The sequence below is a fragment of the Ictalurus punctatus genome, chromosome 6, assembly GCF_001660625.3.
Source record: "Ictalurus punctatus breed USDA103 chromosome 6, Coco_2.0, whole genome shotgun sequence".
Lineage (NCBI taxonomy): Eukaryota > Metazoa > Chordata > Actinopteri > Siluriformes > Ictaluridae > Ictalurus > Ictalurus punctatus.
The window spans coordinates 5,210,335-5,279,579 of record NC_030421.2 but is presented as its reverse complement, the minus strand read 5'-3'; the positions used below and the strand labels follow the sequence as shown (position 1 = coordinate 5,279,579).

Sequence of the window (69,245 nt, the reverse complement as noted above, 5' to 3'; positions counted from 1 at the left end):
CATACACTCTGACCATTTTTCTTACTTGTGATGATGGAACAATGGACTCGAGCATGAGAAACGTCCCGTCTTTTATGTTTTCCTTAGTGCATGCAAGCTGTTGCTCTCAGCTGTATCTGTTACGTTGTGAACCGTCCCGTGTTAATTCAATACATCTCTATATCTTTGTAAATAAACGCTATTTAACCTGTAATTGGTAGGAGTTTTGAATCGTTTCAGAATGGACGATTCGTACCTGTTTATTATTCAGTAAGTTGTTATAGAGTATTGTGAGGAGTGTGAGACTTAAACTGACAGATCGAGGAGTTTAAGGGGTTAATTTGTGCTCTGTGTGCAGCTTAAGCAAGTGTCACACACCGATCCCACAATGCATCAGTTCGTGTACCGTCTTCATTCGATTACTAGTGCAGCTAGCTAACCGTGTTCGGTTGTGTGTAGTTAGAAGAATAAGGAAGGCGAGTCTGAATACAGGGCTTTACAGTGCTGTAACATTTAACCCCATGTTGTCTCGGATACCTTTTAAATATATAATCTACTCCTGTTTTCTATTCGCTGAATAATTCTCCTCCTGGTCTCTCCCCCTCTCTCCTTTAGCCAACCCCGACGTTCAAGTCGACCAAAAACCGAAGTGCTGTTTTTTCTCCTTCAGCCCGAAGATCCAAGCGAGCCGCATCGTAAGGGCGCAGCTCTGGGTGCACTTGCGCCCGGCGGATGAGGCGACAACGGTGTTCTTGCAGATATCGCGACTCATGCCCATCAAAGACGGGAGAAGGCACGTACGAATACGTTCGCTGAAGATCGACGTGGACGCAGGAGTCAGTTCGTGGCAGAGCATCGACGTGAAGCAGGTGCTTGCGGTGTGGCTGAGGCAGCCGGAAACCAACTGGGGGATTGAGATCAACGCGTTCGACTCCAAAAGCAACGATCTCGCGATCACTTCTGCGGAGCCTGGAGAAGAGGGACTGGTGAGTGTGGATTATTGATATGTATTTGACGTTTAACTGAACGTACATCCTAAAGCCCGTTCCAAGCGAACGAAACGTTAAAAAGAAGACTCTAGTATCCGTGTTCTCGGTGTGCCGTGACACTCTTTGCTGGTTGAAATGGGATTATTTGAAGTTAGCAAAAGGTAGTTAATACCAATAAAATCTCCTAGATAACTCGAAGAAGAAGAAGAAGAAGAAGAAGAAATCTTCTAGGTTTAGGAAAGTCTAGATCGACTGAATTGCTCTTTATCTCAAAGAGTCATGCTTTTGTTTTTCCAATCCCAGCTCCCGTTCTTGGAGGTGAAAATTTCTGAAGTTCCAAAGCGAACCAGGAGAGAATCAGGACTAGACTGTGATGAGAATTCGTCCGAGTCCCGCTGCTGCCGCTACCCCCTTACGGTGGACTTTGAAGACTTCGGCTGGGACTGGATTATTGCCCCAAAACGCTACAAGGCCAACTACTGCTCGGGCGAGTGCGACTACGTGCACTTGCAGAAGTACCCGCATACACACTTGGTGAACAAGGCCAACCCACGTGGCACTGCCGGCCCCTGCTGCACGCCCACCAAGATGTCTCCCATCAACATGCTCTACTTCAACGGAAAAGAGCAGATCATCTACGGCAAGATCCCCTCCATGGTAGTGGATCGCTGTGGCTGCTCGTGATCGACATGCCCATGCGAGGACTCGATCCGTTCCCTTTCCCGACCGTTTCCCCTCTGGACTTCTTCATGACACCTTTCAACCATTATCCATGCTAATACTGTGCAATATGCAATAGAACCAGAATAGCAGCAAGCAAGGAGCCATCCACACAGCACCGCTTCCTCTCACTGACTTCTTATTCGTTTACGCTATATCCGCATCTTGGGGTCAGAGGTCACATGGATGTATTGAAGGAATGTAATGCCGGTTCGACTTGGAGAAATGGACGACAAATATCTTTTATACATTGCCCGTAGTACAAACACACACACACACGTATCATTAAAAAAAACAAACAAACATGCTCAACAATATCCATTTAGTTCTGTTCTCACTCCAAACAGCTGTCTAACGATCACCGAGGTTGTTTAAGTAAAGTATCCAAGAGCAACAGAGAGGGACTCGAGGACACTTTTTTTGAAAATAATAATAATAATAATAAAAAAGCTTGAAAACCTGTCTAAAGATTTTAGGCAACCTGAAACAAGTCTTCGTTTTACAATAAACACAACACACCAGTTAATTGTATCTCATTTCACTAGTCAACTGCTTGAACCTGCCCTATACACTTGAACTATTATTATAATTTTATATATATATATATATATATATATATATATATATATATATATATATATATATATATATATATATATATATATATATATATATAAGCATTACTGGACAGGAGGACTTGAACCAGAGGCACTTTGAATGCAGTCTACATGTTGAAATGTGTTAAAGACAGAGTTATTGTCAGTAAGTATGTGTGAATGTTAATACCACATCACTTACTCTCTGTCTTCAAACCACAGTTTGCACTATGGCAGACCAATAGAAAGAATTGGTTGCTAAAAATTATTATTAAAAAAAATAAATAAAAATTTTTTAAAAAATTTAAAAAAAAAAGTTGTAAAAACTGATTTTGATATGATATATGTTTGCTAATTGCATTGTATACATGCCATTTCTTTCCTTTAACAGACACCTTTTTTAACCTCTGTTATAGTTCTATGTATAAGACGACAAAAAAAGTGTACAATATCAAATCTATGTAGCTGTTCATACAAATAAATGTGCTTGCTTTATGTTTAGCTGTATTATTTCATAAAACCCTATGAGATGTGCTTAGCTCATGCTGTGTTGCGAAAGGTAATATTATATTAGCCACACGACATTTAATTACACATTGCACACAGATGCTTATATGAGACTTCTAAGAGCTTAAGAGTGAGTTCAGGCTGTGATGTCAACCTTGGCATGGGTGAAGCTTGGAGGAACTTTTTGGCATGGGGTGGGGGAGAAATTCATGCTGTACGACTTCGCAGCTGTACTCGGACTCAGTACTGATTCGGCGGGTGTCTTTGAGAAGTTGCACGCTCGAGCTGAACGATGCTTTGGTCTTTCTGAATGGGGGGGAGAGGGTGAATTGGAACCTTGTTTTTTAATCTTAGTTCTCACGCAAACCCATGCTTTTATAGCTTGTTATTGGACTGAGACGCTCTATTATGTAAGTCTAATTTAACAACAAAAAAAAATTGCAGTCAGGCCTTTATAGCCCTGGAGTCAGAGAAAAAGGCCCAGTGCGTGAATGTTTTGACAGCGGGACTAATTGGAGCAGGTCCTCACTTCCGACCAGAAGAGGGCGAACCGAGCACTGCTGAGATCCGCTTCCTTTCCTGCTGTGAGCTGGACGCCTGCCGATGGCAACCAGGTGGGACGTGCACAGAAGTGAACAGAGGGTTGTGAGAGATTAAAGGTCCTGGAGCAATAACACTGCACTCAAGATTTTCTGCTGACATAATACATTCGGATACCACCGTTGTGTCTTTGTTAAGCCTTGTTCTGTTTATGCATAAGCATGAAAGGTTTGGGATGCGTTCAAGGTTTTAAGTATTTATTCACGTTTCTTTCCTCCTGATTGATTTGCAGATAATTCTCAGTTACAGAAGACTCCGTTCTATTAGGCAACAATGAGGCTGTTTTTACATCCTCTAGTTTACCTCCCACCGACATTTGACCCTTTTTGTGGACCATAGAGCATAGGTAAAAACTCTTTATTCAAACTCAGTTTCTTTCTTTACTGTTTCAGTTCTCTGATCATGTCTCTTCTTTCTTTCTTTCTTTCTTTCTTTCTTTCTTTCTTTCTTTCTTTCTTTCTTTCAAAATGTCACCTTGTGAATGATAATTGCTGATTTCTACAACATACAGTGCCCTCCAGTAATATTGGCACCCTTGCTAAATATGAGCACAGAAGGCTGTGAAAAATCGTCTTTATTGTTTAACCTTTTGATATTTTTGTTCAAAGGAATTCCCCAAAAATACTCTGCTCTCATGGATATCAAACAAGTGCAAACACAACACAAAAAAATATCTTTGTTAAATATAGGTGTGCAACAATTATTGACACCCCTATGAACTCATATATATCTGATGTATATATATTTGATGTATATTCCTATTGATATTTTACATTTTGTTAGGATACATGGCATCATGGACTCTATCAAATATCAACAGATATTAAATGAAAACCTGACTGCCTCTGCCAGAAAGCTTCAAATGGGCCGTGGTTGGATCTTCCAGCAGGATGATGATCCAAAACATACATCAAAATCAACACAAAAATGGTTTACTGACCACAAAATCAAGGTCCTGCCATGACCATCCCAGTCCCCTGACCTGAACCCCGTAGAAAACCTGTGGGGTGAACTGAAGAGGAGAGTCCACCAGCGTGGACCTCGAGATGTGAAGGATCTGGAGAGATTCTGTATGGAGCAACGATCTCAGATCCTTCGCCATGTATTCTCCAACCTCATCAGGCATTATAGGAGAAGACTCAGAGCTGTTATCTTGGCAAAGCAACGTAGCACAAAGTATTGACTAAAAGGGTGCCAATAATTGTTGCACACACATTTGTTTTTGATAAACCTGTGTTTTGTTTGCAATTATATGATATCCATAAGAGCAGAATGAATTTTTGTGAATTCTTTTGAACAAAAGATCAAAAGGTTAAACAGTAAAGACAACTTTTCACAGCTTTTTTTGCTCATATTTACCGAGGGTGCCAATATTAGTGGAGGGCAGTGTACAGGTTAAATCGACAATACTGCTCAGGAGTGGTTTGCATCTTGTGGTGTGACCTTCATATTTCCTTCTTCGAACGGTGGATTGTGATGCCTTCACCCATGCCCTGTGGAGGCTGTTGGTGATGTCACTGACTGGTGTTTTTGGATTTTTCTTCACAGCTCTCACGATGTTTCTGTCATCAGCTGTTGGCCGACCTGTTCCGTGTCTGCTTGTTAGTACACCAGTGCTCTTTCTTTTTCATGGTATTCCAAATCCGTTGTCTTGTCTACGCCCAATGCTTGTGAAATGGCTCTGATAGATTTTCTGTCTTTCCTCAGCTTCAAAATGGTTCGCTTTTCTCCCATAGGCAGCTCTCTGATCTTCATGTCGGTTTATCCTTTTTAACAAGGAATGCACAGTCGAAACCTAGAGCTAAAAAAAACATGCTATTGTACTAATACAGGCTTTATTCTTCAAGTAAAAAACGAATAGTAGGCAGAACATGCAATGCTGCAATGTTAATATACCACAGCTAGGTGCTAGTTTTAAAGGGAGACATCTTGTTAAAAGGTTTCTCGTCCTTGCTTGTTACAGGAGAAGTTCAAGATCCATGCACCAAACTTGTTCTTTTCCTGTGATCTATATTCCTGTTGTCAAACCCCTCTTCATTAAACCCTTCTTGGGTCACCATCCACTGGACAGTTTGACGTAATTAGTCATGTATCATCTACAGAAAGATGCTCTTCTGAAAAGCCACACCAAGAAACAAGCAAGGAAAAGGGTTTGACGTGTTTACATGCACGCTACCTTTGTCTAAACTCAAACATGATAAAAAAAACCCATAGGGTTAGGGTTAATTATCGTAAATCAACCCTATCCCTATCATAACTCGAGTCCAGAATCAGCATGATTGATTTGTTTTTCTTTTGCTCCTTCCTCGTTCCCTCTTGTGACAGTTAAAAACAAGTGAACGCCATAAACAAGAACAGCAACGATTTGGCTGAGCGTTGTTACATCTGTCGTATGGAAGGAGAGGTGCCTGAGTTTCGGCGGTACCGACAGCTGCCAGCACATTCCAAAGCTCACAGGTGAGGAAGTGAGTGTGAGAAAATGAGAAGGTCGAACGAGTCTTCGGGGCCCGGGATGGACTGCTTGGAAACATCTAGCTGAAGATCCAGGATGTGTCAATATCCAGAATGGGAAAATAGCATTAAGAAGAGTTAGAAGGAAAGAAGACTGCTCACTCACTTCGACAGATGGAGAAGCGTTTGCTTTAATGAGTTAAAGGCATGACGTATCCGATTCAAAGCAACATTGACTAACATAGTATAAGAGCTGTGTTTTTATTTTGTGCTTGTCAAGTTTCATTAGAACTACAACTGGTATCAAGTGATGAGGTCAGATGACACACCATCAGCATGTTTGGAGACAAAACGTGGCTGCATACAAGGAATAGTACCCCATACCCCACTGTACAGCATGGAGGTGGTTTATTGATGCTTTGGGGTTGTGAAGATTGAATTTTGAGGACACCTGACCATCACACCCATATGTGCTTGAACATTCAGATCAACATTTAGTCCCCCTTTGCGGTTCCCACACTTCTGGGAAGGCGTTCGACTAGATGTCGGGGTGTGTTTGAGGGGATTTGTGTTCGTTCAGCCACAAGAGCATTAGTGACGTTGGGTGATGAGGTCTGGGGTGCAGTCGGTGTTCCAGTTCATCCCAAAGGTAATTGGTAGGTGGGGTTGAGGTCAGGGCTCGCGAGTTCTTCCACTATAACCGCAACACAACATGTCTTCACGGAGCTCACTTTGCCGGAACAGGTCCGGGCCTCTTAGTTCTAGTGAAGGGAAAGTGTAACGCTACAGCGTACAAAGACGTTCTGTACGACCGTGTGCTTCAAACTTTCTGGCAACAGTTCTAACAGGGTTAGAACCACATACGGGTGTGATGCTCAGGTGTCAAGTGTAGATGCTAGTCTGGGGTGTTACTCCTGTATCTGATGATTTATATAGATTTAAAAGGCAATGACTGAAAGGAATCAATGCGACGATTATAAATAAAGGAGAGGCAGCTGGTGTGTAAAAATTATTTGTTTTTTTTTAAAAAAGATTTTAAACTGACGTGATGTAGGCCTACCACAGATTTTGAACAAAGTCACGTACTGATCAGAAGGAAGCTACTAAACCCAACTGTATCGTATCATAGCAGATTCAGTGGTATGGTCAAATATTGAATTAAATTCAATTATAAATCATATTGCAAAGCCTGCGGTTTACACCCTTAGTAGATGGAATAGATAGATTAGAGTTTAACGCTCTTATAGCTAGACCTGCAAGAGTCCCTGCTTGCAATCTGATCATAGTGTACACCCGTGTAAACCACTATAGGATAAAAACATTCCTAAAAACCATGTTTACTCCCATGGCTCCCTCCACTTGCCTTCAGGACCTGCTTGATTCTGCTTGATGCTCTTCTTCTTCTGCACCTGTGCCTCACCTTCTGCTGAAGATTTACACTTCCCAACAGCACTTTATACCCAAGTCTTACCTTTTTGCTCTCAGCCTTTAATCTCATCTGGATGATGTAGATTTTTTCCCTAAGAGCTGCAATTGTAAGACATAAAGATTCTCCTGTGCTCATCCCAGAACTCTGCTACAGTACATTTACAGCATTTGGTAGACGTCCTTATCCAGAGCAACTTGTCTCATTTATACAACTGAGCACATGAGGGTTAAGGGCCTTGCTCAAGGGCCCAACAGTGGCAGCTTGGCAGTGCTGGGATTTGAACTTCTGATCAGTAGACTGATGTCTTAACCCCTGACATCACATCCTTTCGACAGACTCAGTACTGTTTGTCTTTACTCTTCTCCACCTGTACAGTGTAACGATTTATAATTCAGCATCACCCAGAAGAGAAAGAGTTCCCTTTGGAGTCTGGTTCCTCTCAGGGATTGTTCCTTGTGTTGTCTCAAGGAGTGTTTTGTTGGGGGTTTTTTTCCCGCCAATGTCAGCTCTGGCTTGCTCATTAAGGACTTACATCAGGATTTCTATAAAGCTCCTTTGTGACAATGTCTACCAAACTAGATCGATGATGAACAAGATGATGATCCAAACTTACCTCCAGATCCAAATAACACAATTTTGCAATTACCTGGGATCTGAATTAAAGAGGACATCCACGTGGACAAGTCTAAGAATACCAGTATTTTCTGACCTTAAAATATCACATATTGTCAGATGTTCTTTTTCTAAATTGTTCTTAATTATATATATGTTTTATATTACATAAAGAATATATGCGTTTCTGTTCAACTTCTGGAGGGCACTGTATCCTACGATTTGCAGTGTAGTTAGCACTTCACTGAGCGAGCGAGGCATGATTTAAGACCCAGATGAACATCTCTAGTAGTGAGTTCTAGTCTGATCCAATGTAAGCAATGAACCGCAATAAAAAAAGCTGTGCGCCTCAGGTCACAGGACACAGACACATGTCTGCTGATGACTGGCTGTCAGTGCTCCTGATGGATTTAGCCAGTGCGTCCACGCCACTTGTTTTTTCACTTAGCAAGAAATCTGTGTTTCCCTCCCTCTCCCACTCTCCCAACAACATATTGACCCTTGTGAGACCCCTTGATGAATTGCACCGTAAAGCTTCCGGATGTTTGTGAATGGGGACGGCGAGGTGTCCTGGTTTAGTGATATGCACCTCGAGATTGCATTAAGGGTTGGAATGAGTCATTCAGAAAAATTTTTGTCCATAAGCTCAAGTTCATTTACAAGGCTCGTTAATGGCCGAAGTGGAAAAAAAAAAAAAAGGTCCAGGGCAATAAACCACAAGCGTCCCACTGGGCCCGTGACTGACAGTGATGGAGGATAGATGCGTCTCGGAGGAGACCGACATGCCTGGATCGTTTGGAAAAAAACAGGAAGTTGTCCACACCTTTGTCATTACTACGCCTGTCAGACAGCAGGATGCGCAGGATGTGTCTTGTCATATGGTGAATCAGTTTTGTTGCATTATTGGAAATTATAATGAGAACTCAAGGCAATTAAACTTTTTGAAGGGAAATCCACCCAAATGACTTCTGGAAATTTTATATAATGGTGCACGTGTTTTTCAGATGAACGTGTGTTAAACATGTTAAGCTTCTAAGATATCGAGTACCACTTTACTTAAAGGATTTTTTTGGTCTCTGGAATTAACAGACGATCGTAGCACAAGATATATTTTCTAATTCTGTTCCGAATTCGTTTTTTGTTCTGTTTACCCGTCTTTCGTTGACGTTTCTGTTTTCACGTAAGGATAACTGTTTCCGAGGACTACCCGATAGTGGTGCGGTGGGATTTAGCCCTTGCTTCAGCTCTCTTACTTCGTCCGTACATACTCAAACACGATCGGCATCCAAAGCTTTAACTGTGATGCTAATGCTAATACTGTTGTTTTCACTGTACAATGAAGACAAGAATTTCAACATTCATTTCCTGATATTTACATCTAGATGTGTTAAACAACTTAGAACATGGCACCTTTGGTGACAGACCAGCTGATTTTTAGGTGAGCAAAAGTATTGGAACAGATATTCTTAAAGTAAATAACACTTAATATTTGGTTGCGTATCCCTTGCTTGCAATAACTGCATCAATCCTGCGACTCACTGACACCACCAAACGGTTGTATTTTTCTTTTGGGATGTTTTTCCAGGTTTTTCCTGCAGCTTCTTTCAGTAGTTGTTTGTTTGGGGGGTTTCTCCCTTCAGTCTCCTCTTCAGGAGGTGAGATGCTGATCAGTTGGGTGAAGGTCTGGTGATTGACTTGTCCAGTCTAAAACCTTCCACTTTCCCCCTGATGAAGTCCTGTGTTGAGTTCTCAGTGTGTTTTGGGTTGTTGTCTTCTGCATGATGAAGTTCCTCCTGATTCATTTGATGCATTTCTGTGTAAATTGTCAGACAGAATGTTCCTGTAAACTTCTGAATTCGTTCTGTTGCTACCATCATGAGTTCCATCATCATTTAAGCCCAAGCCATGATGCTACCTCCACCATGTTTCACAGATGAGTTTGTATGTTCTGGATCATGAGCAGATCCTTTCTTTCTCCACACGTTGACCTTTCCATCACTTTCGTAGAGGTTCATCTTGGTTCCAGAACTTTTGTGTATCATCTCTGTATTTCTTTGTGAATTCCAAGCTGGCTTTCTGATTCTTTCTGCTGATGAGTGGTTTACATCTTGTGGTGCGGCCTCTATATTTCTGCTCTCGAGGTCTTCTTCGAACGGTGGATTGTGATACCTTCACCCTGCCCTGTGGAGGTTCTTGGTGATGTCACGGACTGTTGTTTTTTGCTCTCACAATGATTCTGCCATCAGCTACTGCTCTTTTCCTTGGCTGACCTGTTCCGTGTCTGCTTGTTAGTACACCAGTGCGCTGTAATGTGAACTTGTAACGTGAATAAAGAAAATACACCACCAACTGACCATTTTGCATTTAAAATGTTTTTTAGACAAAAAAAACAAAAAACAAAAAAACACTGAAATGGCTCCCAAGTGATTCTACAGAAAGCATTCGTCCAATCATCCAGAGATCAGGAGTTTAAATCCCTATGATGCCACAGACATCCGTGGCCTGGTGTCCAAGACGGCAAAACTAGTTGTGTGTGGGAGGGGCATGATCACTGTCCCTTGTCAATCACAGCGACACAAACGAATCATGGGTCATAACGAATCATAACACCAAATGTAGCCCTGCTTTTCATCTACAGTAGCTGTATGGACACCTGTGTAAAGTGTTACAGCAGCTCGTAACCTCCGTCCCCCGGCTGTAGAAGAGCTGTCCTGGGAATCTGACGGCCTCCCCGAAAGCTGTGAGGCAATGCTAATTTCCTGACTCAGGGAGATTGCTTTTTAAAGGGTGACTCGTGCCATTCATTCAAGCCGGGGTTTCACATTGTAATACGTTGAATGATGTGTGACGTCTGATCTTGGGAAATCGCAAAACACACGTTTTCGCCCAATGAGGAGTTGCCAGTTTAGATCTACTGTATATATAGAATTTGCAACTTGGTGCATAATTGTAGCATATACAGTGTTTTGCGTAAGTATTCACCCCCTTGTACTTTTCCACATTATATGGTGTTACAACCTACAACTGAGATTGGGATTATATATAGTCTTACCTAAAGAAGAAACAGCATTGTGAAGACCAGGGAGCTATCGAAACATGTCAGGGACAATGTTCTGGAAAAATGGTTTGGCTAGAAAAAAATAAATAAAAAACATCCCAAATGAAACATGAAAAGAATATGGCACAACCGTGACTCTGGGAGCTCTCGTGTTCCCGTGTCTAAAGGAGGTCGTCCGCTGTAAATATCAATAACGCGCTTTTATACTACAAATTATTAATGAGTTTGGTATACATGGTTCTGATCCTACATAGAGAGACCTCTATCAAGAGCTAAGGTGAATGTGATTATCCCCAAGAAAAGAAACACAATAGCTACTCTTCTGATAATATTACACTTAGCACAGTGAAAGGTCAAACCGCAACACACGTCTAAACTTTCGCGGCCCCACACCGAAGCTCCGGTGCTTGCTCTCGCATAACTACAGGGGAACTGATTCTATAAAGGGGGAGTAAGGGTAGAGGAAGGCATTGAGGAAAGCAGGCCCATTTCTCTCTGACCCTTGTTTGAGACTTCAATTAAATCTTGGAGCACGCATGTGCTAGGCAATCCGAGACCAGCCAGAACAGCAAAATGGACGTACTGCATTTGGCACCAAGGGAATATCAGGGTGATTAGCTGGGCTTAGCTGACGATCATTTTCGGAGCATGTGACCACTCAGTTAAAAAGGTCATGCTGGATTCACTTTACCAGCTGTCACTCAAATGTCCTTAAAAAAAAAGTTAGCAAACTAGACTATGTAGAGCTGATGAGAACGTGTGAGGTTTAAGACACATATGGACGTCTATGTGTACCAAATAAAATGCAGAATTATATTAACTTGAGGAAAGATATTTAATGAGCGCACAGTGTTAGTTTTCATATAAATTTTATAGGGTTCATGCTCCGTTGCCTTTAGCATGAATGGCAAACCGTGTATGGTAATTTTATTCGTTTAACAAGCTTGTCAAGTCCAAAATAAAATGGTGTCTGTTACATTAATCCGCTGTTATTTCAGGTTCGTTAATGACGACCTAGAAGAAAATCCAAAGGCACACCAACCTCATAATGATGATGATGATGATGATGAAGTATTCAAATGAGGAAATCTGTTACATGAAATAGGAGCAAGTTATAAGCAGGAAATAGTAGCTATAATGGTGCAGGTTCCGTTATTATTACAATATCATTATATGACTGTAATAGTCATTAATATCGAGACTTTCTTTGATCACCTTTGACATTTGCCTTTATTCAACACTCCTATCCTCGTCATCATAACTATGCATCGCACTTCATTCCCATACTAGGACACGACCTTCTCTTTCTCCCTTGAGGAACCACAGGATTCTACACCTGATCCAGCAAAGCAGCGTAACGCGATTGAGTCCTCTATGGATGCTGTAAATTCATCGTTTTATATTTAACCGCTCTGTCAAACACTCATCGAATTGCACTTCAATTTGTGGGTTGTTGACATGTCCTGATGAAGCGCGTACATGCTTAAAATAAAAACGCACGTACACGGAAGATGGCTGCAAGCGGGCCTTTAGACTGCTGTGCCAGCACTTGACGTGCTGGTGCCCAATTAACAAGTCCAGGATTCTCATTTGTCTACGTGTACTTAGAACGAGTTCTAACTCTGTGCGTTAGAATTGCAACTAACCGTTGTTATTTCTCACACGTGAGTGTGCACAACTGTACGCAATGGACATTGTACATAAATCCTAGATATTCTGAAATGCTTGTGCATGGCTACACACAAAGAATTGCTCCTAAACTTCCATATTTCCTTTAAATGGGGGATTTTATGGCTTTGGAACTAAGAAGCGCAAACCTGTTCCAGCAAAGCGAGCGCCATGAAGACATGCTGTGTGAAGGTTGGAAGAAGGTGGAAGAACTCGAGTGACCTGCAGAGCCGTGACCTCAACCCCTCAGTCAAATCCCACCTTTGGGATGAACTGCAACCGGAGCCTCCGCACCATCCCAACATCAGCGTCTGACCTCAACGTCACTAACGCTCTTGTAGCAGAATGATCACAAATCCCCACAGCCACACCCCAAAATCTAATGGAAAGCCTTTCCAGAAGAGTAGAGCGTATTATAACAGCAAACACAGGGGGAATAAATCTGGAACAGGACGTTCAACAAGCACATGAGTGTTCACGTGTGGCAATCTTCATGTGCCAATCTTCAAGCAAGGCATTGTCCCAGTCAATCCTTGGATGTGCCTTTTGGTTCCTGCTTGGTTGGAATGAAACCCTGCACCCACGCCGGCCCTTTGCGGATAAGATTGAACACCCCCGGTCTAGTCAGTAAACAATAACCTCCGTCTAAAGTAAATCTCCACCCTCAAGAATATCGACGCCCTTAGCGAGTCACTGGATGGTGCAGTATTTTTGTTATTCCTATATGAGAACTGAGACGTTTTCACACTGATGTCACAGGGGCAGTTACAATGGTGTGCAATGCGAGCCCCTACAAACTTCGTTTTCCAGCGCCGTTCTACGTCCTAATATCGAGAAATCCGGTGTAGAAGTACTGGAATCTTCGGTGCACATGTTGGACTCAAAGTCCCAGGATACAACCTAGGTTCATGCCAGAGACTTGGCTTGGCTAGTTCACCGATCTCTGTCGTGATGAGGAAGATGGCATGTTATTAGCGTGAAAGTTTCAGCTTCGGAAGCTGATGTGTTCGAGCAGGGTGTACGGATGAAAAAGCTGAGACCGCTGCACGAACTTAAAGACTGAAGCGCTGCTGCTTTCATCTCTTTCTTTAGGTAGAGAAAGCTTGTAAAGCGTGCAAGGGCAAAAAAGGCCAGTTATTTAAATATCAGGTCTCATTAATGGACAATTAATAGTCAAATAATAAAATATCACAAACATTTGCATGTCTGATGTTCATACATCCTATACGCATAGACAACAAGCGTGGCTTCAAGGGCCCTTTCCAGAACCTTCACACTAACTGTCCCTCAGTCGTGGAATGAATTTCTGACCTCAATCGGGACCGCAGAATATTATCTGGAAGTAGACAAAGCTACAGCAGGATTTTTCCAAGAACAAGCAAGACCCTCACCACATCACGTCAGCCGAGGAATCCTGAACTACGTCAGGACGCATCCATCTGCCGTGTTTCTCAGGAGAGGCCAAGGGTTTACCGAGAACAGGAAGGTCGTTCTGTACAGTGTATATCATCATGATCGAAGAACAAAGCAGAGTACGAAAGTACCGAGTCACAAGGTAAGAACCAAGAGAACCCGTTTGTGCAACCACCTGTAGTTTTAAAATGTCATTCTGACACCCGTATTATTTGTTAGAAGGTTATATTACAGTACATAAGTGTAATATATTCCATATACACCCCAATTTCTATCTCATATTCTTCCATTCCTTATGACAAATGAATGAACATATTTCTTATTCTTTTATGCAGTTGATTTGTTTTTATTAACATACATTTTAATTATTTAATACCACATTGACAGTATCATTAGTAACAATAAAAAAAAAAGTATTACAGAACATGATACTGAAGAAAAGAAAACAAACCCATATGCATTTATATTGAATTCATTCAGAGATCAGCCCGCTGCGACTTGAGTCTAACATTTGATTGGAAAATTACTGAAATACTCAGCACATGCTAGACAAGATGTCAAGAGCTTCCTGGTCTGTTTCGGGAACATCAGTGAGGTGGTGAAAAAATGGCCGTCCGTGAAGACAGACTTCGCGCTTCCCTCCGAACTCTTGCGTCATCCGAGACAGTATGTTCGTGACGTCGTCTCTGGACATGTTCAGAGGTAACTGTCTGGTCATCCGCACAGCTTCCCCCTAACAGAGAGAGAAAATCAGGAGTGAATCGAGGAAGAGGAAAAATAAACCGAAGTAAAGAACAGAAGAAATTTAAAGAAAGAAAGATAAATAAAGAATGAAAGAAGGAGAAAATAAATAAAGAAAAAATAAATAAAGTTAAGGGAACAAAACTGGAAAAAAAGAGGATGAATTAATGAAATAATTAAAAAAAAAAAAGAAAAGGAAAGAAAAAATTTAAAGAAAGGAAAAATAAAAAAGAAAGAAAGAGAGTGAAGGTATGAATGGATAAAAACAAAGAATAAATATAAGAAAAGAAAGAAATAAAGAAAGAAAATGACAGGGGAAAAAAATTAAGAAAAAGTTAAGGGAAAAAAAAACAGAAAAAAGTATGAATGAATGAAATAAAGACAAAAAATTTAAAGAAAGGAAAAATAAAAAAAGAAAGAAAGGACGTAATATAAGAGAAAGATTGGAGATATGAATGGATGAAAACAAAGAATAAATATAAAGAAAAATAAAAGAAAGAAAGAAAGATGGGACAAAAGAAAGTAAGAAATAAGTAAAGACAAAAATTTTAATGAAGAAAGAAAATAAAAAGAAAAAACAGGACATTAGAAAGAAACAGAGTGGAGGTGTGAATGGACAAAAACATAATACATTTGAAAAAGAAGGGAAGAAGGAAAGAAAGAACAGAAAAAAAAGAAGTAATGGAAGAAAAACAGGACAAAGGAAAGTAAAAAAAAAAATAGTAAAGACAAACATTTTAAGAAAGAAAGGACAGAACATTAGAAGGAAAGATAAAACGGAGGAAAAAGAAAAACACTTAAGAAAGAAAGAAAAGTCACAAATTCATATAGGAAAGAACTGACAAAGCCATTGCTTCGAATCAGTGAAGAAATTTTATACGAACGAAGAAGTTTAAAAAGTCAGTTTTGGGTCCAGGTTGAGTTCAGAAGTGAACAGGAACTCGGTGAGGAAGGCGTTTCCCACCTCTAGGTAGTTTGTGACTTTGAGAGGTCTGCACTGCTGAACCGTCTGGGCATTCCTGTCCTTCACGGCCGTTAGGATCTCCCTCAGGTCAGCTATGCCGTAGAAAGGCATGCAGTCGGCCATAGCCGTCACTTCAACACCCGTCCCCACGGACGAGGAACCTGGCCAGAGAAAGCACAGAGCGAGGATTAATATACTCCAGGTACGGCCTTCTCCAGGAAAGAATAATAAATAAACATTTGGATTTACACTCTGGTTGGAGAATGAGTCAGATGGGCAGGGCACCAAATTAAGCACTAAATTCATATTATGATGTCTCTGCTGACTGGAAAGAATCACAGACAAGGTTTTCAGCAGATGATTTAGAAAGGTTTGCTTTTTTCTAGCAAAGGACATGATGGAGATATCTGCACTGGCAATAAATACAAGTCAAATACATCTCCAGCAATAAAGCCGCTCGTTAATGAAACAGGTTTGGTAAACTCCGGCTGAAATGGCACGGCGTGTTGTCCTGCACTCGGTTTGAAAAGGGCAGATTCCTCTGAGGTGCTAAGCCACTGAGCCGGGCACAGGGTTTCGGCAGCCGGCCAACATAAACCACAATGACCCATAGCAGCACCAAGACAGCGCACACACACACACACACACACACACACACACACACACACACACACACACACCGATGGCACTCTGCAGCCCTGAGGCTAAATAAAGGTCGAACCAAAAAGGAAAAACAAGAGGAGGGATATCCCCTAAAAATGTGTCCATCCCGAATTTCTGGGCTCAGTTACTGGGCTGATATTCAAAATATTCAAAATATACAAGGATGTGACTCACTGCAGTTCCAAAAACAATCCAAAATTGCACTCTATTAAAATGAATATTTAATAAAATGTGTCAAGATCCTTTTTGTAAATGAAAAAATTTCATGTCCTGATCAGTGATGAAGCATATTCGTCTATCTGAGTGTTCTGATAACGCTTATTTCCTGTAACATTTCTAAGTCGAATGGTCAGCAACGGTCAGAAATCACTGAGCATAATCCTGTTATTCCAGCCGTTCACATTTCTTAATTATTTGTGAACTCTGGCATGAGCGGCATCCATCAGACCAGATCTGTGATAAATCCAATCAGACAGTAAAGAACTTCACACATAGTGGGTTTAGGATTCATTTGAAAAGCATGGTTTTAGACATGCGTGTTACTATTTCCATTAAGGAAGCGAGGAAGAAAGAAAAAATTGAGCCAAAGACAGACAATAACTATGTAAAGAAAGAAAGAAAGAAAGAAAGAATGATAAAAAAAATATGAACCAATGAAAGACAATAACTATAGAAAGAAAGAAAAAAAAAATGAGCCAAAGAAAGAAAGATTTTTAAAATGAGCCACAGAAAGAAAAAAATGAGCCAGACACATAACTATGAAAAGAAAGAAAGAAAGATAAAAAAAAAATTTGCCAAAGAAGGACAAAATTGTGCCAAAGACAAAACAATAAGTAAGGAAAGAAAGAAAGGTAAAAAAAAATAAATAATAAGCCTAAGAAAGAGAATAACTAAAGAAAGAAGGAAAGAAAAAAATTGAGCCAAAGAAAGAAAGATTTTTAAAATGAGCCACAGAAAGAAAAAGAAAGAAAAGAGAGAAAATGAGCCAGACACATAACTATGAAAAGAAAGATAAAAAAATTAGCCAAAGAAAGAAAGATTTTTTTTAAATGAGCCACAGAAAGAAAAAGGAAGAAAAGAAAGAGAAAATAAGCCACACATAACTATGAAAAGAAAGAAAGATAAAAAAAAAATAGCCAAAGAAAGACAAAATTGTGCCAAAGACAAAACAATAAGGAAAGAAAGAAAGATAATAAGCCTAAGAAAGAGAATAACTAAAGAAAGAAGGAAAGAAAAAAATTTAGCCAAAGAAAGGCAATAACAAAAGAAAGAAAGACAAAATAGTGCCAAATACAGAACAATAACTAAGGAAAGAAAGAAAGGTTAAAAAAAAAAGCGTAAGAAAGACAACAACTAAAGAAAAAAAGATAAAAATGAACCAAAGAAAGACAATAACTAAAGAAATTAAAGAAGGGAAAATATAAAGAAATAACACAGAAAGAAAGAAAGAAAGATCTGCAGATGTTAATGGGAATTCAGGCAGCCAGGCTCCTTCTAGGAAAAGAGGAGTAAATGATGAATGAGACGGACGCTGCCTTTGGGATCGAGCTCCTTCTTAACAAGCTCACATGGTTTCCTGAGTCATGGAGGAAATGGAAATGCTAACAGCGCACTTTCCATGCCTGCAATTTATTCAAACATCACCATTTTATCATAATGATGATTATAGGCCGTTACTATTCGATGATACGTGAAAACTCAGCCCATCGTAAACCTATCATTCTGTACCGTAATGGTTTTCCATCGGTAGTGCAGGTTATATGAAAATGTAGAGTGAAATGTATTTTTTTTTCTCCCGTTTTCACGTGTAGAGGTTTGAAAATGCTAGAGCTTTACTTCTTATGTAGAGAAACATATTGCAGTTGATCAAAGTCTGTCATTTTCAGAACTACGCTATATGACCTAAAGTTTGTGGACACCTGACCATCACACCCATATGTGGTTCTTCCCCAAACTGTCACCACAGAGTTGTACAGAACGTCTTTGTATGCTGTAGCATTACAATTTCCCTTCCCTGGAACCAAGAGGCCCGAACCTCCATGACCTCAACCCCACTGAACAACATTGAACTGGAACACCGACTGCACCCCAGGTCTCCTCACCTGATTTCACTAATGCTCTTGTAGATGAACGAACACAAATCCCTACAGCCACGCTCCAAAATCTAGGGGAAGGCCTTCCCAGAAGAGTGGAGCGCATTATAACAGCGAAGGGGGACAAAATGTGGAACGAGATGTTCGACAGGCAGTCTGATGGCGAGTTGCGAACAAACCTTATAGTAGAAAACATCAAAGCACGTCGAGGGTCTTCCAATGATGAAATCAATTTGGGATCTCTTTGGGCGAGTTTGGGAGAGAAACCAAATTCCTTGTGAGGGATTTTCCGCATCACTCACAGTTCTCTCACAGAAATGGAGTTCTGCCTCTCCGTCAACTTCAGAATCCCATCAAGTAAAGCGAATACTCCACCTATGGGAGCCAGTTCATTCACTCACTACTGTAAAAGTAGTAAACTACCTGGAGTAAGTCTGATCTGAAATCCATTGGCCACCAGCCTGGCGTCAGTAAAGACGACTTCACCGGTTAAAGACGGACTGCCTTTCTCCATATTCATAAGGACATCCATGTATTCAGGACCACCAAGAACACTGCACGGGGAAAAAAAAAGCGAAAGCACTCAGGTGAGTGCTCTGAAGAGATTCGAAACACAAATGTAGTAAAATACTTTAACATTTTTTTAAAAACAAATATCAGTATAATACTGTGCTGAAAATCATTTCGGTCCTTTCCAAACGGCGTTATGTGAGAAAGCCGAGACACACTACCCATCTGTTAGCTGTATAGGGGGCTGTAGGCTCGCTGCTGGAAGAATATTATTCTCCAGAAGTCTCTTAAACAGCAGGGCTTCCTCCACTCTAAATGGATTTAACAACATGAGCTTTCTGCCGCATAAAACGACCCAGGCGCAGTGAGAAGGCAAGCGGTTTACAAGCCGGAGGCCCTGCTCACTCGAGCGGGAGCGATGCTCGGGCTGAAGTGCACGCCTGAGGGCAGTCATGCTGAACTCGAGAGGCTTGGACACCTTGGTCGGTTTCTTCTTGCTCTCGGGCTGAGAGGTGAAGAGTTTGTCCAGGGTCTGCTGATTGGACTCAGGGGCTTTGCGTTTCACTCCCTGGGGTCTGTTCAGAAAGTAATCGGCTTTCTGATGCTGATGGTCAGGAGTGACGCCGGCCGACGCGCGCTTCTTCTGCTCGCTGTAGGACTCCAAAGACTTTTGGGCCTTTTCCTCATACCTGAGATGGAAAGAAGCAAACAATTAACAGACGTAGATAATGATTTAACCTCTTGTATATATGAGAATATAGTGCAATAATGGCCTAATGATTGTACAGGGTAGGGATGTCAGAAAATGTTTCACTGTTAAAACCCCAGCATGCTTTGTGCAGTGATGGTTTTTCCACTGCCTTCCACAAATATTATGCGTTCTCATTCTGGAGAAAACGGACCCTACATGGAGACTTTTTCCTCTGCTCGTGGAAGATTGGAAAAACATCGCCGGGTCTGATGAATCTCTGTTTCTGCGGCCACATGCAGATGGCTGAGTCAGAATTTGGCATCAACAGTACGAATCATGAATCCAGGAATCCAACCTGCATTGTATCAACAGTGCAGGCTGGTGGTGGCGGTGTAACGGTGTGGGGAATGTTTTCCTAGCTCACACTGGGCCCTTTTAATCAGGCAAGTATTGTTTTAACACCACAGGCAATTAGTATCGTTACTATCTAATGGGTACTTCCAAAACGATGGAGCCACAGAGTATTTCATACGGAGATGATGGGCAGCTGGCAAACTCAAGCAAACAAGCCTGAATGGTCGTTACAAAGACAGCATGTCCAAGCCGATTCATTCCAAAATAGATGACGTTGAGGAGCGGTAAACCTCATCCTATAATCGTGGAAAACAACATCAATTTTTTTTTTAAGAGCGCCACCTACAGTACTGGAGCTTCTCGCAACCCACACAGGTGTAATCCCCGCATTAAGTATGCTGAGAACTTCAGTCAAAAAAAGAATTCTATTAAAATGTGTTTAATAAACATTTTGGCAACATTATCCTTGTATCACTCGACACTCAAAAAAATAAATAAATAAATAAAGGAGAGTCTGCATAAATTGACATTTCTCAAATTCTCAAAAAGTATTTATTGTATTTAAGATAAAAAAAAGCAAATTATATAAAAGTAGTTCATTTCCAACAGACTCACTGTTTGCTTGAGGTTTAAATTAAAAAATGTTCCTCGGGGAAGATAAACTCAAGTATATAATGTGCATGCCAGATTCCCAAATATTTACGCAAAAAAAACAACTTTATTTTATTCAAAATAAATCTTGCTAAAATGATGTCAACCCCTGCTCCTAATATTCTTCTTTTAAAATTAGCACTACCGATAATGTTGGTTTTCGGTGGCCGTATAACATTAATACTGAAATGTATAATGGTGCCAAATATTTTAAGTAAATTGAAGTTGAATGCAAATTTGAACAGAATGTGACGACAACTCTATACAAGCTACAGAATGTTTCCTATTCAGCAAGCCTTAAAAGTTTAAATGGATGGATAATTGTTGGGATCGCGAGAGGTTCAGAGGATGATAACAGGATAACGATTTTCCAATTTGAAACCTTTCTTATCAGAAGAAAGTATTATGTCCGAGATGAGCACTTCTGTTCTAAGCGTACGTATATAATTAACATATTTAAGTTATTAACATTTTAATTAACATATTAAACGTATAACTGTAAGAAGCAGGTCAGCAGTTGCGACTAATTAAATACTCCCAATCCACATAAGGGACGTTTAATTTAATTTCCTGTTGTGGGACTAAGTGGCCTCCTGGGACACGAATTAAATCACGGTGTAGAAAACTGCAGAATCTGCCGAGATTTTTTAAAAAAAAACAAAAAAACAAAACAAAACACACATCTGCTACCTGCGAGCAACTGGTGGCTAGAGAGAAAAGCAAAGCCTGTAAAAGCACATGGCTCTGCCTTTCCCACTTTACATTTCGTCTTTGCCATTCTGTGGCGTCTGCTAACAGACTGGACATCACATTGACGACCACTGGAGTAAAAACTATCCTAATGTATATGTAAGGGTTAAATCACCATATAAACACCACAGATCACAACACTACATAACAGTAGTGTAAGTCTGCATGTTTCAGAAAGAAAGAAAGAAGAGAGCAAAGAGGAGGAAAGAGAAAAGAAATAAGGTAAGATGGAAAGAAAAAGAGTAATGAAGGAAGTACAAGACAAAAAAAAAAGAAGAAAGAATTAAGGAAGGAAGGAATGAAGTGCAGGAAGAAAAAAAGAAAGAGTAATGAAGGAAGTACAGAAGAAAGAACGAAAGAAAGAAGGGAGCGAGCAATGAAAAAGAAAGAGTAATGAAGGAAGTACAGAAGAAAGGAAGGAAGAAAAAAGGAATAATTAAGGAAGGAAAGAAGTACAGAAAGAAAGAAAGAAAGAAAGAAAAAGAAAGGAGAGGATAGAAATAAGGTAAGAAAGAAAAAGGAATAATTAAGGAAGGAAGTAAAGAACTGCAGAAAGAAAGAAAGAAAGAAAAAGAAAGAAAGAAGAGAGGAAAGAAATTAGGAAAGAAAGAAAAAGGAATAATTAAGGAAGGAAGTAAAGAACTGCAGAAAGAAAGAAAGAAAGAAAGAAAGAAAGAAAGAAAGAAAGAAAGAAAGAAAGAAGAGTGGAAAGAAATTAGGAAAGAAAGAAAGAAAAAGGAATAATTAAGGAATTAAGAAAGAAAGAAGCAGCTTTTTGAAGGCTCTGTTGTGGAGAGTCGCTGTAGTCAATCCAGGAAATATCTGGAGTTTTTATGGGCCTCAGGAATGTTGTATTTTTCTGATGTTGTACAATAAATCTAAAGATTCGGGGGTTGGTGTGACAAGTCAGTCGTCCAAAACCCCTCCCGTCTGATCAGATGGGCAGCGAGGGCGTCAGTGGTGATTACTAGTTGAGATTCCATTTCACATGCCGAGTCTTTAGTCCGGAAATGTCAGAAAGACAGTTTGATTTCTTCTGAGAGAACGGAGAGCTGGACTGAATGAAAAGAGCAGTATCAACAGTGTAACAATGGAAAGAGAAGCCATGAACTCCGTTATGAGCTGTAGGAAATAAGGAGATCGAGCGTGGATTGAGAACTGACCCTTGGGGTACTCCAGTGATGAAGCTGGGAGCTGATAAACATGAACCTCTCCAGGACAGCCGATTCGAAAGCTAACTAGTTTGCTAACGCAAATGAAATACAAAACACACTAATCAGTGTGAAAAGTTACACGCTTGGACTTGTTCTCGCTTCGTTCTCAGATTAAGCTAACTGTACCAGCTACGTATCCTCACCAGAAGCGTTCTCCACATATTGTTATTTTTCTTCATACGACAGGATAAGATGAAACCATGGTTGTGAGTTGATCTTCCTATTTTTATTTTCGCATCAAACAGTAAACGGGAAACAGGTAGGAAGGGATGTTGCGAGAGGAGAACTGATGAAACATCAGACCACGTGCACTATAAGATTGGTCTGAGGAATCAATCGAGTGAACAGTGTGGATTTCTCGCCTTCTTTACGGCATCATACTCGACTGAGAACATCTCGTTTTAAAAATGTCTTTTTCATCGCTGTCGTCGATGGAACCGTGCGCATACAGAGAAAATGAATGAAGGATCGGGTACGAGTGATTCATAGCATCAAAGGCAGCTGAGAGCTTGAGAAGGATTAGGATCAAAGACAGAATTTTTCCTGGCAATCCATAACTTTTTCCTAAATATTTGGATTTTCTTTATAAAAGAATTTTATTTATTTATTTATTTAAACGGAGCGGTCTGTGGAAATGCTTTTACACTGGAATATTTAGGAATATCTGCATCAGAAGGTAGTATCACTTTAAAATGGTACAGGCAAGTATATCATTTGAGCTTCTCATTATATAAGCTGACCTTTTCTCTTTTGGAAGAAATTCCAACCTCACATACAGACGTGGACAAATTAGTTGGTACCCTTAAAGCTCATTGAAACGGTGCTCCTTAAAAGTGATGAAATTAAGAAGTAAAGTCGTATTTATACCTGAGCAACAGTGGGCTCAATGGAAGAAGACCCAGGAGGACTCCACCATTGAAAGAAAAAAATTGAGCTTTTTTGGGAAGTCACATCAGCTTTATGTTCACAGACGGAAAAAAAATGAAGCCTTCAAAGAAAATGTACCCGACTGTGAAACATGGAGGAGGCTCGGTTAAGTTTTGGGGCTGCTTTGCTGCATCTGGCACTGCATTATTGCCCCAGCTGACCATGGCTCTAAGGTCTAAGCTATGAATATGCCCATGTATTAGGGTGAAGGGGTTTTTAAGTTATGAACACTGGCACATCCACGATAAAATTAAAAAAAAAAAAAAATCTCAAAAAGCTTAGCACAACAGGCCCGTGTGTGATGTGCCAGTGCAACCTGATTTCATGTAAACCTGATTCCTAAAAGGGTGTGCCACTTAACAGTGGCCGAAAAGTGAGCCAAGCACTAGCTCAGGCTCATTTATTACTGCACAATAGCACGCGAAAAGACATTACTTTTTCCATACACCCGTCCATACCTTCCACAAATGCCCCTGGCTATGGTGATGCACTTTTTCCATCCATCCAGTTAAACGAAGCAGGCACGCAATGATTTGGATAAAAAAACAACAAAAAAAATCATTGTTCGCTATTTCCTGAGAGGAATAATGATTCTGTTTCACAAGGCCGTTCCTTTTCAGTTTGAGAGCTATGAAGATCAAAAAATGCAGGTGTTTATGCACCGATTTACTGGTCTGTAAAAGGATGCTGTAATTCAGTAATGAGTCTAATGTGCTGCCTGACACGATTTCTGTTAGTTATCTCACTGTAATGAAACTACTTTTAAACGAAAGACAAATACTGCTCACTATAATGGAACTCTTCGCTCTGGCCATAAATGTGAACTGAACTGGAACTGAAATAGACTTAATTGGGATTTTATGTCATGACACAAAATATCCCAGACTACTAAAGTTTAATAAAAATAAATAAAGTTTAATCAAGATGAGGGGGGAAAAAAACCACAACAACAAAAATTGTGATTGCATAAGTATTCGCCCTGTTGCTATAAAACCCCTAAATTAGCTCTGGTATGAAAGGCAAGTTTGTCTTATCTCTGATCTGATAAGACTAAAATGGAACTCTGTAGACTTCTGGTAGAATTTACACTGTTCATCACCCTGAGAACAACATCCCATGAAGCACAGTGTTATTGGATGCTTCTCATCAGCAGAGACTGGGAAACTTGGAAGGGTTGGGGGCAAAATGAGAGGTAAATAAAGGGCAATCCTAGAAGAAAGCCTGTTCCAGTCCAGAGATTTGAGAATGGGGAGGAGGACAAGAACTCGAAGCATACTGCCAACTGATTGTTGTCTGAATCTGTTAAGACTTCAAAATTGCCAATGGTTCCAATGGGCCCATCCAATCTTAGGGAGCTTAAGCAATTTACCCTAGATGGATTATGAAAAAAAAAAAAAAAAAAAAAAAAGTCAGTCAGTGTCTGATATCGGAAATATGGAGTTTAGGCATACTTCATATTCCCGATGGAATCCAGGTGCCATCAGACCCAGACTCCCTGCAACTACATTACTACAAAGTCTTATAAAAACTAGTTCCATCTCTGAAAAGTGATATGATAAAAGACTTTAGCTTTAACGCGCTTCATTTACAAAGGGCTCTGACTAAAGAGTTCATGAAACTGCTCTACAACATACAGTCTATTCCTTCATTCGTTGCCAGTAACCACTTTGTCCTGGTAAGGGATGTCGTGGATCCAGAGTCTATCTGGGGAACACTGGGTGCAAGGTTGGAATACACCCTGGAGTTCGTGTGTTCATGGTTTTTATTTTTTATCTATCTATCTATTTATTTATTTATTTATTTTGCATCAAATAATCAGCTTATTCAATAATCAGATTCATTTTCACTTAAATGGAATAAACCACGATTACACAGACACCGTCTCGTGTGAGACTCTGTTGGTGTTAAAAATAAACCATGGCATTCTCTGGAATCCTGAATACCTCTTTTACAGCGGAAAACATTATTGACCGGCGAACCAAGTAATCAGATGCAGTTGTCTGGAAAACACGAACGCAAGATCATATCAATCCCTCTTGCTTTGGACAGCAACCTGAACAAATCAAGCAGACTTTCCACACCATATTTTATCCTTGCAAGTGGCAAGTCTATTCAGTCTCCCTCCCTTTTTTCCCCTCCCTAAACCAAGAGAGTGAATCACAACAACTGGAAAATGCAGCTTTGGGAGTGAAATCTGGAAACTTACTTCTTTCTTTCTTCCTCCCCGAGGCTTTCCCATCTCTCTTTTACAGCAGCAGTGACATCCTGCAGACTGGCTCGTGGCTTCTCCAGCAGGACAGATGATCTGGTGTCCTGCTCAAACAGCGCGAAGGCGGAAAGCGGCTGACGCACGGAGCGGCTGCTGATCAGGTCGTAGGCCGTTAATTTGGCCATTTTCTCCACAATGACATTTGTGGGTCTTGTGCATGGGCTGCTACTTTTAGTTTTGGTTTCCGGTGCAAGGTCACCATCTTTTTGAGCATCAGGTTGATGGAGCTTCACAGGTTCGAGGCATTCTCCAGTGGTGGGATCTGTGAAAGCCTTACCCGTGGCCCAACTCTCTGCCGAGATCTCTGTGTCCACTTGCACAAGACCGCTCTCATGTTTGTCATCTGCGTCAACTGTAGAATTCAACACGACGTTCTCAGCAAACGACGAATCGCTCAAGCTCGTGTTGATTATCCAGTCCTCCGATGAGGAAGACGAGCTTGTGTTAGCAGTACCTGGCAAGGACGCCTCGCTGTCCTTTTCTTTGGTGTTTGTGGTGGAATTGTCTGGCACCACAGGTGGAGCAACCACGCTAGGCTGTGGTGCACCTTTTTCAGGCACTTCACTGGGTTCCTTCCTAATTTCCACCACACGATGAGACTGTTCTGCCGTCGATTGGTCGTCATTCCCGACAGAATAAGAACCATACAACGAGATCAGTAATGATTCTACTGCTAAAAGCACAGCATCCTGAGGAGGGGGTTTGGGGGGGGGACGACAGTGTGACCAATAACATCAGACTTGTGTGTGGAATTTCATTCAAAAGAAAAACTGGTGCAATGAAGTTGAACGAAATACCTTGTTCTGTAGCATCACTTGCAATTTGTCAGGCGTCAGATTAACATCCACACTCGAGGCAGGGACGATGACGTTCAGCATCAGGATAGGGAAGCGGCGGCTGGCCGACTCGTTATTCGAATGAGCTGAATTTGCATAGTACTGCTTCACGAGCTGTTAAAAGCACGTTAGAAAGCTTGCAATATATAAAAATTGGTCCGGATCCCATTTCTCTTAGGATTATTTATTATTTACATAAATAAACATCACGTCTGAGGTACTGGAACTTGTCACATTGAGATTGGAAAGTATTCCTATTTGAACATGAGAAGATCGAGTTTTTAGACCATTTTTGTCCTGAGACACAATTTGTTGGTAAATTTATAGAACAGCCACCCCCCCCCCCCCCCCCCCCCCCCACACACACACACACACACACACTCTCCCCAATCTCACCCATCTTGACCTGTACAATATTTGTAAAAATGTCAGCGCACAAGATATACGTGAACTATATAGTGTAACCACAAACAGACATATACACATACATACATACATGGGTTGGTTTGCCTTAAAACCGATTCAGATCTTCAGGAAATGCGGTTTAGGACACAGTGGGACATCCTGTTATACAGTATATAAACAATCAGCAAAACTTCACCATGTTCCTGATCATTGGAACATTACGATCATTGGGGAGGCCATCTCGGACAACGGAAATACATCCCCCCCCCCCATCGCCGCCACCGAAATATTGGATTACATCAGCAACTTTCACAGTAACTTAAATGTAAATAAATGGGATTTTCCCTGCTTTTTCATGTAGTAATGAGAATAAACTAACCAGACACTTTTACTGCTACTTCATGCAATTATCCAATCAGCCAATCTTTCTGCACAGTCTTTTTCCAACCTTCAAATGTCCAGTTTCAGTGTAGCCTCAGATTCCAGTTCTTGCTTGACAGGAGAAGAACCCGACGTAGTCTTCTTGCTGTTGTAGCCCATCTGCCTCAAAGTTTGCTGCGTTGTGCATTTTGAGATGCTGATTTGAGTTACTGTAGCCTTCCGGTCAGCTTCACCCGGGCTTGCCATTCTACTCTGATCTCATCAACTCATCAACAAGGCATTTCTGCCTGCAGAACTGCTGCTCGGTAGATGTTTTTTGTTTTTCGCACCATTCTGCGTAAACTCTAGAGAGATCACCAGCTTCTCAAATACTCAAAATCAGCACATCTGGCACCAACAACCATTCCACAGGCCAAGTCACAGACATCTCATTTTCCCCCCATTCTGATGTTCGATGTAAACTTTCATGCATTGTGCTGCTGCCACATGATTGGCTGACTGGATAACGAATGGCATGAACGAGCACGCACACTGGTGTTCCTATTTGAGTCGCCAGTGAGGGTATAAAATAGTATTTATAAGTAAGAGCGTATTTAAATAGTACTTAAAGAAAAGATTTCGGCGAGGTAGACTTCCATTACTTGTTAGCCATTCAATAACCAATGTACCAATGTACAAGTAAAGAAGCAAACGTCGGACACCAAATATTTCATTACATGCAAGTGCAAATTCTTTTCACCAAACCATTACATGCTATTACATAGGATGAACATACCTTCAGAATATCTCTGTGATTGACAGGCCGATTGTTCACGTAAATAAAAGTCTTGTCTGAGGTACTGGAACTCGTCACGTTGAGATCGGAGTTCGGCTTAGGAAAGTATCCCTCGATGCTAATCTATTTAAAACATGAGAAGATTGATCGAATCAGGGCTCAGGCGTGGGTTTAGTTATTTAAAGCCGATGTAAGACTCGGTGAGCACTGCTATTTTACAAAGGTGGTTTGGAGGCAAAGGGGAGTCCTGTACCGTCCTGGTTGCCCATTTTTTTTGTCCTGATAGACACAATTTCTTGGCAAATTTCCAGTATTAAATTCAAGTTACCCAATCAAAACCCCCCGTATATCCCATCTTGACCTGTATGATCCTTGTAAAAAATGTCAGTGCACAAGGTGTATGTGAAATGTATTTTTTTTCCACATAAATTCACACTGCTGAGTCTCTGACCCCCATCTGACTGCCTAATTAGGATTTCCCAGCCCAGTCAGAACACATTTGTCATCTCGTAACTAGGCACTCTTGCCAAGCTCCTACAATCTGCGGGGAAAAAAAATTTGGCAGAAACGCACTATATGCCAGCAAAAGTATTGAGAAGAAACAAACGCAGCTGTTGCCGAGCAAGATGCTTATTTTATTTATTTATTGCCATTTTATACAAACTATAATTGCTGGTATTGTGACTTCCACAATAAGCGCTTGTTAAGTACTCGTTGCTGTTACAGGATTTTGTCAATTACTGCAGCAAAGGTGAGCTCCGTCCCTGGAGCTTCACAGACTGAATGGAAACTATTATTCCAGGATAACAGGATGTGGATCACGCTGCCAACAAAAAAAAAGTCCTCTGCCATGAAATTCAATTAATGTCATTTGGGAAAGCAGCACAATGACAGTGGATGGAGGTGGGGGAGAAAAAAAAGAAAAAAAATGACCTGGCTCATTCGAAATAGTTTTCGACATGACCCGAGCAGTTTAGCGAATCAGCCAAACAACAGGTCAAAATAACAAGGAAAAACCCGAAATCTGTGGGTCTCAGGATAATACCTTCCCACTGATTCAAAATAAAGAAATAGGATTATGATAAATTTATATATAAACGTGTTATGAGAGTGTAAGATGCCTAATGGCGTTCGTTTTCATTTAAATTCATTGTGTGAACTACTGAATTTGTAACTTTCCTATATCTGTTCCGACAGCAAGGAAAGCATTTCCCCTCCAGTATAAACGACACCCCGATCGAAGCCAAGTAGCTGCTATGAATGGCATCCTTCACCGTTGTATGACCTGTATGAAGCGCCCTAACGCTCCGCTGCGCTCTGCACGTGTCACATTCATGAGGTGGATGGGGCTCGAGAGGGTTAGGAAGGATTCGCTTACATTCTTGGCACGGTGTCCAGCCTGATGAGTGCACTTCTCTCTTGGATAATGACTGATTGCTGAAACAGACACGCTAAAGAAGAAGGCATTAAGAAAAACAAACAATAAATTAGTTTTTCTCCACGTAACACGGACGCCGATTCCAAGAACGTCTTATAAATAACACGTGTCAAACGAAGACATGTCCAGGGTTATAGAAGCATGATATGTCCTGCATGCATGTTTAGCAAGGGGCCACGCGGAGGACATTCTTGGTGCTTTCGTGTACAGGGAACCGGACATATGGTGCAGCAATTAAAGCGCTAAAGCAAGGCATCAGCACAAGGTCCATCCACCTGACCTGTTAGACACCTGTTACTGTCAGAGACCATGTGACTTGAGGGAATTCTCACTGTATTCTGGATATACAGGTTATTAGAGAGACCCTGAGAGCATGATGCGCGATGACGTTTAGTTTATTTAGTTCTATTTATGTTTCGTGTTGTTTACTATTCAGGAAGGAAAAAAAAAAATTAGTCTTTTCAGTCAGAAATTTTCCTCATTCAAATTTTGATGAGAATCCTGAGAAGTGGATAGAATCGTGACGCCAGTATCATGAATTGATCTGAATCGTGACGCCAGTATCATGAATTGATCTGAATCGTGACCGGAGTGCATCCTTATTAAAATGCCTATTAAATAACGTTTCTTCCATGAAATACAATGCCACTGTAACTGCACTAGCAATAACAAAATGTTAATCCCGTCAGGATTTAGCGATCGCAGACGTCAAGCAAACTCCGCAATATTCGGAGGAGCTTGCAATTATTCAAAATTACTGCAGATGTTCCAGGGGTCCGGGCCGAGACACGTCACGTGACGCCATCACGACGTGCGTCCGGCCGGAGCGCTCTTCGATTCGCGTGCGTCGAACGCGAGTACAGTTAAAAGGTCTCATTTGCCAACAAACATCGCTGCATAAGACCACGCAAATAGTTTTGTGTGATTGCGATTTTGCCGATTCAACTCTACAAGTTGCATCGCAAATTTTTAAAGAAAAAAAAAAAAACAGCAAATAAGAAAGCGTCTTTGGCCACAACGATCACAAAAAAAAAAACTCTGCGAAATCCTGTATGGACTGAAACGTCCCCTGTGACGTCAACCTGTACCTTCTCACAGGAATAACAAAATTGCAACCGACAAATTAGCACCAGAGCTAAACACATCACAATATTTCTATATAATGTATTTAATGTATTTCAGGTTGGGGGTTTCCTTTAATTATGTAACTATTTTGCTCTACAAGTTAATGAGCATGCGAATGTGTGTGTGCGCATGGTGCTCTGCAATGAAATAGCATCCCAATAGAGGTGAATTCTCCCACTTGCACCCAGTATTACTGAGATTGGCTTTAGCTCCAACGCGACCCTAACCAGGATGGAGCACTAACCGATGATGAATGAAAGAAAGTTGAAAGTTACCACTTCTCAGTTCAGTTAAGAACTAGGCAGAACATGGGATGCCTCTAATTATTTATTTATTGTTCACTTCTCCTGTAAATATCGATTGAATACTTCATATCATGATGACTAGGTCCAGATAGGTCCAAAAAAGTTGTTACTTTGGAGATTTTCCTGGTTATGACAGTGATAAAGTAGGGCACCATGTGTCCACTCACAATAGCTTCCTGTCCAACAGAGCGAGGAGATGCATTCGGTTCAACTGCGCAGATTGACGTCACTTTGTTCCAGATTCAAATGACCACTAGATCGCACTCCAGAATTCAAGATCTGCCCTTCTTGGAGCAGAGGGAAAACAACCAGGGCAGCTCTCGCAACAGGAAACAGAGGCAGAAAAGGTCAAGGGCTTATGTAAGGAACTGATCTGAAGGAGGGCCTTCAAAACAAAAACAATATTTAAAAAAAAAAAAAAAAAAAAGGGTTAGGAACCACGCTCCACATCTGTCAGGTGGGATTAACAGCGAGCAGAATGGCATTTAAGAGATTACACCTGCCACGACTGAGCAGAAACAAACTCTCTCTGGGAGCTCAAGTACCACAGAGAAAAACGTTAAATCTTCACAAGTATGTGCGTGTTTAAGAGACAGGAGAACAAAAAGTTGTCGTAAACAGGTGGTGGGATCCGAACGCTGGTTGTTCGTTGGCATAACAAGCCATGTGAATGCTCCACAGCTGAGCATGTGACCGAATGCCCATTCTTTGCGTGCGCTGCCCAGGGAAAGCGTAATTGGTGCCAGCACGGTGGGAGAGCGGCTCTGCGCCAGCCTGGCCACGCTGTGATCCTCTGACACGCACTCTTCACATGTTCTAGTGGCCCATACTGCTGCTATAAAATCACTGCATTTTGAATTTGTGATTGTCAACATAAAAAAGGTGGACACCCAAAATATACTTACTGTTCAAGTGGCTAAAATTGTGAGAACACCGTGGCTAGTCAGCTGGGAAATACAGACATTCAGCATAAGATAGCTAATAACGCAAGTTAACGATTTAGCTAGATAGCTGCCTATAGCTGTTAAGTCTTTTATAATGACAATGTAAAGGCAATATGACAGTACAAATTAGACCAAACTGTCCGGAAGATCAAAATTTACCTCAGGATTTGTTGGGCAATTAGTAATACAAGACTTAATACCTCTAAAATTATACAATAATTACACGTAACATCAACTGCTAACCGACAAAAGATTTGAGAAACTACGCGTTCTACACAAACGTAGACGTTAACATGGACACTGAAAATGGCAGCTAGCTAATGACTTAGGTTAATGATTTTAGCTAGCTTTCATACAGATGTTGAATCTTTTTATAGAACCAACGTAAAGACGATGACATTAGAAACAAGACTGGGCTGATGGGAACATCAACATTTACCCCAGATTTGCTGGTAAATTACTAATAAAAGACTGCGTATGACTAAAATTACACTGTAATTACACTTAGCTTTAATAGCTAATCCAACTTCCATTTTGAAAAACGTTAATATTTTGTTCATGTGCAATCATCTGGTGTAGTGAAATACATCTGGTGTAGAGAAATTTGAACTACGAGCATGGCAGCTAGCTAACGATGGAGGTTACTGTAGCTAGCTAGTTAGATTGTAAGAACAATGTAAAGACAGAATGACTGTAGAAATGAGGCTAGGCTGTCAGAAACATCAACATTTACCTCAGAAATGTTGGTAAATTGTTAATAAAAGACTCAGCAGGACTAAAATTACACTGTAATTACACTTAGCTTTAATAGCTAATGCAACTTCCATTTAGAAAAAAAGTAATATTTCGTTGTTCATTTGCAATCATCTGGTGTAGTGAAATATGAACTCCGAGCATGGCAGCTAGCTAGCTAGCTAGCTAGTAATTTAGAGGCTAATTTAGATAGCTAGCTAGATGCTGTATAAGAACAATGTAAAGACAGAATGACTGTAGAAACAAGGCTAGGCTGTCACAGGAACAACATTTACCTCAGAAATGTTGGTAAATTATTAATAAAAGACTCAGCATGACTAATATTACACTGTAATTACACTTAGCTTTAATAGCTAATCCAACTTCCATTTAGAATTTTTTTTTTAATATTTCGTTGTTCATTTGCAATCATCTGGTGTAGTGAAATATGAACTCCGAGCATGGCAGCTAGCTAATTTAGCTAGCTAGCTAGTAATTTAGAGGCTAATTTAGATAGCTAGCTAGATGCTGTATAAGAACAATGTAAAGACAGAATGACTGTAGAAACAGGGCTAGGCTGTCAGAAACATCAACATTTACCTCAGAATTGTTGGTAAATTATTAATAAAAGACTCAGTATGACTTTAGAAATTGTACAGCAATTACTTACATAGCAACAACTGCTAAAGAAACAAAATGTGCACATTATGTGGTCATGGAGCTAGCTAACAATGTTGAAGGGCCAACAATATCGATTTATATGAAATCTTCTCAAAAATTTGAACTTGCTATTATGCTCCGATGCAATATAAAACAAGTATGGTGCGACACTTCAGATTTGTTTAGCATTGAAATTCAGGAAAACCAATATGAAATGTCCAAGACCACACACTGACCGAGTTATGTAATGAAAATGTTCACATGTTTCTGTATGGAAGTGGTAAGTAGATCGATGCTAAATGTAATTACAGTGTATTTTCAAGTGTAGTTTTACACTTTTTATGCAAAGTCTTTCATTAGTAATTTACCAACAAATCTGAGGTAAATGCTTATGCTCCCGAAAGTTTCGAATAAATTCTACTGTCATTCTGTCTTTACATTGCTGTCATTAGCGATTTTCTACTGAATGTCTATATTTCTCAGTTGACTGGCCAAACAGTTTTCAGGCTGAACTCTGTGACTTGACCAAAGTTTAGCCACAAAGAGGCTAAACGCAGGGGGCTTTTCATTCGAGGGGCTACCTGGGCAGAATGCTGAGTCATACAAAAAGAAAGAAATATCAGCACTGAGCACAGGCAAGGCGAAGAGAAACAGCGCTCCTGGGAGAGGAGGAGAGCCCTTCGCAGTGAAAGTGTTATGTGAGTCCCTGAGCTCTGCAGCCCAGCAGGAGTCGAGCGATGTTTTAAGTCAAATCCAGCACACCGTGACATGTCAAGGCTCCACTGTTTATTCATTTGGAGCTTTTTAGAAACGTGGCCACGGGGAGAACGAGGTTCGGAAGCTGACGACTGTTTCAAAATCCGCTTTTTTTTCCTGGTTTGGAGAAGTCAGCTTTCCCCCCCCCCCTCCCATGCTGATTGTAAAGGGAAAATATAACACAGTAAAATTAACCGGGTAACACCTTACGAAAATTATGAGATTGAAGTCCAGGGCAAAAGTTTGTATACCCATTATAAAAAATAAAAAAAAGAAAGAGAACACTTTTTTTTTAAAAAGACTAAAATGGGGGTGTGGTCAAAACATACTGATCTGGGTTATTTAATATACATTAAAAAAGGAACCAGGGGAATAAGTAATTTGTCCTTAAAACCACGTGTTTTGGCCAAACTTCCTGTCAAGCTTTATTTTTTTTACTTTGTAACGTCTCTATGCGGCGTGTGCGACCGGATCAAGTGAAGCCCTTCCGTTTTTGCATGTCAAACAGTAAACAGGAAGTGAATACAGGTGGCGAACTGAAGAAACGTCGGACCTCACGCGCCATAGGACTGGTTCGATCGAGCTTATTCAAAGCAACCGTTTGGATTTGTTGCTTTACAGCACCCATACATAATTTGAGATAGAACGGAACTAATGAATAATTCAGGAAAATAAGCTTTACCTAGACATTGATGGTCTGCTGACTGAATATGTAATTAAATATGTCACAGTATAGCCTGTTGTAGGGGTGTTTGAAAGTGTGTGATCTTCTGAAACAGCAGGATAAAGGTGGTTAAAGTCTTATTGTCTTTAAATCCCCCCCACCCACCCCTCACCCACCACCACAGGTATGGGTGTAACCATGTTTCTCGTATCTCTATCATTTTATGTTGATCAAAATAACAAGCTGAGCTGTGGAACTCAGAACTCTGGCTGGGTATGATCACTTTTCCCACCGTTTCCCAGAGCGTCACTGACCTCTTCTTGCTCGTGGCGATGTCGGACGAGTAACAGGTTCCCGGCGGTGGAGGATCCGAGCACGGCCATGAGAGCCGCGCCGTGATCCGATACCTTGGACTTCTGCCACACCACAGCCTGAAACAACACGGTAAAAATGGGTCAGGCTATTTTCTCCTGTCCTAAAATAAGACCACCTGTAGGATTGAGTGCTGATACATACGCTCTAATTTAAACAATTAACCTTCTGAAATGAACGGTGAGCTCTGTCCCGTCTGAAAAGGAACAACAACAAAAAAAAAGTGCTGTGTTGGTGAACCCAGCTTGGGCCTTATTGCACTTGCATTCTTTACCAACTTTGCCTAATTCTTCTTTTGTGCCTGCAGGATTTACCTAATCATTCAATATGGAGATGGCGAACACTGGAAAGTGCTCAGACAAAGCAGCGAACTGGCTTTAATATCACTCAGTACACCTTCTGTAAAGAGGAGTGCAGTTACATTACAAAATGGACACATTTTCACACCCGTGCGTTTGCCTGTCACTGACACTTCCACTAGCCAGTAAATATATCCAGTGTTGATTTCTGCGGCGCATTCGGTCCATAGCACGCATCCCTGCTATGAAATACACGGTTTGATAAGTGTAAAAGGATCGCTCTAGTAAACAGCTTCGAGAGAACTCGCGAAACCCAACACTCGATGAAGTGCGAAGTTTGTGATATGAGACACCACCGGAGGTACGGCGCCGTCGCATGAAGTGCCTGCGTTCCTCGTTACATAATCTACAAAATCGAGTTGATTAAAGTGACCTATATGGATAAAATCCTCAGACGAAGATCCTCGTATAGCGCTTTCTATCTGCAACACGGCCACATGTTACACGGCTCACACGCAATCTGCTATTGCACTTAAAATCGAGCCTGTAAACCTCACACCACTCTGTTCGGTACATTAGGCTTAGATGACAGCCTTAGGCCTTCAGCCATAGCCTTATTTGAGTCGGCTTAGCGGCTAATCTCGCGGTCACACTGCCAAATTTGGACAACTTCCAGGTTAAAGTTAAAAAAAACTCAATCGAGACTCTTTTTTTTTTCCTTTTCAACTTAACCTCTATTTACTGCGTCTGTAGTGTATATTTCATTACACCTAAAATAAATAAATAAATAATATAAAAAAAATTCCTGTAGTGAGAAAATCACCAAAAATTCTGCTATAATAAAAATCTAGGGGCAGTTGTTTCGGGGCAGGTGATTAACGTCAAATGTGAAGAAATCATGAGAAGAAATCAAATGCGTTTTAAATGAAATGAAATCTAGAATTCTGCGTAATTCATCATTCCCGGTACGGTATAAATTTTTAGGAATTTGCACTCGTACACTTTCAGCAACAAGCGACATTTTCCTTTTTGATTCGACGCAGATGAGGTACGACGTAAATCCGTGTCCTCTCGCATAAATGACCTCTCGTTAAATATGCGTAGCGACGTTATGAAGAAAAATAAAAGCTCGGAAGGAAGCAGCAGAGATCGTCTGTGCCTCGTGAGCGTACACAGCTAATAAAGTCAGCTCGCTTTGCTAATCCGCTCACGAAATCAATACGTAGAACGGCACGTGACACGTAAATAAGATTTCAATTTTATATAGTAAACTTATATAGATACACGTTTTAAAAGCGCAACATAAGTGAGTTTAGATTTTAAGTGCAGGAATTGAAATTGTGGTAATCACATACACACACACACATACACAAACTACAGATATGGTGAATAATAAAAAATAAAAACCTTAACGTTTTTTAAAATGTCCATATTTCAACATTTGGCCATATTTAGCTACGAGTCTTTTCTCCCAGGCGAATTCGTCATAAAGGAGAGCCAAAATGAACATGACCAGGGAGCAGACATCAACTTCAGCTTTCCAGGAAAGCAGTTCCCTCGGTGCGAGTGTGCCGTCAGGATTTAAGCTTTAAGTCTTGGCAGGATGTTATGTTTGACTAATGAGCTCGGATTATTGATTATAAAGTAGGGATGGTGAAATGATAAAAACAACAGAGATACGCCGTCACAATTCTGGCTATTTCTGGGTAGGCATGTCATTTAAAATACTTTGGAAAAGAAATCTATATTTCCAAAAATTTCTTCCAAAATAAACTTCCAGAAGGATAAAATGATGCCTTGTATATATACACAGTGCCCTCCACTAATATTGGCACCCTTGGTAAATATGAGCAAAGAAGGCTGTGAAAAATGTGTCTTTATTGTTTTTTTGATCTTTTGTTCAAAAGAATTTGAATTTGGAAAATCCTTGGTCTTACCAATTGTTATGAATGACTAAGGGAATTTGGCCTGTGTGTTACCTCATATTTATACCCCTGTGAAACAGGAAGTCATGGTTGAACAATGTCCTGTTCCTAGTCACCCAGGTGTACTAAAACAAATATAAAATATCAAAGGGAATATACTTCAAGTATATTTCTATCTAATATGAATTCATAGGGGTGCTAATAATTGTTGCACAAATATATTTAACAAAGATATTTTTTGATAAACCTATGTTGTGTTTGCAATTATTTGATATCCATGAGAGCAGAGAATTTTTTGTGATTTTTTTTTTTAACAAAATATTAGTGGAGGTCACTGATATTATATTTATTAATGCAAAATAATTTATTACGTATAACCAAACAGGTAAGTAACCCTACATGCTGCTGCGCAGTGGTTTGGCGAGACCAACAGAGACTTTTTTGTAGACGTATGACGCCACCAAGTGGCAAAACACAAAAACAACCCTGCTGCACTGTGTAAAGAAATTTTTTTAAAAAATGATGATCATTTATGAAGGAATGCATGAAATGTTCAAGTTAGATGTAGAATTTCAAACGGACAGAAAAAGTTCTTTTCGTTAATACCGCAAGCTCACTTAGTATAAAGCACGTGTCTGCACGTGACCGTTTTCTACAGCACCCTGATTGACGACTTAATCTCTTTTCTTTTAATCACGGGTCCATCGTTAGAGGATCTTCGTCGTGTAATCATGGAGAATGCACGTTATCTCACAGTCTGTTCCAGCATTCCAGATCAGTGCATTTCACCGGGACGCCAATCATGTAAAAACGTCAAGCTTTATCTAAACTGCCATCCTGAGGATGTGTGAAACCTGTCCGAACCTTATTGTGTGTGAACACGATCCTCAGCTCAGGCTTGATGATGGCATAAGTCATGAGCAGATCTTGCACCTTCTTCAGCTCGTCTTTGCACTTCTTGCTGGTGGAATAATACTGTCTCCTGACTGGGAGGTTCTTGAACAGTTTCAGCACACACACAGTGGTTCCTGTGGGAAGATATTCGAATATTTATGGTGGTTCTGTGTGCTATTTCTTTAATACGTTTTAGCATGATTGAAACACACTCGCCTTGGCCGAGGTGCGAGGGCCTCTGCGAGACCACACACCCCTTGAAGTCGAGTGTGTACTGAGTGCTGACATCATCGTCGGCAGTTTTGGTGGTGATAACGACCTGGAAGTGACGACAATAAACATTTTAAACACACTTATATACAGATATCAATTGTTTGCTTCAGCTAGTCCAATTCAGATCTGTCTGGATTAATTAAGATCTTCATTCCAAGATGTAATGCCTGTCGTTTTTCTTTCTTCTACCTCAGAAACGGCGCATATGGATCCGAGAGCTTCTCCTCTAAAGCCGTACGTCTCGAGATGCTCCAGATCTTCATGGCGGGAGATTTTAGACGTGTAATGTTTCACCGCCATCACGGGAGCGTCAGCAGCCTTGATTCCAGAGCCGTTGTCTCGCACCTCGATACGATCCAAACCATAATTCTCCTAGAATTAAAACACGAGCTTTTTACCGACTGACCTGCAGAAGTTCTTTTTCTAATGGAAGCCTGTTTCCACTACTTGAAGAGATGATTAAATAATTAAAGGCTTTCTAAAATTATCACTTAGTATCTCAGAATACTGAGAAAGTTTCTAGAATTATGACTTAGTGAGGGAAGGCAACAAAAAGACGACAAAAAGAAACACAAACACAGTGCTACAGATACAAATATTATCAGTGATTATAACTATCTACAACACCGTCATTTGGTTTTTGCTTTAAAGGGTTTTTACATGTATTCATGAATTTACCAATTTGATTTCTAGGCTTGAGGCTCCAGCATCAAGCGAGTTCTCGATCAGCTCCTTGACGACGTTAACGACAGACGTGATGACCTGCGAGCTGGACAGCAGTCGCACGGTGTCTGGTGGAAGCGCCTTCATGCCTTACTCAGCTGTAGAGAACGAGACAAAAATGATCCGGCGGATCCATGATCCAAAACTTTGGATTTAAATCTGCCGCTCTTTAACACTTTTTCATGCAGAAATGACTATTCTTTTTTTTTTTTTTTTTTTTTTAAACATCCAGATTCTTTAATTTTTTTTTTTTTTTTTTTCGCAACTTAAATTTGCATGCCAATTTTAGAGGTTTCTGAAAACCAGTTTGAAATCAACTGTAAGTGTGGACACTACGCACGACAGGGTTAATCACGCATTTTCTGAAATTAATGAGCAGGGAAGAAACGCAAGGTCTACAGTACAACGTCAGCTCAAGGATTCAAATTGTGCAAACATCACAGAACGTCTCATATTTCCTTTCCATTTATTTATTATACAGTAACACTGTAACTACAGGACATCAGCACTGACTGAGGAAGACAACTACAGCTCTTTTATTATTATTATTATTATTATTATTATTATTATTATTATCATCATTATTAGTAAATATTCCATAAATTAAGTTTACATGCATGGTCATAGATCCCCATCTGCATCTCTGGTGACCCCAAGGTTGAGAACCTAGGAGTCTGAGACTAAAGCTCATCTTTCTTTCCATGCACAGTGTCTGTTTTTCATCCTCCAGTCTGTGTTAGTGTCAGTTTTTGGACACATGGAATTTGTGGAGATGTTTTAACTCCAGTGACACTGATTTAAAACCCCAGCCAGGCTGATCCAACAGATGTAGCACATCTGCTCAGTTGTGGGCTTTTTTTTCTTTTTGCTATGGACTGACATATTGTCCATAGCAACACAGTCAGTCAGTGACTGAAGCTGCACAGTGCACCTATACAGTATACAGTATGGTGACATATTAAACAGTACAGTGACGGGAGGTAAACAACGCTGTGAGCATGCAAATACACTTATTCTTGCAATCGATATGTTTATTTTAATACTTAGAATTTTTAAATTACTCACGTAAATTACTCACAAAAATCCCCTTGATTATTTTTTTTTATACGCCATAACGTTTCCATGCCGCCAATACGGAAGTGATCACAATTAAGCGCCTTTTTATTTCGACGTAACGACAATACTTTGTTCTGATTGGCTGCGTCGGTGCTCAATCATCTTTAGTCCGTTGATAGACCAATCACAGCGCAGACGTAAAGGCGAAGTGGTGTTTAAACGCTAAGGGATTCAATTTAAAAAACAAAAATAGAGAGCTGTTTATGATTCGTATTCTCGCGAAATGTGGTGTGTTATTTTCCGTAGCGTATTTTGTACACTTCTGAGAAACTCCCCGCCCCATTTGTTGAGTTTTCCGAGCTGTGATTGGAGGATACACTTTTAGTGGGCGGGCCCACGCCTTGAGCTATTTACCAGTGCGAGCACGAGCATACAGACAGGACGAGTGTTAGCGCAACAGGGTCCGGGAACAGGGTTTTAATAAATAATTGTTTCCCCCCTTTAATAAGGTAGGTTATTTCTATTTAATAATTTGCATAAGTACGTTAATTTGCGCTTGCGTTAACGTTTTGCGTTGGTTTACATTTGCAAACGAAAGCAATTCAACTAGTGTGGGTTGATTAGGTCTTTTCTAAGTCTCCTTTCTTGGGCTGTGTCCTATACCGCACGCTCGCGCACTACACAGTGACTGAATGTAGTGAGAGGAGCCTCGCGGATTGGAACATAGCCGGTCTAACGGTGTTGTTTTTGCGTCTCCATTAAAAACTGTGGAATGTATATATATTCAATTATTTTTTGTTATAACGTATAGAAATATATGGAAACAACCCCAAATATTTAAATCATATTGGAAAAGATATATAGATATATACACGCATATCTTCAGCTATTTAGCTAGCTGAGCTAACTATTCTCTAGACTAGTGAGCTAGCTAAAACGAGTGCGCTAGCTAGCTCTAAGCTAACAAGTAAACATCTGCGTTTTCATGCAGTGTTAATTTTCACTCTGAAGAAAAGCAATGGTTTTAAATAATAATAATAATAATAATAATAATAACACAAAAAAATAACAGGTTGATGAAGCATTTTACGTAATTAATTCAATTATTATCGTTTTTTACGTTGTGTGCGCTAATAAGATTTTAGGTGCACGAGCGCTTTGTTTGTCTAAATGAATGTTTAGTGAGGATTAAAATCAGATTATGATTACATTAAATTTTAATCTGTTTGCTGTTTATCCTCTTGACTAGCCAGCATGCGTTATATGACATTTAAATTAAACTTATTTATGAATATGATTCGTGTTTAGACTATAGGTCTCCTTTCAGGTTACTCCTCCTTTAAACATATTCCTTATTTACAGGGAAATAACCAGGCAGGAATGTGAAGCGTAAACTTGTGAACTGTTTTGCAGAGTTTCTTTAATAATGGTTGGTGTGTGAGAAGAGAAGGAAGATGCGAGACGTGGCATGTGTACAGATCTGAGTGTGTAATCTTATCAGCTGTGAGGAGTTGTGTAAGAGGAGCAGAGATGAGCTGACTGATTGTGTTGGGAAACCGTGAACTTTGCATCTAAAGACTGATAAACAAATGAGCCGAAGTGGGTCAGTGAATCGCTCGGAGAAGAAAAGGGTCACGTTTAAAAGGTCGTGTTCGTGAAATTGATGGAAACGCATCGAATAAAGGAGGATGTGGGCTCTCGGCGAGATTTCCTACCAGTTTTGCCAGCTCTTTTCAGAGAAAAGTAGTTAAAACATGCTTGTAAAGTCACTGGGTGATGTCACCGACTAATTTGCATATTGGTTTATTCATCGTGAATGTTGGCATGTCGAATTACAAATGAGGGAACGTGAAGAAGTTAGAACGTTTTCGCTTAGAATAGACTAGAGTTTTATCAGAACAGCCGTGATCGGTCGTCGGGAAGAGACGCGGTCAGCGATCGGTCGTCGGGAAGAGACGCGGTCAGCGATCGGTCGTCGGGGAGAGACGCGGTCAGCGATCGGTCGTCGGGGAGAGGCGCGGTCAGCGATCGGTCGTCGGGGAGAGGCGCGGTCAGCGATCGGTCGTCGGGGAGAGGCGCGGTCAGCGATCGGTCGTCGGGGAGAGGCGCGGTCAGCGATCGGTCGTCGGGGAGAGGCGCGGTCAGCGATCGGTCGTCGGGGAGAGGCGCGGTCAGCGATCGGTCGTCGGGGAGAGGCGCGGTCAGCGATCGGTCGTCGGGGAGAGGCGCGGTCAGCGATCGGTCGTCGGGGAGAGGCGCGGTCAGCGATCGGTCGTCGGGGAGAGGCGCGGTCGTTGGTAAAATTACATCAAAATTGATGCTTCTGTTTTGTTCCTTTTCGTTTTTGTAAATATTAAAAAGATGTAAAGGTTATTTAAAAAAGAAAACAACATGTCGTGATACCAACGATGTATATGAGAAAATTGTATCATGGCATAACTTATCACAGTATTGAGATTATATCATCATGTTGCCCCGCCCTTCTGTACATAACATCTTTTCCCCAGACTAGGAAGGAGAAGAAAAAAAACATTTCCAGTGTCTACATCGTAACTCCTCCCTGGACAGGACCAGGCCTCGTTCCTTCTCGGCTTCAGCGGGCCTGCGAACGTCACTTAATAACCGTCATGTGTCACTCGCATTGTTTCTGAATGACTGCACTATTATGTAAAGCGAAATTATCATTCAAAAGTCTCTTTAAACTGTCATGTGGCGTTCATGAGTGGCAGACGTGTCAGTGCGTCTTTTGTCAAGAAGATACTTTGCATTTTTTTGCGTTTTCCCTTCGACCCGTGAGAGGGATTCAGATTAGCTACATTATAGCTGACGCATCAGAATAGCTGTTTTTATTGTTTTTCTTTTTTACGTGATAAGTCGTTCACCTGGATATCTTCGGCCCCAGAGCGATCAGCAGTCTTTTATTAAATCACGAAGAAATGATTCGTCTACAGCACACACTTAAACCACGCAATTCTGAAACCAGTCTTTTGGCAAGAATTTATTTCGTATTTCTTAATTCATGAACGACACATTTGTACTTTTATTTCAGTTTATATGTCGTGTAACGTCCACGAAACAACTTCCTGTTCTCGCTCACGATATAGCAGCCATAAACAGTCATCCAGCCTTTCCTTAAAGTGAAACCGCAAAGAAACGTAAACTCCCCCTGAAAACTTAACACTGGAGACTCCTTCCATATAAAAAATATAAATCTGTGTGTGTATACTATTTGTTTTAGATTGTTTGGATTATCCAGCAAAATGGCGTGGAACTGTAACTATAGAAACAATAACATGTTAGAACGATACCGTTGTAGAAAAATAATCAACAGCAGAACATCTGACCAATCAGAATCGAGGATTCTACGGGGGCGTGGTGTAAATTAGCGACACTCTTGTGATTACGTCTTGCGAGCCCTTCTTTTGTAATCAACCTCGGCGCTCGTTGTTCCTCAGGAGGTCGGGATGAACGTTGGCGTAGCCCACAGTGAGGGGAACCCCAACACTCGAGTTATGAACAGTCGGGGGATCTGGCTGACGTACGCACTCGGCGTGGGAATGCTTCACATCGTGCTCTTAAGCATTCCTTTCTTCAGCGTGCCGGTCGTGTGGACCCTCACGAATGTTATTCACAACTTGGTAAGTCCTCCGTGTCCGATTTTTTAAAATTATTATTATTTATGGTCCTTTTAATTACGCAGAGTTTTCTCTGTAAACAGTCAGTGGATCCTGAAATTCCTACTTGGACCGAGAGGCAAGTCGTCAGCGCGACTCAGGAACTCGAGATTCCTGTCATTTGTAGCTTGCTTTAATAATCCGATATTGTTAAAGAAGCAGTTTGTAGCCCCCTTGAGTTCCTGTTCAATGAAAAGGGGCGGGGCTAAGTCAAGTTGCATGAAGTGAAAAACTAGCGAGACCCATTGACCATTTTAAGCATCTCCGCAATATGACGCTATCGCCACCGTGCTTTACCGTGAAAATTGCCTTCTCGGTTGTTGACTGACGATTGTGCGTTGTTTTTCTCAGCGTGTCGTAAAGTTCTATTTCGGTCTAATCAGACACGAGAACTTTCTTATTCTATGACCCAAACGTTTCTGAATATCAATGTGTCAAGTTACAATAGTTGTTTATACTATTATCAAGCCATTTGTTTAGTGTCGGCTCGGTGTCTTTTTTTTTTTTTTCTTTTTTTTTTTTTTCTTTTTTTCTTTTTTTTCTTCTTTTTTCTTTCTTTCTTTTGTGAGCTGAGGCGATTTTTGTGATTTTATTACGTTCATGGAGGACGTTTTCAGCCCGCCCCGCCCCTCAGACAATGGTTTTTGTTTGTTTTTTACTTTGTAGTTGGTTTAAATACGTATGAAACCGAACCAAAAATGATCATTTCCACCATGATTCTGATTTGGCTAGCAAGCAAACTAACAGGTGTGAATCAGCCCTAAAACGTTTATTTCTGGCTGCGACGTCGGCCATCTTGCATCAGCGAAATCGCTGCCGCTAGCTGTCCGCTAGTCTGATCTGCTCACGTCGTTCTGCTTTATCAGTGTGTTCTGTGTTTTTATATTGAGTTCACGATCTCTCTCTCTCTCTCTCTCTCTCTCTCTCTCTCTCTCTCTCTCTCTCTGTCTCTCTCACACTCTGTCTCTCTCACACTGTCTCACTCTCTCACACTCTGTGTGTCTCTCTCTCTCACACTCTCTCTCACACTTTCTCACACTCTGTCTCTCTCACACTTTCTCACACTCTGTCTCTCTCTCTCTCTCTCTCTCTCTCTCTCTCTCTCTCACTCTGTCTCTCTCTCACTCTGTCTCTGTCTCTCACTCTGTCTCTGTCTCTCACTCTGTCTCTCACTCTGTCTCTCTCTCTCTCTCACACTCTCTCTGACTCTCTCTCACACTCTCTCTCACACTTTCTCACACTCTGTCTCTCTCACACTTTCTCACACTCTGTCTCTCTCTCACACTCTCTCACACTCTCTCTCTCACTCTGTCTCTCACTCTGTCTCTGTCTCTCACTCTGTCTCTCTCTCACTCTCACTCTGTCTCTCTCTCACTCTGTCTCTCTCTCACTCTCACTCTGTCTCTCTCTCACTCTCACTCTGTCTCTCTCTCACTCTGTCTCTCTCTCACTCTCACTCTGTCTCTCTCTCACTGTCACTCTCTCTCACTCTCTGTCTCTCTCTCTCTCTCACTCTGTCTCTCTCTCACACTCTCACTCTCTCTCACTCTCTGTCTCTCTCTCTCTCACTCTGTCTCTCACACTCTCTCTCTCTCACACTCTCAGGGAATGTACGTGTTCATGCATGCGGTAAAAGGGACGCCGTTCGAGACTCCAGACCAGGGCAAAGCCCGACTCCTCACACACTGGGAACAGCTGGACTATGGCGTGCAGTTCACATCATCCAGGAAGTTCTTCACAATTTCGCCCATCATTTTGTACGTGACGTTTTATGGAATAAAACCGTTATTATTTTGTCGAAAGATCTTTTCGTATAGCACCGCCCTTCAGAAGCTACATAAGATGCGTAGATGTTTCCCAGAAGACGAACTAATAATTCACAACAATAATAATAATAATAATAATAATAATAATAATAATAATAATATTAATAATAGTGTTTTTATTTTCTCTCAGATATTTCCTGACGAGCTTCTACACGAAATATGACATGGCTCATTTTGTGATAAACACAGCATCCTTGCTGAGCGTCCTCATCCCCAAACTGCCACAGCTCCACGGAGTGCGACTCTTCGGAATCAACAAGTATTAATCGTTCAGAGCGAACGACGCCGAGAACATTCTCTCTCTCTCTCTCTCTCTCTCTCTCTCTCTCCCTCTCCCTCTCTCTCTCTCTCTCTCTCTCTCTCTCTCTCTGCGGTTTTGTACAGAGTGTAATTTAGTGTCTGTCTTTGCCTAGATGCACTTCGGGTTATTCCGGGGCATATGTGACGACGCCTCAAGCATTAACTTAAAGAAGTAAATATTTAATTTTCTTTCTTTTGGCTCCCTCATGGATCTGGGCTGGCCCGGGTTTCACAGTCGAGATGAGGTATTTACTTTTGTTTTGTTTTTGTGTTCCTTGCTTTCGGTTTTGTTTGTAGGTGCGCACTAATTCGAGGCTTCTGTTTGACATTTCTAAAGGTTTTTTTGTTTGTTTGTTTTGTTTTGTTTTGTTTTTTTAACAAAAAAAAAACCCTGATTCTTTATAAGAGTCGGACCCTGTAGTCTTTTCAGTACTAGTAGTCTTTGCATGAAAAAGAAAGAGAGGTTTGTTAGAGAGAGAGTATTTTGATAGATCCTCCATCAGGATTATGCAAGACACACACAAAAAAAAAACCACCAACCATGGATTAACAAGATTTTAGTGTTTACTGATCCGAGTCTGATGATGTTTATGTTGATGTTGATGTATTCATTCCAGTCAGTGTGCTCGTTTATTAGGACGTAACTGTGAAATCTCTTAATGAGCAGAGCAGGTTTTATTTTCTTCAGCATCTCTGTTTATTCATGGTATTACTGGAGCTCAAACAAACCCTGTGTGTAATAAAGGCTTATTTGTGCTCTGTGTGTGTGTGTGTGTGTGTGTGTGTGTGTGTGTGTGTGTGTGTGTGTGTGTGTGTCTCTATCTATCTCTCTGTCTCTCTATCTCTCTGTCTCTCTGTGTGTGACTCAGATTTGAGGGTTTTTTTGGCTTTCTATGAACAGGATATTGTTATACTGATATCTACATTAAGGATGTAAGGAATGAAACACGGAATTCCAGCGTGGTGTGATGAAGAGGAGTCGCTGTCACAACCCTGAGTTGTTTTAGCAAGTTGTGATGGCTAGACGTCTGGGTCGGCGCATCTCTAAAATGCCAGGACGTGTGGGGTGTTCAGTGGTTAGTACCGACCAAAAGTGGTCCAAGGATGGAGAACCGGCGATAGGATCATGGTTATGATAGACAGGAGTCAGAACACACAGAGCATCACAGCTTGCTGTGTAGCTGCAGACCGTTCAGAGCGCCCACGCTGACCCCCTGTACACCACCGAAATCTCTTACAGTGAGTACGCGAGCATCAGAACTGGACCTTGGAGCGATGGAAGAAGGCGAGCCGGCGGAGGCAGTGTGATGCTCTGGGCGATGTTCGGCTGGGAAACCTCAGGTCCTGGTATTCATGCAGATGTTACTTTGATACGTACCACCTACCTAAACGTTGTTTCAGACCGAGTACACCCCTTCATGGTAACGGTGTTCCCTAATGGCAGTGGCGTTTTTCAGCAGGATAATGAGCCTTGACACACTGCAAAAACTGTTCAGGAACGGTTTGAGGAACATGACAGAGTTCATGGTAAATGGTCTGCACTTATACAGCGCTTTTTTAACTTTACCAGTTCCAAAGCGCTTTGCACTGTCTCATTCACCCATACTCACACACCAATGGTAGCAAAGCTGCCATACAAGAAGCTAACTTGCCATCGGGAGCAACTTGGGGTTTTTGTGGTGTCTTGCCCAAGAACACCTCGGCACATGGAGTCACGTGGGCCGGGAATCGAACCGCCAACCCTACGATTAGACAACCACCCGCTCTACCACCTGATCCACAGCTGCCCCATGTAGAAATGGTCAGAGCTGCTGTTATGGAAAATTAATCAATAACTTCTGACCAATCAGAATTCGACAGCAATTTTGATTGAAAAATTAACTCATGATTAAAACTTGTGATGTCTCAGTGGATTTTATAGATGACCAATCAGCAGCTCTGCTTCAAACGCATATACACTCAGTACAAGTGCACACTATAGATTCTCTCTCTCATATGCACTCACTCGCTGGTCTTTTTCCATTTTAAATTTTTCTTTATTGCTCCCACGCTGTTTGTTCATTTTCTCCTTTTCCATGTTCTCTCTTCCTCCACCCTTCATTTCTTTATTTATTTCATCTATCCACCTGTCTAGTTTTGCTTTTCTGGTATTCTCTTCCTCTCCTTATACCTTTTTAATATTCTCCATCTATCTTTCTTCAACTTCCTCACTTTCTTGAATTATTTCCCCTTTCTCTCTCTCTCTCTCTCTTTTTCCTGTGTTTCTGTCTGCTTTCCTGTTGCTCTTTGTGCTTTTCTGGTATTCCCTTCCTTTCTTTAATTATGTACCTGTATTTTCTATCTCTTTCTGCCTGTTCCTGATTGTTTGCTGTTCTGATATTTGCCCCCCCACTAATTCCTGTCTTTTATTATCTTTCTCTCCCTTTCTTTAATTATTTCTCTTCCTTCTGACCCCCCCTCCCCTTTTTTTGCTTTTCTGGTATTCTCTTTTTCTTCTTTTCTCCACTATTTCCTGTTTTACTTTCTTTTCTCTTTCCCTCACTTTCTTTAATTGTTTCTTTCGATCGGTCTGTTTCTCTTTCTCCCTTTTTCAAGAAATGCATCTGTCTGTTTTTAAGGCCTTCAGCTCGTGGAGGAACGGGTCGACATCACAAGTACCAAAAAAGTAGGTTTTATGAGTTTTACAATAATAAATGATTCAATATCAGAGAGATTTAACCTGCAAAATATATATTTTGAAAAAAAGGATGCGAAGTGCAGAAAGTATTTACCTGAGTGTGTGTGTGTGTATATATATAACATACGGTAAAGAAGTAAGCATTGCTAAAATCATCTGAAAATATCTTTAATTAACAACCAAATAAAAATAAAAACAAAGGCTCGCAAGGAAAATCCATCCATTAAAAGCAGCATTAAGAAACGAGTTACTTTAACGGAGTCAGTTCCTCGCAGGCCTGTCGCATGACTCCTTTATAAACGTCGAAATGGTGATTCAGCTCTTTCTGGCAGTGAATTTTGTACTTGGTGCCCAAAGCGCCGTCTGGAGATGCCGTTCCGTAGAAAACACTGCTGATCCTGGAGTGGACCAGAGCCATGGCGCACATCACACACGGCTCTCTGGTGACGTACAGCTCGTACCCGGTGCAGATGTAGGGCTGGACGTTTTCCTCTGACCCTGAGGTTTCGCTGTGACCCGCGTAGAGCTGTGGGTCCGAGGCGGTGTATCTGCACGCTGGGTGTTTCTCGTATGTATACACACCTCCTCCTTGTGCCCAGGCCACCAGATCGATACACACCATCACAGCATGGTGAAGAGGATGATCTTGGGTCAGGTCGTGACCTACAGCGATGATCTGTCCTGATTTTGGGTCGACGATCACGGCGCCCACCGCGTCCATTCCTTCCTCGCGTCCGGATCTCGCAGCCTCCACGGCAGTTGTCATGTATTCCTGGATTTTGGCTTTCTGCCTGGACGTGAAGAGCTGTCCCTTCAAACCCAGCGTGACTCGTTTGTCCTCGTGGAAGGACGTCGGCCAGTGACGGCTCGCTTGCTCGAACTGCGGCCTGGTTAAAGGAGCTCGGGCTGGGATTCGGACCGGGAAGGGTTCTCCCAAACCTTCGAAGTTAAAGTCTTTTGAGCTTAGGAGATCAGTCAGGGATGCTGGACGCTGAGGTTGTGTCACGAAGGTGGTGGGGACGGAGACATCGCTGACAAGACACACAATCACTTCTAACGGATGAGGACTGCTCTTGTCCTTGCAAGCTCTCACTCTTTTAATATGATGGAGATCTGCTAAAGGGTGGACCACAGACAGGTCTTTGACCAGACGCGACGTCTGGCGTTTATCAGTGATCGGGGCAGCATAAGCGTCCAGTAATTTAACATCATCAGACATTTCATCTGACAAGACAGGAAGGACATGCCAAGAGTCTGGATCATACTCCATGCCTTTTCTCTTTTTAGTCTCTGGCTCCATTTTAAACATTTACTTTATACATTACAGCTCAGCAAGTCCAAATTATTTCCACTTTTTACACACTCACACCAAATATTCTCGAAAATTCTGCTCTCTCGTGTATATTATTTTTGCTTGGAGGCTAAACACAAACCTTGAGTCGTGACTGGAAATTGTAAAATAGTTATAATAAATAAAATAAGTTTGAACGCGGAGGATAAATAAAAATCTAATAAAATGAAATAAAATAAAACTCGCACGTTTGAGGGGGGAAATAATCCAGCGTTTGGTTGCAGATGTCCGTCAGTGTTTTACAAATCCCTAGAAACAAAGTTCAGCGTTCAAGGTTCCAGTATTTTCTACCGAATCTGAAGACGTGTTTTTATTTTTTAAATAAAATTAAAAAAAAAAAAAAAAAAAACACACACAAGCGAAGGAATACTTTCTTAATATGCGTACCATTTTAAATTATAACAAAATTTTAAACCCCTATGTTAATTACACAACATCTACTTTATTAAGCGGAACTACACACAGTGTTTCCTGTTGCACATCGGAGCTATTTTTTTGTGTCCGGCATTTTAATCCTACTCGCATTCCGACAGAGCCCGCCTTCTTTGTCATGATTGGCTAGCGTGCTGAAAAACTATCCAATCCACTGTTTGAGTCTGAGCTAGCAGCTAATCACAGAGGAGGACGCGGTGAATACGCATGAATACGAGTGGGAAAAGCTTAAAGTTGGCGTGAATCGTCTGCAACGAGTTTATAACGTCATTTTTTGTGTTTGTAGTCAAATATCCGTTCTTGTAAGACAAGACGATGATTAGTAGAATTATTTTTGATGACTATGCTTAAAATGTTGCAGTAGATTAGGTGTAATAGGTGACCTGATTCAGCCTGCAGTATGTTTGCACGAGGATCAGTGCCATGCGTGTTTATGGGATATAAAACATGCAGGAGAGCTTCTCAGATCAGACCCAGACTGGTGTTGGGCATCGAGACGAGCTGTGATGAGACTGGAGCTGCTGTCCTGGATGAGACTGGGACAATCCTCGGAGAATCCTTACACTCACAGAAAGAAGTGCACTTGAAGTAAAGCATTCCTTTAACTCCTTTCACACAGACTGCAGAGCGTCCACACTCACAGAGTCCATTTAAGGCTGTTTTTAGGAAGAGATCAAATATAAATCACCTCCAAATAACTTGAGAGCCCTACTGTAATTTAATTACATTTCTGTAGCTGTAAAAAAAAAAAAAAAGGATTCCACTACAAATACCATTACAAACCATCAGAAAAGCATTGCCATTATTAGTCCTTAATGGTATCCACTAGATATAATCTGCCATCAACAGATGGTAACAAGTCACCATTAGAGCCCCACAGGGATCATTACAGTTTCCATTAAAACCAGTATGAATCCCATTATAACCAGTAAATCGTGATCTCGAGGCGGTGTCTCGTGTGATCTGTTAAAGCTTGGTTGTTGCTGATGGAGCTTGTGCGTGTTGATGTTTTACGCGGTTTCTCCCACAGAGCAGGAGGGATCATCCCGCCCGTCGCCCAGCGCCTCCATGAAGAGAACATTAACAGAGTGGTGCAGGAGGCGTTGGACAGGAGCGGCATTACACCGCGTGAACTCAGCGCCGTGGCCACGACGGTCAAACCGGGTCTTGCGTTGAGCCTCGGTGTCGGCTTACGCTTCAGCCTGAGCTTCGTAAGACGACACGAAAAGCCTTTCATCCCCATTCATCATATGGAGGCCCATGCTCTGACCGTGAGGATGCTCCGGCACGTGGACTTCCCGTTTCTGGTGCTGCTCGTGTCAGGAGGTCACTCTCTCCTGGCGCTGGCGAGAGGCATCGACGATTTTTTACTGTTAGGGCAGACGCTAGACGAGGCTCCAGGAGACACTCTGGATAAGGTATTGGAAACACAGCTGCACTCGAGCTGGAGAATTGTGCGCTTTGTTAATGTATCGTCAACAGGTTGCGTTTCGATCCGACAGGTGGCGAGACGTCTGTCTCTCATTAATCACCCGAAGTGTCGCGGTCTCGGCGGCGGACAAGCGATCGAGCATTTAGCGAAAGAAGGAGACCGCCTGCGGTTCCAGTTTAAATCACCCATGGGGCAGCACTACGACTGCAACTTCTCCTTCGCTGGCATTCGCAACCAAGTGACCATGGCTATCAACAAAAAAGAAAAGCAGGAAGGTGATTATTTATCACTTTATTGTTATTATTGTTATTATTATTATTATTGGATCCAAGTGCAGGGTGAGTTTACACGAATGTGGTACCGATGCTGCGTGTCATGGTAGGAATTGAGCCGGGGCAGTTATTATCCTGTGTGCAGGACATCGCTGCAGCGGCGCAGCACACCATCGCCTCGCACATCACCAAACGCACACACAGGGCCATTTTATTCTGCAAAGCCCGTGACCTTTTACCACAAAACAACCCGACTCTGGTAAGTCCTTCATGCGGCAGGGTTCCGCAGTGATGCTTAGCTTTTTAAATCAACTCCAGATTGGTTTAATCGCATCGGGAATTTCAGAGAATTTGGCACAGCCTTCCTTTAGTTAATCTCTCTCTCTCTCTCTCTCTCTCTTTCTCTCTCTCCCTTTGCAGGTTGTATCAGGAGGAGTAGCAAGCAACGATTACATACGAGAGACACTGAGGATCGTCACTGATGCCACGGGGTTGCAGTTACTCTGTCCTCCGGCTAAATTCTGCACAGATAACGGCGTGATGATCGCATGGTACGGACGGGACGTCCTCCGACACGGTGCCTCGATCCTGACGTCCCGTTAAAGGGGCCATTTGTAACATTCAGGGCGCTCTTTCTCTTCTTCCGTGCGCTGTAAAAATGTCTGATACTGCGCCTCGGTTGCAGTAGCGGCCGTCGGGGAAGTAAAATTACGCGTTCGGTGAAAGCCTGTGACTGGGAATTCCCGATCTCCGACTAGGAAATAAACAAAGACAATCAGAATTCCTACTCGGAAAGTCGGGACCGTCTCCTCAGCCCCGAGTTCAGTACGTGGCGTCGTCATTACGTCATAATCAAAGGCGAATGATAGAGTTTTAAAATTAAAAACGGACGTTCAACAACGTTAAGTGTAACTATAAACGGTTAATAATATTAATAATAATGAACACTTCAGGATTTGCTGTTGTAGTAAAAATATTTTACTTTGTTTGTCTTTTTATTTCTTTCTTAACGCCTGGAAACACTTAAAAAAGGACAAACCGCACCTTTTAAACAGCTATTTCTGTCCTCAGGAACGGTGTGGAGAGACTGAAGCAGGGAAAAGGGGTTGTGTCCCACACTCAGGACGTCACCTACGAGCCAAAGTGAGTTTCCGTAATTGATGTAGACGCACGATGCTCATCGTTATTATCGTTTTTTATTCACTCATCTGTTTGGTGATGGTGTGTGTGATGGGTTTTCTCTCAGAGCTCCGTTGGGCAGAGATATATCTACGGAGGTTAGAGATGCTACGATCAAGCTTCCTGTGTTAAAACTGAAGATGAAAAGCTAGAATTGCATTTAATAGTGTGATTGTCATTTAGATCAAATAAAATGTGTGTGTATATATATATATATATATGTGCAGAAATATCTGTGTGTGTGTGTATTGTTTTTGTAACGAGTGTAGCTAGGGTGGAATCGCTGATCCGAGAGCAGTCACGTGTCATTATTGAGGCTTAGTGTTTAGACACGGATCAGTACCGCAGGAGGACTTGTCTGCGCGTCGGACCCCGGGATCGGCCGTCCTGCTCCTGCGGGGACGCCGCTCCGGGGCCGAGCGGGTTCTGTCGGAGCCACGTGGTGCGTCTGGAAGGAGACATGAGAGGACAGGCGTTAAACAGCTCAGGGATATCTCACGAAGTCCTGATATCTCTGAAGCTCCTTTCAGACATGAGACATGACGGAGTTCAGTTTGAACACCAGGTCGAGTCAAAGTTCAGTCTGAATAATGACGAACCACTCTTCCAGTGCAAATAAAACGGAAAGGAAATGGATTAAATAGAAGACGAGTCACGAACCTTTATTAGAGAGCTGACCGAAAGGTGGACTCCATTTTGTCTGGAAACTGTATAGAAAATTTTTTTTTAGATTAGCCGGTTAATGGCGTGAATGTTCCACTTAAGATGCTTAGCTACATTTTAAGCAGGTAAACAAAATAACAAAGGTAATGAAATACAGTACTGACCCCTTAAATAGTGTGATATACACGCTTTTAAACCATTTTAAACCATGTTATACAGTAACACTGTAAACTACACCATTATACCACAGCGCTGCTGAGTTCTTCAGTCTGATTGGTCAGAAAGCGATCCGTTTTCAAACAGCAACAGATCGGATCGTATTCGCGGTCGTTCTAGCTATAGAACAACAGCTATAGAAACTTGAATGAATCTTTTTAAAAAAAAAAAAAAAAGATATATAGTTATCGATATGGTGAAGCTGAAATGTTTATTTCACGTTTACGGAAGGAGTCTCCAGTGTCAGGAACAGTAACGGCGAGATTTCCAGCGTTGTCAGACAGAGGAGTTGATGATTTCGCGGATTCTCAGTGAGCAGTCCGTACGGGATTTCGCAGGTATTTTTTTTGTGATCGTCGCGACTCTTGACGTTGCTGCGGCTTTTTTCAAAATTCGCAATGCAACTTGCGGAGTTTTTTGTGGTGTGTGTGTTTTTTGTTTGTTTGTTTTTTTGCGGAAAACCACCCGGATTCTCAAAATCGCAATTGTGCAGAATTTTGTTTTGCACGCTCTTTCGCAGCGATGACTTTTTTGCTGTAGTCGTGTTCGACGCACATGAATCGAAGTGGGCTTCGGCCGAATGCGCGATGACGACGCGTCTCGACTGTTTCGAGTCTCGGGGAGCGACTGTTTATAGCTGCGATAACGTAAACGAGAACAGAACTTGTCTTGAGGACGTTGCACAACATTATGAATGATGCTATAAATGAGTAATGACGTCGTTCCTTAGTAAATACCAAAATTGTCCTCACCGCCAAACTGCTGTGGTATAAGGGGAATAAAACACTCCCGGACGTGCTGTGGAACCCAAAGTGACTCCACTTTGGGTTCATCGCACCACCCCAGACGTGATTATTTTCCTCCGACAGCACACCCTCAAGAGTTTCATTCCTTACTTATTAACTACAGTAAACGAATTAGGAATGAATTACAGCTAGGTAACAGTTGGGTTCAGACTTCTGTCATTAATAAAGGAGTTCAAATAATAACATTACAATTAAGAATCCAGTTAATCGGCGAATTTGTTCCACACCTAGACCTCTAATGAGAACGAACCCCTCTGAGTGAACGACGGTAGCGATACCTGATTGACGGAAGGCCCACTTTTCTCTGTCTTTTGAACTCGGACGTGAACTTGCTGCATATTTTGGCATCCTGGGCTAAATGGTCCTTCAGCGCTGTGTATGTCTGTGGATTTTTCCTGCATTCCACCAGCAGGAGGCGATGTGCAAAGCAGTTGAAGCTCAGGTAACCGAGGGCACTGGCGCAGGCCGTGCGTACCTGCGTGAAGATGTTGTGCCATCTCGATGAAGTTGATGGATACAAACAAGCAAGGTGGTTTAACTGGATCGATTCGATCAGGTGTACTGTACCTCCTCGTCCTCAGAGTAGAGGTGCGCGGAGAGGTGCTCTATCGCTCCCATAGTCACTACGCCGTCTGAGATGCCTGCTCTGGTCTGGGCCAGGCTGGCCAGGAACTGAGCTGGAGTCACACAAAGCAATGGGAATGAATAAAATGTTCTGTAATATTTAACATGATGACGTTATAAGCTCTGCTCCGTGTTTCTAACTCACCTGTAAGGACCAAAGTAGTGTTTTTCTTTGACTGCAGTAATTTTACCAGAATTGTGACTCCTCTCGCAGTCAGTGTCACTTGGTCCGAGCCAGTAATCACTTTAGCTAGCGCGATCATCTGAAGTAAATAGTAATATTTCACGTGTTATCGTTCAGACCGATCGCATAGCAAGAGTCCTGAATACGTACGAAATCTCTGTAGCTAAAATCGTTTCATTGAGAAATTGTTTACGGATGTCCTGCCACCTGAAATGCAGCCTTGGCCCTTTCGGATTCGTCGTCAGCACCTAAAAATGTCTCGAACGCATGCGCTGGAACTCCTCCCTTTTTCTTAATAGCTGCCTGCTGCTTCGGGTTATCGTACGCAAACAGCGCCAGGGCGTGGCCCGCCTCCAGACGGACGCTCTGATAAAATGACACGACGTTTCATAAAATCAGTTCTGACGGAAATCTGAGCATATAAACGGCGAATAAATAACACTACGGGTGAAATGTAGCTGTGATAAAGACGCCAGTTACTCTGTCTTGGGCTTGTAGCAGCTCCAGAATGACGTCGTAGGAGAAGTCTTCTTGCTCCCAGAAGGTCGTCTGAAGCTCCTGGTTGCCCATCAAGATGCACGCCAGAGTCTGAGAGACCTGGACCTGTCGAGGGGTCAAAAAAACTCCATGAGGTACTCGAATGTACGCGTTTTAGCGTAAATCAAGAACTTGATTGTAGGCCATACAGTATATTCTATAGTAATAACGTACGCATAGGTTTGTATGGCACATAAACCCAGATCAAAAAACATGTCATTGTTGATATGGGGAAGTCTGTAATGTCTGTTATTTTACATTTATGTAAGACGGAGTCTCCAGTGGCAGAGTTTTGAAACATTCCCTCATGTTCAGTAGCTGGTTTGCTGTTTCTCGGTAACGCGAAAAGCTGCGTATTTTACTTTTATTATGGGGGGGAGGGGGGCTGGTGAGGGGACGGCTGTTTAGAGCCGCTATAGCGTAAGTAATAACAGGAACGAAGTTGTAACTGTAAATGTATGAAGCAAAGACGTGTGAAACATTTTTAATGTGGCCGAAGAGGAATAAAACACTTCAGGTTGTGCTTTTAATCCATCTCCCTGCTGGGAGAAAAAACAACAACAACAACAACAACAACAACAACAACAGAAGAAACCCTGATAGAATTTGTAATGGTTTTAATGGTTATAATGGGAATTGTATAGGTTTTGACGGAATAAGAGATTGTAACCTGTGGGTCTCTACTGTTAACTTGTTGCCTTGTTGCCTGGCATGTTATGTCTAGTGGATACCGTTAATGGTTTTAATGGTTAGCTGATGGCATTTGTAGTGGAAACCATTAGAATTTGGTTTTTATTGGGGGTTTTTTTACTCTGCTTCATCCTGTTGTTAAGTATTTTCCCCATAACAATGTTGTTGTTTTACTCCTTACATCCACACACACACACACACATGCTTTTTATGTACCTTAACCTCGAGACCTTTGTTGCTTTGCAGAAGCGCTAACAATGTCGGAATGGCTTTTTCCTCGTAAATCACATTCTGGCTGTTTCTGTTATGCGTGTGTGCCACTCCTGTAATCAGATCAAAAGCTCTGTGATATATATATACAGTGACAGTATATACTTAAACGAATTATTTCTGATGTAATATTAAAAGACTATTCAAACATTACCGATACACAAGGTCCCGAGTGCAGTGACAACACTGAGCAGAGTTCTCTCAGTAGTACGGGAGAAACGCAGCAGTCGCACTAATGGTGGCACGACGTTTTCCCTACACAGTCCGTTCTGATGGGCGCGGCAGTCTCGGCTAAGTGCCGTCACCGCCTGGCATCCTGCAAATCATATAACCAGACAGGTAGGCCAAAAAAAAAAAAAAAAGGTCCAAGTGACCTGTTCCACATGCTGCATTTTATAGATCTAATGTGAGAACAACTCTGGCTGAAAAGGGTCTAGAGGGAGTTCGGGGAACCGCTGCTAGACGGGAGCTTTTAAACAGACCTGTCGCTCTCCAGCGCCAGACACGAGGAAGTGTTCAAATCTGGTAGCAGAATAACTCCCTGTGACCGTGTCATGTAAGTCATGGACGCTGATGGCAAAAACAAGAGGCGAGAAGCGACGCACGAGGAGCGGAAGGTTTTCCTGAGTGCACGTCCGTCTGCTTTATGAGTCTAGCAGACGAGTAGCATCTCGAGACAGGAAACGTGTTGCTCGCTTTCCCGCCGGACGCGACCCTTCTCACAGTAGCAGGAAGAACGCTCGGCCCAAATGGCTGTCGATCAGCGTTCAGCACGGCTTATCATGGCCAGGACCTGTCATCGCCGTGTCATCGAGTACTGTTTTTACTGTGCTTGGCACGCGGTTTTGTTACCCTCGTGAGATCGTACGAGATGACAACTTCGCTGGGAAGGCTTTATTTTAAATTTACAATGCTGTGGATTTTGGAACAGGACACGCTGTAACGAGCTGAGCTCCGTCCCCGTCCCCGTCCCTGCGGCCTTACCCACGTATTGCATTTTATCCGACGTGGACAGGAGCAGATCCAGGACGAAACGGTAACCGATGAGCTCGGCTATGTGCTTCTGCTGCTTCCGTGTGTGTCCCGCTAAGGCCCAGAGAGCCGTCGCGCCCTGTTCCCTCACCTCCCGATCGAAAACCTGTGGCACCAGAACAGAAACATATCCTCACTCTTTAACCGTGTCGCCAAAACAAGGTTGTTGTTTTTTGTTTTTTTTTCCGATTCATTTTCAACCAAAAGTAATAATACAGTATCCACATAGTTCCGTTTAATCAGATTAAGTATTTTTCTTTCCAGTAGGTTTATTAGAATTTCACAGCATGATCCCAGACTCTATCGTTCCAGTTATGTAGAAATCCATCATAAATGAAATGAAGGGTATTAGAATCTATAATAGAATCAATCCGAGAGCAATTTGATTAAAAGCTGAGCCGTAATCGTGTCACCTTTAAGAGGCGCAGAAGAAGTCTGGCGGCGGATTTGTTCAGAAACTGTTCCTGTACGACAGGGTTTTGGTGAGCTATGGCTTCCAGGACTTTGGCAGCTTTCACTTGGCTGGAGATCTTTCTGGAGCTCAGGACCTGCACCACAGGGGGCACGGCACACGCACCACAAATCAGGTCCTGGTTCTCCGTGTGGCCATGGGCCAGTTCAGCCAGAGCCAGACACGCCTCTCCCTGAAGGACCTCTGTTTCACACACACACACACACGTTCAAATACAAGTTGTGTATTATGTGTAACAATGCTTCCCCAGCAAACAATAACTTCTTATTAACCATAATAAGTAACAAAGCGAAAATCAATCATGAGTTGATAATAATTTGATAAGTTATATAAATATATTGTGAAAAGTAATGTGTATCATTACTGAGTGTTGCTATAGCAACTTTTTTTTCTGATGCGAGTACTGTACAGTACCAGAGTTCACAGTGAGTAAATCGACCAGTTGTGGGATGGCTCCACAAAGTGCCGCCATGGTCTGGTTTCGGGGACAAGCGACACACAGCGCCCGGATACACCTCACGGCGTTCACTAGCACGTCCTGGAGGTCAGAGGTCAGCAGCTGTACCGTGGGGGCAACCCCACCCTCATAGAACACACACACACATAGAAAACTTCTTTAAATCACCCTGCTGTTGATGATTTTCTTATAACAACATGACACAGATGATTAATATTATAAGAGTCAGTGTGATAAGAATTATGGGTTATATTTATAGCTGATTTAAGACCACAATAACAAGTATTTCTGCTCTGAAGAGATTTGACAACAATCTTACTCATCTAGAAATATCTATGAGCTGTTTTGTTTCATTTCATATTCCTTACTATGTCGTTAGTATGGTGCTTATTATTATTATTATTATTATTATTATTATTATTATTATGTTATTTAATAATTAAAATGATCCCATAAGTACCGTATATCTCAGACGGTTATGCTGTCAATCCGTACCCATGTAGACTCACTCACCAGCTCAGCGATATGAGTCTGATACGATCCGCTGTGACCAGCCAGGTCTGTCAGTATAACGGTGCAGCGCGAGCGAAGCTCTGGATGACGGCTGCTGAGGTGTCTGATGAGAACTTGGACCACACCGAAGCGCACCAGCTCCTCGCACACCGGAACGTTCTTCGTCATGTGACACAACACGGCCGCAGCCATGCGTTGGAACAACGGCCTCCCGCTGAGCAAAATCTCCACCAGGACTGAGATCCCGCCTGTCACAGCGCATACACATTGAGCATTAATGTACGTTGGGTCACTGTACCAAGAGTACGTCGCTGCCGAATTCTCGATTCTGATTGGTCAGGAGGTTTTCTATAACAGCAGCTCTGACTGTAGTGCGCAGTGTTTGTTACTTTTTAATGCGTTCGTTATAATACGTTATCGTTTCCATAGTGACTTCTCATTTGCGGGGACTTGGTATGTTTTCCAACGTCTTAAGGATTGTGATTTTTGACGTATTCATTTTTTTTTTTTTTTTAAAGAGAAGATGGTGAGACTGTTTACTGGGAAATTTACGGTAATGATAACCGGAAAATGAGTATGAAGTGTTGGGAAATTGCTTACGGTATAAGAGGAATAAAACACTTCAGGATGTTCAGTTATAGGTATTTTATTCCTTCCTTATACAAGTTTTGAGTTCTAGTTTTTGACAGTTTTTAGACTGAAAAACATCGCATTATTCCTTTATCGATGTCTCTAAAACTGTCCACTGCTGGGAACAAACGTCACTGACCTGCATCCATGATGTCCTCCCAGAAGGGGTCAGCGTTCACACAGAGAGCCTCCATGCACCTGACGGCCATCTCTAACCTCTTGTTCTCCTCACTCCGTAACATCTCTGCAGCCACACACACACACAAAAATGTCATGTTAATGTCATATTTCAAGCACTGTTGAAATATGCTCAGCTCCGCCCCTAGTCCTTAAACCCACAGACATACGTATTGTATTTTTTACAGATGGGGTCCAAGAAGAAGGCTGGTTAGTGTTTACTATTGTGTCTGTGTGTGTGTGCATGTCATCTTGCAACCAGCAGAGGGGTTTAAAAGTTACTGACTGCCACTTTAAATCTACATTAACAATATAAATAGTAATGTGCAAAAACCCAAGAGAAAAAATAGTAAATAATGATAAATACTTAACGAATAAAACATACAAATAATCGGCGGAAGGTAAGACGGTACGGTCATGTGACTAATAGGTGTACTGCGACATACCAACGAGAATCCTCCACACAGGGAGGCCGTCCAGATTCAGCTGAACGAGATGCCTGAGGATGTTGGTGTGGAAGTAAAGAGCCGCCAGCTGGACCACGTTATTGCCCTCGCTGTCCGCCGTTCTCCAATTTGCCCCGTTCGACAGCAGGTAGTCCAGAGCCTCCAGAGATCCTGACATGGCCGAGAGTAAGAGGGGCGTGCTGCAGTACCTGTGACACACCAGTGTGGTTGTTATTCCTCCTGAACACTTAACACAGATGTAAATGGAGATAATAAATCTTACAACTTACTCTGCAGATGTGGATACATCCAGCAACGTGGGATCTTTCCTGCACAGGGCCTGGACGCACGAGACCTGGCCGTAAAAGGCTGAGAAGTGCACAGCCAGCCAGCCTCTCCGGTCCGTGAGCGTGCAGTCGGCTTGCAGAGCGATCAGGCAGCTGAGGGCCTCGAGAGAGCCGCACTGAGCTGCCAGGTGTAGCGGCGTGAGTCCTGACAGAAAGGTAGATAACGAAATGAAATCGTTTCAAAGACAGACAGGTTTGAATTGCATTTCCTTTTCGTAAGACTTATTGAAACAGCTGAAAAATTCATCGTTAAAAGTGCTGCTGAGTATTTTTTGAAGATCTACAAGTGTGTGTGAGCGGACGTACCGGAGCAGACGAACCTCCCGACACATGGCTGGTTGAGGTTGACGCCGGCAGCTGCCAGCTGGTAGATGATATGCGGCTGATTACACATGGCGGCGTGGTGGAGTAAAGAGTAGCCTCGCTCGTCTAGCGCCCCCAGGTGGCCCGGTGCGTTTTTACAGCTCAGCGTGTGAAATACGGCGGAGAGGCCACGCTCTGCAGCTGCACGCAATCCGTACGGAACGCTCTGTGGGCAAGTCGAACATCGAATTAAGCTTCCTTTGCTTTGGCAACTCCTTAGTAAGGGGCTTAATAAGGGGCTGTGTTCAGAGACGAGGTACTCGTACATAGTGAAGAATTGATACCAAACTAGCATAGCAGATGAGCGCTCAGTAATTTGAAACCTCAAAATTGCGGACTAAAATATAGCTTGATATAGCCTTACATCCTACACGCACATTATCGTATCATGAGCTACGTCAAGTTTTAGATTAGTTAATAAAAAAATAAAATGCGCAATAATTGTGTGCTGGATCGAGCGCGAATTTATAGACTTTTGAATAGAAATCGACCGATAATCGGTTTTAGTGATTTTCCCTGATATTTAAGCGTTCTCCCATAATCGGATATCGGGTTTGTAATATCGAAGCCACCGATAAATGGTGCCATCTTGTGGGCGTTTTGAGAATTGTGCGCAAAAGAATTGAAGCGTTTATTTTAAATAAATAAATAAATACATACATAAAAGACACTTTAGAAACAGTGCACTTTATTTTAGATATTCTGCACTATTTCAGACTCAAGAAAATCTGGCCCACCTGGCGTGACCTACACTCGAGTCATTTTAATAATCTGGATTCCAAACCCAGAAAATTCACCTGTGTGCACTGATATCCTGGACTCTGAATATGTAAATATTGGCATGGGACTTTTGGGATATGGGATATGGGCATGGGATATTTTTCCAGCTCTGAATACAGCCCATGGATATACAGTTTATGATTTATTCATTATTTCATGTTACCTTGCACTGTATGGCCTTGGCATAACCAAACGTTTTCTTAAACTGCTCATGAAGCTGAAAGTCAGTTAATGGCAGCTTTTGTTCCCGCATCTTTTTGATGGACTTGTTCATGGTTTCCCACCACTGCACGGTGTTGGGTTGGGGATAGAAGGATGCCAGTGCAATAGAGATCACACTATAGCTACAGAATGAGGAAATAATTACAGCACACAGTGACACATCATACAGGTGTGTGTATATATATATATATATATATATATATATATATATATATATACATATATATATATATATATATATACACACACACACACACACACACACACACACACACACACACACATATATATATATATATATATATATATATATATATATATATATATATATATATATATACACATACATACATATATATATATATATATATATATATATATATATATATACACACACACACACACACACACACACACACACACACACACACACACACACTGAGCTTTTCCTACCGTTTCCCACCAATCTCACTGAGGGGGATAGGAAACTGCTCCAAGTAGGACGCGTCTTGCCGAAGGGGGTCATTTACATAGCCCATTGCATGATTCTGTAGAGTCGTGAAGGCATCCTGGACAAGTAAACATCAATTCTGTTCATTTTGGACTTTAAGATAAAGTGCATATTAGCTGGTTTTTTTTTCCAAAACCTAGCATTAATTGGTTGCTTTATTATTATTATTATTATTATTATTATTATTATTATTATTATTATTATGTGTACATTTTTTGGTATTTTTTTTATCATGGTTCTGCAAAGAGAACCGGAGCATTTGTACAGAATAACGTAGCAGCGTATTGCCCATGTATAATGGTTATATTTGTGTTATATTATTGCATGTATATTGCTTAGAGTGCGTTTCAGCGATTTGTTGGTCTGTTTTTGGACTCCTCCTGACCTTCATCTCTTCGGTGATGTGCTCCAGCTCAGGAGTCCCGACATCAACCTCAATCCCACCGTGAAGATGGAAATACTCGTTGGGCTTGTACGGAAAGTGCTTACAGGAAAACGTAGGTCCGAGGAGAAGAGGCGGTAACTCTCGCTCGGTTTTCAGCATGTCATCTGTCAAAAAACAAAACAAAAACACAAGCTGTACCAGCTGTAGCACCTCTTATAGCACAGGAAGTGAAGATTAGTCTTAGTTTACTGCTTCCTGCTCATAGAATGAACCCTAAAATACCACTATTTCCAAATTCGCAGAAAACACTATTTCATTGTATATTGTTTTGATGAACTTTTGTTAAGTTTGGGAAGTAAAATAGCTGCATTGTACAAATTGCATAGAAAATGCAGGGAATAAAAACATGACTGGATAAAGCACACATCTTGAAGTGCTTTATTCCTCTTATGCCACATGTATTAAAGTATGGCATACTTTTTATCCATTTACAGTTACATTTAATGTTGGGGAACATCCATGAAACGTTAGCTCGTGTTCTTACTGCTGTTCCTTCACCAGCTTCTCTTTTTTTCTCTCTCTTGAAGTACAAGAAAACGCTGCACATGCCAGGAAGTGAGTGTGCTTCCTTATAAGACGATACAAGGAGACCATGTGTACAGACCTGAGATAGGCAGGAGCATTTGAGACAGGTCTGGAATCATCATCTTCTTCCTCAGCCCGATGAGGAAAGGCACGAGGAAGCTGATGAGCTTCAGGTAGGCCAGGTCCCGGGCCAGCTCCATTTTGCGTGCCAGGTGTTTCTTCACCAGCCTGACGTGGCGAGAGAGCCTCTGCTGCAGCCGCTGGTACGTGCCCAGCTCCAGAACGTCCTCCGTCAGCCGCACCACGTTGGACAGGCTGTGTGTGCCCTCGAAGGTGAACAGGTTCTCGTGCTGACGGACCGAGGTCAGATACGAGGTGATCTTCAGCAGGACGTTCTCTACGTACTGAGAGAACAGCTTCTGCTCCTCTGCACTGCTGGGCTGGTAGATTGGATCAGGGTTCTGTTTGTCTTCGTCATACATGCCCAGGTAACATGGGTCATCAGAAATGTCCACTAGACCTACGGAAAAGAGCGAACGGGGAAGAGAAAGAGGTGGGGCTGTCAAGTTTTAGAATCAACTATAATACAGACAGACAGACAGGCAGGCAGGATGATAGATAGATAGATAGATAGATAGATAGATAGATAGATAGATAGATAGATAGATAGACAGGAATACAGACAGACAGACAGACAGATAGGCAAGCAGACAGACAGACAGACAAATAGATGCACAGGCAGACAGACAGACAAACATCAATGTGGACCTGCTGTAAGAAACTCAGCGAGTCTGTCTTTCTCAGCCTGAGGAGCTCCTTTGGGATCTACACCCATGTTGGACCTCCACAGTTCCAGGAAGCAGAGGCGTTTTTCTTTAGGGATGTACGCTCCGTGCCACAGGGCCTTCATGGTGTAATCGATGTTTATGAGGATCTGCCCCACTTTGGTGTCGCAGTAGGCCGGGGTCAGGCGGCACGCAGAGCTCTGATCAGGGTTGGGCTCCAGGCTGATGGACGGCACTTGGTTGAAGCAGTATATTCCCACTGTGAGCTCTCGGATTATCTGATGGACCACCCTGTAATCCATAGACACCCTGGAGTCACAGGGGGCCAGGATGATGGCGTTGGGGTGAAACACAGCTTGGATTTGTCTGATCATTCCAGGTGGAGGGTCTACAGACTGGAGGAAATCTTCTCCACCCAATAACCAGCTGCAGGAGGTGAGACTGAGCAGCTCCTGAACTTCTCTCCAATCGTATTTCTCAAAGAAGGCTTGTGCTGAGGAAAAGTTTAAGGACTCCATGCTCATGAGTGATTTCTCTTTAAAGTCTCAGATTATGATGATATTTTCGTCTTTTAAGTTCTCAATAAACGCTTCCAAAATACATCATATTTCAAGCATAAACACGTTGTTTAATTAACGCAGTAACACAGCTAGCGTGATTAGCGAACTGTATATATTATTTTTGACAAAGCCTGTCGGCATAGCAACAGGAGACGCCTGAGCCAGCGCGTTGTAGGGAAATCGACCACAAGGTGGCGCCCTTGCTCGTTTTTGAGCACAAAAACAGTTGCGTTTGGATCCCGTCGTGACGGTAGCGGAAGTGGAACTCGAACTTAGAAAACGTTCGACGGTGTTGTGATTGGAAGAGCTTATGGTTTATTTATAGAGTGTTTAGATTGTTGATGTTATAAGAAAGAGTCGATGATGAAAGCTGTTATTTTGGCTGCAGGTTATGGGACGAGGCTGCAGAGGGACATTGAGAAGGACCAGACTGGACACTTTCAGCATTTACAGGGTGTTGCTAAACCGCTACTTCCGGTCGGAGCATGCGCTCTCATCTCCCATTGGCTGAGAGCTCTCACTCTGTCTGCTTGTGTGGATCAAGTGTTTGTGGTGGTGAGTGTTCTCTAAGGTTTCCTTTCTCAACCAAGAAGCAGAAACCCCACTCTGAAACACATAAAACGTGTTTATATCGGAATATTTCTTACTTTCTTGGTGATTCTGGTTCTAATTTCTGGGTTGGAGCTGTATTTCCATTCAATTCCATTCAGGTTTATTTGTACAGCACTTTTAATGGTGAACATGGTCTCAGAGGAACTCTACAGAAATATATAAATTCTGGTTATAGATTTTAAATGTATGAATTTATCCCTAACGAGCAAGCCAGAGACGACGGTGGTGAGGAAAAATTCCCTGTGGAAGAAACCTTGAGAGGAACCAGAATCAGAAGGGAACCCGTCCTCATCTGGGTGACACCGGATAGTGCGATTATAAATCAATAAATAAATGCCTTCTATAAATGTGCTCATACTACATGGTCAAATTGTGTAACTGGGAAAATTCATTACAGTTTTCACGTTTTGTTGAACTTCTCCACTATTCACTGATGGAAACCTGAGTGTGAAAACTGTTCGTGGCAATCGCAATCTCAAAGCCATCTTCATGGTTTTTAAGTGCTTCAATCCTCAATAATCTCATGAGTGTCACAGAGGCTGTCATCCTAAATAGCGAGTGGTTTCCGAACGATGAGAACTCCAACCAGACGTAAGGTATCAGGATGGATCAGGCAGGTCCAGAGAGCAGAAGGAGTCAGGAGGGACCACTGATATCAGGAGTAGCATGTGTAGCTCGACAGAAAAGGAGAGAGATTATCAGGTATGCTAATGGTCATGTATTATAGCAATTCCTGTGCGAAATCAGCAACCGTGTCCCTCTCTGATGTCGCAGGAGGATATTGTTTTTGCCAGTTATGATGGAGTTTAATACGAGAAACATTTCAGACATACGTGATGGCTGACACTCAGGTTTCACTGTGCAGCTCCTAAAAACAAAAGAGCAAGAGATTTTCTTCTCACTCACTGTTTCCCCAATTTTATGTCCGTGCAAAAGCCGGACTCGGAATTGTCCCCAGAATACAGTGCAGCTGTAGGACGCAGAGACTGGGCTCAACTAGTTAGAGATCTACAAGATCTGATGAGGAGGCGAGAGTGCCGGACAGACAGTTTAGTGACAGCCAGATCAGATCAGATATTGCGTAATGTTTTAACATGGTAACCCTTTAGACCGTGACATTACCAGGGGTTAATTGTTTGGTCATATTTACGACACTACTTTAAGTTCCTGTACGATTAAAAGACATGGTTTATTATTTTTTTTCATTATTATTATTATTATTATATGCATAAGAAGCAGTCTACACTTTAATCATTGTGGACTATGATACTATGACCGATATATTGTTAATATTATTATTATTATTAAACCTTCTTTTAACATTGACTCTTCTTCTCCACAGACCAATGCTCTTTACCATGAGGCATTCCAGCTCTGGGCTCAAGAGTTCCCCGGTGTTCAAGTTCTTAACGATGGGACGAGAAATAACGAGGTACGGTCCAATCAAATCCAGGACTCCAAAACTATAGACTCCTGATCCAATGTGAAAAATCAGAGTCTAGACAGATTATTGGCCATCAAACTCTCAGCGTATTAATAGAACATTTCCATGTTTCATGATGGCACGTTATGGCCACTTTCCGAATTTATTTTTTGAATTTTTTGCGTGTTTGTGCAGGAGCGACTTGGGGCAGTTGCATGCCTTCAGCTGGCAGTGAATCACTTTGCAGTGCACGATGACGTCATTGTGATCGGAGGGTACGTTTTCCTGTACTTCCCCTACAAATTCTCCTGAACGTTCCTAAGATTTAAAAAAAAAATTTTTTTTAGATTTTTTATTTATAAAGGGTGGGGGAATCGCTACAGAGGATGAAGTGTTTAATGAAAGCAGTGAATTCCAGCAGTGATTTGTTGATGCAGTTTTTAAAAAAAAAAAAAAAAAAAAAAAAAAAAGAGAGAGAAATAATATATTTAAAAAAAAATGAAATGTTCATTGATACGCATGGGGGAAAAAACCCAAATGCTTAAAACTTAAAAACGATATACGTTGGGATTTTAGTGTTTCGGCAGTGTAAACACGCCTTTGTAGTCTGTTATCATTTTTAAAAAAAAACAAACAAACAAAAAAAAACATCCTGACTGCCACGATATGATTCCAGATCGAATTATTGCTGATTCGAGTGCTGTGTTTTTCTCCAGCGACACGCTGTTTAAAGAGGACTTCAGTCTCAGAACGTTCACAGAGCGCTTCGCTGAGTTGCAGAAGAAAAGCCAAGACGGCAACTTGGTTCTCTCGTACCAGTGCGAGGACGAGGGTGAGCATGATTTACCTCATGCTTAATCAGATCAGAGGAGCTTGAAGCCCAGTTGTAACCGTGCATGTAGACGTTATGTTTTGATATCTGGCTCTACTTCTTCATCACGAATTTAAATCGTTTCCGGTTGAGTGAACGGTTTTGGGGTTTATTTTAAAATTGCTCTTTCTTCTTTACGTAAAGCCATTCTTTTCACATTATGGACTTTCCGTGTTGTGTTTTCGGGGCACCGTGGACTGAATTCTTCGTGCAATTGAAAATCTCATTGGCCTAACTGCAAGCCCGTGCTATTGTGAACAGTACGATACTGGTACGAATGATCCGTCTTTTGCCGTTTGTTCTGGTCTGTTGGAGTTGGATCATCGTTCTTGTATCGTTTGTATGCTGGAAATCCTCAATCTGGCGTATCTCGTCTGCAGCTTGTGCAAAACGCAGTAACAGCAACCAAAAAGACGGATCGTAGTGTATTTCCCCAATTCCGGTATCTCTTCGCTGGCTTCCCGTCAAGTTTAGAATTGCTTTCATTGACCACCTTCGCCTTTACTCTCCTCCTAGAGCGTTGAGATCA

The 69,245-nt window shown here is 41.8% G+C and overlaps 7 protein-coding genes across 10 annotated transcripts in view; 4 read left to right on the top strand and 3 right to left on the bottom strand.

Moving 5' to 3' along the window:
- Positions 1–2,779, top strand: part of mstnb (myostatin b) — a 4,711-nt gene extending 1,932 nt beyond the window's left edge. Inside the window, exons 2-3 of the mRNA XM_017469117.3 lie at positions 595–965; positions 1,272–2,779. Coding sequence (XP_017324606.1) covers positions 595–965; positions 1,272–1,652 — 752 coding nt within the window. The 3' untranslated portion in view covers positions 1,653–2,779. The remainder of the gene's footprint in view (positions 1–594; positions 966–1,271) is intronic.
- An 11,574-nt stretch (positions 2,780–14,353) lies between these two features.
- Positions 14,354–40,677, bottom strand: pms1 (PMS1 homolog 1, mismatch repair system component). 2 transcript variants are annotated; one of them, XM_017470423.3, is made up of 13 exons: positions 40,422–40,677; positions 39,312–39,454; positions 38,823–39,005; positions 38,577–38,679; positions 38,331–38,494; positions 35,185–35,301; positions 28,247–28,369; positions 26,647–26,799; positions 25,787–26,538; positions 19,215–19,682; positions 18,907–19,037; positions 15,728–15,888; positions 14,354–14,755 (listed from the first exon to the last, which is right to left on the bottom strand). In XM_017470423.3, the coding sequence occupies exons 2-13, from the start codon at positions 39,441–39,443 to the stop codon at positions 14,558–14,560; spliced, it is 2,685 nt and encodes an 894-aa protein (XP_017325912.1). In that variant the 5' UTR covers positions 39,444–39,454; positions 40,422–40,677; the 3' UTR covers positions 14,354–14,557. The 2 variants fall into 2 exon arrangements, with proteins under 2 accessions (XP_017325912.1, XP_017325913.1); XM_017470424.3 differs by having other exon boundaries at positions 40,435–40,531.
- A 158-nt stretch (positions 40,678–40,835) lies between these two features.
- ormdl1 (ORMDL sphingolipid biosynthesis regulator 1) lies at positions 40,836–46,975 on the top strand. 2 transcript variants are annotated; one of them, XM_017470425.3, is made up of 4 exons: positions 40,836–40,921; positions 43,868–44,050; positions 45,692–45,843; positions 46,043–46,975. In XM_017470425.3, the coding sequence occupies exons 2-4, from the start codon at positions 43,877–43,879 to the stop codon at positions 46,176–46,178; spliced, it is 462 nt and encodes a 153-aa protein (XP_017325914.1). In that variant the 5' UTR covers positions 40,836–40,921; positions 43,868–43,876; the 3' UTR covers positions 46,179–46,975. The 2 variants fall into 2 exon arrangements, with proteins under 2 accessions (XP_017325914.1, XP_017325915.1); XM_017470426.3 differs by lacking the exon at positions 40,836–40,921 and adding an exon at positions 41,166–41,186.
- Positions 46,976–49,038: 2,063 nt separating this feature from the next.
- On the bottom strand, positions 49,039–50,470 carry adat3 (adenosine deaminase tRNA specific 3). Its single transcript, NM_001200459.1, is given in 1 exon segment — positions 49,039–50,470. A coding segment is annotated over 1 exon segment (1,062 nt). The 5' UTR covers positions 50,199–50,470; the 3' UTR covers positions 49,039–49,136.
- A 395-nt stretch (positions 50,471–50,865) lies between these two features.
- osgepl1 (O-sialoglycoprotein endopeptidase-like 1) lies at positions 50,866–53,742 on the top strand. The gene is made up of 7 exons (XM_017470366.3): positions 50,866–51,260; positions 51,703–52,090; positions 52,175–52,379; positions 52,487–52,635; positions 52,797–52,927; positions 53,448–53,519; positions 53,623–53,742. Exons 1-7 carry the CDS (start codon positions 51,073–51,075, stop codon positions 53,705–53,707), a joined length of 1,218 nt encoding a protein of 405 aa, XP_017325855.1. The 5' UTR covers positions 50,866–51,072; the 3' UTR covers positions 53,708–53,742.
- On the bottom strand, positions 52,957–66,030 carry ankar (ankyrin and armadillo repeat containing). The gene is made up of 23 exons (XM_047156287.2): positions 65,234–66,030; positions 64,545–64,985; positions 63,881–64,044; positions 63,438–63,553; positions 62,926–63,106; positions 61,926–62,148; positions 61,563–61,764; positions 61,273–61,481; positions 60,789–60,893; positions 60,020–60,267; positions 59,464–59,632; positions 58,991–59,232; positions 58,530–58,683; positions 57,700–57,861; positions 57,492–57,598; positions 56,529–56,651; positions 56,256–56,414; positions 56,010–56,127; positions 55,808–55,917; positions 55,519–55,715; positions 54,216–54,262; positions 53,421–54,003; positions 52,957–53,130 (listed from the first exon to the last, which is right to left on the bottom strand). Exons 1-22 carry the CDS (start codon positions 65,772–65,774, stop codon positions 53,864–53,866), a joined length of 4,158 nt encoding a protein of 1,385 aa, XP_047012243.1. The 5' UTR covers positions 65,775–66,030; the 3' UTR covers positions 52,957–53,130; positions 53,421–53,863.
- Positions 66,031–66,064: 34 nt separating this feature from the next.
- Positions 66,065–69,245, top strand: part of zgc:136439 (uncharacterized protein LOC678627 homolog) — a 4,664-nt gene continuing 1,483 nt past the window's right edge. Inside the window, exons 1-4 of one of the 2 annotated variants that reach the window (XM_017470367.3) lie at positions 66,065–66,365; positions 67,765–67,854; positions 68,041–68,120; positions 68,562–68,677. In XM_017470367.3, coding sequence (XP_017325856.1) covers positions 66,171–66,365; positions 67,765–67,854; positions 68,041–68,120; positions 68,562–68,677 — 481 coding nt within the window. In that variant the 5' untranslated portion in view covers positions 66,065–66,170. Of the gene's footprint in view, positions 66,366–66,963; positions 67,125–67,764; positions 67,855–68,040; positions 68,121–68,561; positions 68,678–69,245 lie in introns of those variants that run through there. The other variant, XM_017470368.3, reaches the window with a different exon arrangement.

What these genes read in the sequence shown, in the direction of transcription:
- pms1 (XM_017470423.3), bottom strand. Translation starts at nt 39,443, where the DNA reads ATGAAGGCGCTTCCACCAGACACCGTGCGACTGCTGTCCAGCTCGCAG. An exon ending in TCGTGTTCACACACAATAAG is followed by an intron (nt 35,302 to 38,330) that starts GTTCGGACAGGT and finishes GTGTTGTTTCAG; the next exon opens with GCTGTGGTGTGGCAGAAGTC. An exon ending in GGGGAGGAAGAAAGAAAGAA is followed by an intron (nt 19,683 to 25,786) that starts GTAAGTTTCCAG and finishes TTTCCATCTCAG; the next exon opens with GTATGAGGAAAAGGCCCAAA.
- ormdl1 (XM_017470425.3), top strand. Translation starts at nt 43,877, where the DNA reads ATGAACGTTGGCGTAGCCCACAGTGAGGGGAACCCCAACACTCGAGTT. An exon ending in CGAATGTTATTCACAACTTG is followed by an intron (nt 44,051 to 45,691) that starts GTAAGTCCTCCG and finishes TCACACTCTCAG; the next exon opens with GGAATGTACGTGTTCATGCA. An exon ending in ACAATTTCGCCCATCATTTT is followed by an intron (nt 45,844 to 46,042) that starts GTACGTGACGTT and finishes ATTTTCTCTCAG; the next exon opens with ATATTTCCTGACGAGCTTCT.
- osgepl1 (XM_017470366.3), top strand. Translation starts at nt 51,073, where the DNA reads ATGTTTGCACGAGGATCAGTGCCATGCGTGTTTATGGGATATAAAACA. An exon ending in AACGGCGTGATGATCGCATG is followed by an intron (nt 52,928 to 53,447) that starts GTACGGACGGGA and finishes TTCTGTCCTCAG; the next exon opens with GAACGGTGTGGAGAGACTGA. An exon ending in GACGTCACCTACGAGCCAAA is followed by an intron (nt 53,520 to 53,622) that starts GTGAGTTTCCGT and finishes GTTTTCTCTCAG; the next exon opens with AGCTCCGTTGGGCAGAGATA.
- ankar (XM_047156287.2), bottom strand. Translation starts at nt 65,774, where the DNA reads ATGAGCATGGAGTCCTTAAACTTTTCCTCAGCACAAGCCTTCTTTGAG. An exon ending in ACTCGGGACCTTGTGTATCG is followed by an intron (nt 57,599 to 57,699) that starts GTAATGTTTGAA and finishes ATCTGATTACAG; the next exon opens with GAGTGGCACACACGCATAAC. An exon ending in CGGTCAGCTCTCTAATAAAG is followed by an intron (nt 54,004 to 54,215) that starts GTTCGTGACTCG and finishes GTCTCCTTCCAG; the next exon opens with ACGCACCACGTGGCTCCGAC.